This window comes from Sus scrofa, chromosome 9 (genome assembly GCF_000003025.6).
Source record: "Sus scrofa isolate TJ Tabasco breed Duroc chromosome 9, Sscrofa11.1, whole genome shotgun sequence".
Taxonomy (NCBI): Eukaryota; Metazoa; Chordata; class Mammalia; order Artiodactyla; family Suidae; genus Sus; species Sus scrofa.
The window spans coordinates 35,136,001-35,208,089 of NC_010451.4; the positions used below are offsets into that span (position 1 = coordinate 35,136,001).

The 72,089-nt window shown below is 36.7% G+C and overlaps 2 protein-coding genes and 1 pseudogene across 2 annotated transcripts; all 3 read right to left on the minus strand.

Moving 5' to 3' along the window:
* On the minus strand, positions 15,449–27,472 carry LOC106504870 (annotated as a pseudogene).
* LOC100522887 (caspase-13) lies at positions 31,567–49,791 on the minus strand. Its single transcript, XM_003129812.6, is given in 10 exon segments — positions 31,567–32,809; positions 34,485–34,588; positions 36,339–36,382; positions 36,385–36,447; positions 37,841–37,984; positions 39,069–39,303; positions 40,752–40,925; positions 41,722–41,831; positions 46,058–46,312; positions 49,446–49,791. Coding segments are annotated over 9 exon segments (1,131 nt in total). The 5' UTR covers positions 49,453–49,791; the 3' UTR covers positions 31,567–32,809; positions 34,485–34,489.
* On the minus strand, positions 52,066–63,364 carry CASP1 (caspase 1, apoptosis-related cysteine peptidase; the record flags this gene model as incomplete). Its single annotated transcript, NM_214162.1, is given in 8 exon segments — positions 52,066–52,164; positions 52,634–52,743; positions 55,241–55,384; positions 55,802–56,036; positions 56,442–56,615; positions 57,523–57,638; positions 60,566–60,628; positions 63,097–63,364. Coding segments are annotated over 8 exon segments (1,209 nt in total), but the record flags the coding sequence as incomplete, so codon positions are not given.

Genomic DNA, 72,089 nt, shown 5'->3' on the forward strand with positions numbered 1-72,089 from the left:
TTTGTATATGATTCTCCTTCTGCCTGACAAAAATCTCTTAGATCTTCTCTTGGATTACTCATACTCAACTCTTTCTGATCTAAATCTACAAATCAAAGTCCTGGAAGTCATTAGGAAATCTTCCTGTATGCTACCAAACACCAATCCCAAGGTTTTACTAGCTGAGTTATAGTGGCCTATTTACAAATAAGTTCATCTCAGTATACTTTAAACTTCATAATGATAGGAATTTTGTCTTTATTATTATATATCCAGGGCTTAGAAGAGTTTGTATATATGATTCAATGAATACATCTCAATGACACTTTCTGCTTTGAGAAAATTGCAATTATGGGTCTGTATGATTAACTTGTACCACAGTTAGTTGTGTCACAAACAGCTTTAAAAAAATCTACTGCCTGAAATATTTGGTTGAGATAGCAGAGCTATCATCATGGCCCATATGGCCATTGAAACCTCTTTTTCTACCTTTCAAAGCACTCAATTTGTGCAAAATTGAACAAGAAAATTTAGAGTAGACAAGCTGTAAGCGAAGAAATTTCCTAATTGCAAAAGGAAATGATGTGCCTTACATATGAAGAATAAGTAGGAGAGTGGCCAAAAGAGGGAGTTGAGGTAAAATTAGAAATGGTAGGTCCTTTACCTGAATAGACATTTATCCAAGGAAGAGGTACAGATGGCCAACAAGCACATGAAAAAATGCTCAACATCCCTGATTATTAGAGAAATACAAATCAAAAATACCATGAGATACCACCTCACACCAGTCAGAATGGCCATCATTAATAAGTACACAAAATAACAAGTGTTGGAAGGGTTGTGAAGAAAAGGGAACACTCCTGCACTGTTGGTGGGAATGTAAGGTGGCACAGCCGCTATGGAGAACAGTATGGAGGTAGCTTAGAAATCTATACATAGAACTACCATATGACCCAGCAATTCCACTCTTGGGCATATATCCAGACAAACCTTTCCTTATAAAAGACACATGCATCTGCCTGTTCATTGCAGCTCTATTCACAACAGCCAAGACATGGAAACAACCCAAATATCCATCGATAGATGATTGGATTAGGATGATGTGGTATACATACACAGTGGAATACTACTCAGCTATAAAAAAGAATGAAATAATGCCATTTGCAGCAACATGGATGGAACTAGAGACTCTCATACTGAGTGAAATAAGTCAGAAAGAGAAAGACAAATACCACATGATACCGCTCATATCTGGTGTCAAATATACAGCACAAATGAACCTTTCCACAGAAAAGAAAATCATGGACTTGGAGAATAGACTTGTGGTTGCCTGGGGGGAGGGGGAGGGAGTGGGAGGGCTTGGGAGCTTGGGGTCAACGGATGCAAACTATTGCTCATGGAAGGGATTAGCAATGAGATCTTGCTGTGTAGTACTGAAAACTATGTCTAGATACTTACAATGCAGCATGACAATGGGAGGAAAAAATATGTATACGTGTATGTGTAACTGGGTCCCCATGCTGTAGAGTGGGAAAAAATAAAAAGTGTGTTGGGGGAAATAACAATAAAAAATAAATTAAAAAGAAAGAAAAAAAAAAAAAAGAAAAGAAAGAAACGGTAGGGAGGAGTTCCCATCATGGAGCATTGGAAACAAATCTGACTAGGAACTACGATGTTGCAGGTTCAATCCCTGGCCTCGCTCAGTGGGTTAACAATTGGGCATTGCCTTGAGCTGTGGTGTAGGTCAAAGACTCTGCTCAGATCCAGCGTTGTTGTGGAGTAGGCCAGTAGCCGTAGCTCAGATTCGACTCCTAGCCTGGGAATCTCCATATGCCGTGGGAGAGGCCCTAAAAAAAAAAGAAGAAAAGGAACAGTAGGAAATTCCCATTGTGGTTCAGCAGTGGCAAACCCAATAGTACCCATGATGATGCAGGTTCAATCCCTGACCTTGCTCAGTGGGTTAAGTGTCCAGCATTGCCATGAATTGTGGTGTAGGTCTCAGATGTGGCTCAGAGCCTATGTTGCTGTGGCTGTGGTGTAGGCTAGCAGCTATGGTTCTGATTCGACCCCATCACTAAAATTCAAGCAAACTGTCCTCTTAAGTAGTTAGAAAAAATTATAAAATAATGAAACACTAATGTATTTATAAATTACAATCGGATTGACCACAGTTATACAGTTGACATTTAATGAAAAACAGAGCCATATATCAATACATATCACTGATTTCAAATTAGGATTCAGAAAATATTTATAATAGGACAGAGGCTCTAATGTAGGCCCTCTCTACAGCCTCAGATTCTACGTCTTCCTTTCACACATACACTGCCAGGGCTTTACTTATTCCCTGTAAGCCAATCACTTCTAAATCTCTTGACCTGCCCAGTCTGAATTTTATTCTGTTTACTTTCTCAAAAGAACTATGCTAATTTAATTTAAAATTTTGTCTTATTTACCTGATTTTACTTGTAATAAATCTATTTTAGAGTGTCTGGAAGATACTTTAAAAATAAGAAGAAAGTAAATACACTATTAATGTCTGTCACCTTTTCCTTCTATATATGAATATTTTGTGATGATAACTTTTTAAACATACTTTTTTATAACTAAGTGTATATTAATTTTTCTCTTTGAACTATTTTTGAAATCATGATCTTTAATAGTTACATGATATTATAATCCAGATTTATCATATTCCATGTAAGAATTTCCCTCTTATTGGACTTTTAAACAATACAGTTTTTTAATGAGAAAGAGGCATCCAGTTATATATATCTTTCTTTGTTACCTAGAGATTTTTAAAGGCTATATTCCATTAAATGCAAATGAAATTATTGAGCGAGACTACACAATTTAGACCACTTAATGCATTTTTCAAGGCCCTACCCAGATTTTAATGGTAGTGAATACTGATGTTATTTACATGAGATCACCCAACTTACTACATTCTTTCTTATAAAAACTGGACATAAATTTTATTTGAGGAAAAATAGCTGGAATTTTTGTTCTAAGATCACTCTGCTACCAAAATGGTGTTCCAACACTCGTTATAAAATTATGTTCTACACTTTCAATGGTGAATTTCATCAACGTAAATTTTGTTTTGTCTTTTTAGGGCTGTACCTGCAGCATATGGAGTTTTCCAGGCTAGAGGTTGAATTGGAGCTACAGCTGCTGGCCTATGCCACAGCCATAGCAATGCAGGATCTGAGCTGCATCTATGACGTACATCACAGCTCACAGCAACACCAGATCCTTAACCCACTGGGTGAGGCCAGAGATGGAACCTGTGTCTTCATGGATACTAGTTGGGTTCGTTAACCACTGAGTCACAATGGAAACTCCATGAATTATATCTAAATAAAGCTACTTGTTTAAATTCCCAGTCATTTTGTCCTTTGGGAATTTTTTTTTAAGTGAATATATGTTTGGGAAAGACTAAAGCATTGGTTTAGAGAACATAAATTGCTTACTCGCTTATTTTAAACCCGATGCCAAAGAAAGGGGGAGAAATGCTTATGGCTAGTTCTGCTTTGTAGATCCATTTGTGCTGTTTCCCATTTTTGACCTGGGGCAAGTCTGTCTATGCAAGGATATTCTGCCTTCCAGAGTAAATTAGGTTCTCGAAATGCTACATACTACTGGGAGTGAAAATTCTTGATTTATACCAATTTTGAGCAGCTGTGGCAGCTATTTTATTCAATACTAAGCCCCACAGTCAATCATGCATAATAAAAGTGAAGCCTACATAACTCATTGAGATACAGTGAGAGTCAATTCCTTGTAAGCTGACAGAGCTAACAAACAACTAAATGGCTGTCATTTTGTAATGGTCCTATATCATTAAATTTATATTTTATTTAATAAAAGGCAATCCATGTACTTTGCAATTTTTACAAAATTTTAAGATTGGAGAATAGAGGACAATTTTGAAATATCCTATTTAAATGTAAAGGCATACAGATTTTAGGAAATAAATTACATTTAAGAAAATGTTGATGTGGTTTCTATATGCAAAGAAAATAAAAGAGTAGGAGAATGAGCAGTCAATTAAATTGAAATTCTTTCTAATTTGATAATTAGAGCCTATATTTTTCCTAAGATTTTTTCAAAATTATTGTAAAATCATTAAAAGTATGTTATGCAAATTACAAAGAAAAATATGGCCTATTAAAAACAATCTAACTCTATCAACTAATCATTTTTGATCTATTATTCTAAATTTATATTAGATATTATGAAAAATGATGCAAACATACCAGAAATTTATTTAGGTCAGCCATTTTGTAAAATTTTGGCTGGTGTAATGCAAGGTTTTTTAAAATGTTTAAGGTTACAGGTTCAGTAGGGATATAGGACTCAGATTAGACAAATTACCACAGGCTGCGTAGTAAATAAATGCTTCAAACAGGGATTTTAAACTAGTTCTTAAGGAAAGGTTATTTTTATAGGAGGACAGGAGCTGCAAGGATTGATGCCCTAGATATTCAATGAGAGAAAACTCAAGCTATGTTTGAGGCACTGTAACCATTCACTTAAATTTTGCTCTGAACTTTATTTCATATAGTCCATACTGACATTTGTAATTTGCTACTTAAATATATAGCATTACTAGAAGTTTTTAACAATCATTAAGAGTGTCTCAATAAGAGGATATCTTATTATTGGTTGATACATTACAAAATTAAAATTAAGTAATTACAAAACACATGGTCCCTCCACATGATAGTTTCATTTATTTATTTATTTTACTATTAACTTAATAGTGTTTCCTTGTAGATATCCTTTCTAGTATTTTTCAGGAAACTTGTATGTTTTCTGTATCTTGAATTGGAAGGAAAAAATAGTTAAGAAATCAGAAAGTGATTATTCTACAAGAAAGCTTAAAAATCAACGTAGAGATAATACTGCTTTGAAAGAAGCAAAGCTGACTTGATGATTTTAAGATTAAGACTACCATGAGGAGCAATCATGACCTCATCAGTCTTTTCTACAGCTGTAGCCATACTATAAGTATGTATCTTTGGGTAATGGTGAGCCATTTTTACATATAAGGTATCCAAGAACTATCAAATTTAGGAAACAAATCTTTAAAATGTCAACTTCTGGAGTTCCCGTCGTGGCGCAGTGGTTAACGAATCCAACTAGGAACCATGAGGTTGCGGGTTCGGTCCCTGCCCTTGCTCAGTGGGTTAACGATCTGGCTTTTTGCCTTGAGCTGTGGTGTAGGTTGCAGACGTGGCTCGGATCCCGCATTGTTGTGGCTCTGGCATAGGCCAGTAGCTACAGCTCCGATTCGACCTCTAGCCTGGGAACTTCCATATGCCGCGGGAGGGGCCCAAGAAATAGCAAAAAGACCAAAAAAATAAATAAATAAATAAAATAAAATGTCAACTTCTACGATTCTACATAATGCTGTTAACCTTTTAATATAACCTAATGTCATATTATTCAAATACGATCCAGTAAGGATAATTCTAGTGATTTCGGTATTTGTATATTCACTGTACACTACAGTTTCTTGGAAATAAAACTAACCTTAAAACTTTATTTTTATTGAACAATTTTTTAGAGCTATCCGTAATAATTAATAAAGGGTATGAGGACTATTGGGCTTATTTTAAGAAAAATATTTCAGAAATGTCCAAAATTTCCTAAGAATTCTAATTCCTTTTCCCCAAATCTTGAAGATTATGATCTAAAGGGGAAGAGAATGAGATTTGGAAACAACATCCCTTTGAATCTTAGTTCACAGGAAACATTGCAAATAACAAAATTTTAAAGCTTTATTCTTGACAGTTTCTAAAGGTATTTTTTCTGTGCATCATGGTATCATTCTCAGAATATATTTGTTTCTGACTCAGTTTGAGTTAATTTCTGTGATTTAGCAAATTCCCAGTCTCTTCATACAGGCATGTAAATATGGATTGTGTTAATTCTTTATCTCACTGCTTTTTTGTGAATTGTTCCAATGCCTGTGTATCACCATAATAAAATTCTACTTTCTTTTCTTTTACTGAAAGCAATTTGAAGATCTAAAATAGTTTAATTTACCATGACATGAAAATATTTTAGGGTTTATTATTTTAAATGCTTGTTTTTCAATGGTATATTTGGAGATTTCGATGTTCTCAATTCTCATATTATAAAAAGTAGGTTTAGGAAACGGTTGAAAAAAATCCAAGAATTATAATAAGCTAAATGCATTTTGATAAGAGTATAAAAATAATTTATCACTCTAATCATGCTACAATATTCTTAACTGTCTTATGGAAATTGACATATTTTTTCTTTAACATTCTCTTTTTCCAAAGCCCTGAAGCAATCTGTTTTCAGAAGGAGGTCAGGAAGAAGGAAGAATGCTGTCAGCATCATCTTCTGATTTCAAACCTGAAAATTAATCTTCCCTGAATACTAGGAAATTTGAGAAATTGTGATTCATAGGTGACATAAAATAGTAGTTAAATGTTTACAATTTTTTTTATGTTTCTTAAGACAATTAGGTTCTTAACTTCAGTACAGTTAAAGAAGGGGGAATCACTTTTACTAAAAGTCAATTTTATCCTAAAATATGATTAACTCGACATGACTTGATTTGCTAATAAATCACATATTTTCATATGATTAATTTGTTGCTTTCTTAATTTAATCTACTCAAAATTAATAATTTACCTGAAGAGTAAACAAAAAACCATTTTCCATGTATGCTGTAAAAGAAGAGCACAAGAAAGTTCTGAAAATGAAGCCTCCATGTTCATTAGGAAGTCATAGAACAAGGAGCTGGGTAGACATGGGTTAGCAGTTGTTCAGAATACCACTGGGGAGAAGTCCAAGCCATCAGGCCATTTATTGAATTTCCACAAGTGATTCCTGATATAACTGGTAAATGGAAACTCACCTTTTTCCTGCATAAGAAGATAAATATACCCTCAATAAAAGCACTGCTTAGCAGATTTGAACTTTTTTTTTGGAAGGTATTTCATGGTACAACTATGGACACAGCCATCAAAACCAAACCTAGAGGAAAAAAAAATGGAGTATTGTGAAGAAAGCAAGGTCAGAGGAAAATATGAACTCAAAGAGTGAATATATAATAAAATATATATAATATATAATAAAAAATATAATAAAGGGCACTTTATTATAAATGGTAATTTACTTTACTACCTAAGTTTTAAAAGTAATCCTAAGAAGGCTTTCCATACCAAATAATCATGACATAAATCATCCCAAATAAGATAAAATTTTAGGTGTATTTAGGAAAATAATATCCCTGTCAATTTCCCCTAAGATACCCTAAATTTTCCAGAAAACTCATGTGAATGCTAATTGCACTTGCCCTGCAGACTAGTCTTCCTTGTGCTCTGAAATTTACTCCTGTCATTATCCCCAAGGCTCAAGAACTCTTCACCTAGCTTATAGAACATGGTTATGCTGTATCTTCTTCTCTCTACACCAGTCCTTGTAATTGCCAGAATAAGAAATAGCTTATTTAAGAGTTTAATCTTGGTTTCAGGTTATAAGTGTAATTAAAAAAAAAAAAACCCTCCCCTTTTTGCCATTGTTTTCTTTAGTGTTTAGGAGTTTGGGCTGTGTGATCTTGGACAAGTTATCATGATCCTAAGTTTCTTCATTTATAAAATAAGAGTAATATAACTTCTTTATTAGACCATATTGAAGATTCATTAAGATAAACTCTGAGAAGTGTTTATAATAATACCTAGCCCATAGTAAACATCCAATAAATATTTAAGTTACTTTTGTGTGGTAGATGCTGTTGTCATCATCCCCAGATAAAGAGTGCATGCTAACAGTGAGACATGAAGATAAGATCCTGTATGATAAATTTATCAAGGGCTTATATTTAGTTATTGATGTATGTGTCGCTAGCAGGTAGTCAGTGTTGCACACATGCAGGAAGCATTCTTTTTAACTGAGTGGAACTTTGCTGTTGAACCTAAAATATAATGCAGATAGTAGGCATTTTAAACCAGTTAGGAAGAGAGAAAGCTGAGTGATTCAAGGCTAAAACAAATGAAGTTGTCTCCAAGAAGGCTGTCTGGAAGTGAGGCAATAATGATGGCTCTGGCAAGTCAATGACAAGTCTGGGGTTTGCTATTCCGGTCTGCTGTTAACTTTTGATTTTTTATCTCAGGAGCCTAGATAGTTAAGCTTCCATGGAGGATGAGGGAAGTAGAGTTAGAAAGGTGAAGACAATACATAAGCAGCTTAAAGAATTCTAAAGTAAAAGCTGTGAAATGTCCATTACTGTTCAAGGATATATTTTCACATTTTTGGCCACTGTGTTAACTTTTATCTGTCAGTGGCACTGGCTCAGAGGCACATTTTTCTCATCTTCATGGCCAGAGTTAATAGGTGCCTCTGTGTGTGTGTGTGTGTGTGTGTGTGTGTGTGTGTGTGTGTGTGTGTGTGTGTGTGTGTGTGAAATTGATACTTGAGATAATCGAAAAACATGGACTCACAAAAATGAACATGGTTTTATGTTCATTGAGTTCAAAATTCATACTTCACACTTGAAATATGTCTTCATTTGGGCGGTGTAATTAAATCCTTCCTTACCATTTTGGGAGGAGAGTCTGGAATGGGAATACAGGTCCTCAGCTATTGCTGCCTGTTGTACAGGCTCTCATGTACTTGCTGTGAGAAGAAAGATGCTAAAGATGATTCAGGAAAAGGGTGACTGTAATTTGCCAAATGCATAGCTCTTCCTCCACCTCATTATATCCACTGCATAATCATCAAACCTATAGGTACAACTTTAGCAAAGCAAATGTGAAGCTTCTTTGGTTCCAAAGAATAATACAATTAATGTAAAGGTAAACCTCTTACTGACTTTTAATTGTCTTGAATTTATTAATTTGTGAGCTGAAATTAAAGTTTCCTCAATTTGAGAAAACAATATCAATACCAATATTCATATCTAATGCGGATTTCTGAATAATTGGGCCTCACGCATGGCAGTGCTGAGATTTTGCAGTTCAGATTTAGAATGATATGATGACAGCTATAAAAATAACTGGAGATAATGCATTTAATTTACTAATAGATGAAAAAAATACAATTCAGCATAGAGTAACTGTATACACCAGCATTCATAGAAGCCCCTAGTACACATAAGGCAGACAGCTAGCCAGAGGAAATGTGGTGGCCCAGATAGTGCAAATGGCAATTTTAGCCTGAGGTAAACAGGCAGCATGCTGTCACATTTCAGATGACATAACAAGAGGCTATCTAGGGCTGTGAGATTTTTCTAAATTATACTCATGCACTTTTAGGCTTTCATGACTGCTCAGAAGGAGGATATCACATTCTTACTTCACATCTTAGAAAAGAGAGAGAGGTCACTGCTTTACATGACTAGGAAATGGGGAAGGGGTACGTTATTGTGTTTTAAATATTGAACAGAGTGTATTTGGGTACTACAGAAAAATAAAACAAAATGTGCATATGTATGTGCACAAAATACACATACCTTAAATCAACAATACTTTAATTATAAATGAATGAATAAATATTAATCAGAAGAAAAAAAAAGTAGAGTGATTGCAAATGAGAAAATCCCATCCTTTTTTCCCACTTAAGTTGATAATAATGCTTTATTTATGATCATCTCATATGTAACATATGTTCAGGGAGGATGATACTAAATATTTTGTTTTTAATGTGCTAATTTTCACAAAGTTGAATTCACAATGCATAGACATTTTCTTCAGAGCTGAACTAAAGAATTCTTGAAATTATTGTTATTTCTTTCAAAATGGTGTAAATTCTTAAACAATTCTTAGTGAAGGTTTGAGTCTTAAATGACAAGTTTTCAAAATTTTTAAAATTTTTTCATTCTTCAGATAATAGAGATCTTCAGATCTTTGATAAGATAATAATGTGTTGGATTTTTTATAGGATAATCTATTTCTAATATTGTCAGTTATAACATTGTCTAATATATGTAGGTTAAGCATTTGTCCCCAAGTAATTTCTATGCTCTTTTGAAAGAATAGTCTGCATATTTTTTTAAAAGGGAAAAAATCTAACTGTTATATCTAACTAGGGCAGTAAGACCTCTTAGAAATAAATTCAAAGTTCAATACTAAAGTAGGATACTGGCTACTCTCAGTTCAGAATGGTCCCTTTTATTTCTCTGGAGTTCCCTTCCACTCCCATGAATTCCATAAGTAAATTCTCTCTGTGATCTGCATTATTCTGTTACCAGCCATTGACTATTCACTTTCTGAGCAGAGACAGCTGACTTCGGTGGTCCACTTAAATATTAATTTTTCAAATCTTTGAGCCAAGTCTAATTATTGAAGCATCCTGTTTCTCTGCCATTTTAGAAGATATCTGAAATTGCCTGAGCTTGCTGAATATTTCAGCTCCAAAGAGTTTCTTTTTACCCATAGTCATTTTTTCTCGGTAAGGACAGAAAGCATGAATCTTTGAAATTGAAAAAGATGACGTGCATACTTTAATAGTGTTTTGGTAAAACTCTCTAACTCATCTTCATTGTATCTACATGACAGGCTTACCTTGAAAAGAAGTTCACAGACTTATACTTTCATTTTGCTCAGCTTGTTCACTGAAGTTCAGGAAAGTCTTAGAATCAAGATGTGTGTGTGTGTGTGTGTGTGTGTGTGTGTGGTGTGTGTGTGTGTGTGTGTGTGTGTGTGTGTAATCTCAAGAAGGCTCCCTAACAAAACCATTTCATCCTTTCTCATCAGATCTCTATTGAGGTGAATTGACTTTTTTTTTTTTTCTCTAGTCCAGTTTCCAACACACTAGTTATTGGGATCTACACCCAAAATCTTGTCATCAAGCGAGGAGAAGTGACTATTATTTCCTGCTTTGTTCAGGCCTTTCCTACAGGACTTCTCAGAGTGGTTTTCTTCTATTTATATGCCTTTCTCACTAAACTTTGAATTGCAGCCAGGAGAGAAAAAACCATTTCCTATTTATTTTTATATACATGATCTCTGTCATACTATTGAATGAATGACTTGAATAATGCATGTATAGGCAGGAGTAAATTTGCTACTTAATTTTGTGACTTTGTGTAAGACATTATTAAATCTCAGTTTACTTGTTATAAATAAAGACAGTAATGCCTCCTCAGTATATCTCAAAGATTTTAGGATTAAATGATGTAAAACATGAGGAGGCACTTTTTAAATTTTAAAATATTATATAAATGTGAGTGGCATAAGAATTAAGCCACCATGCATATACTAAAATCACCTATCAATATTTATACTTTCTTTGCCAAAAGAACATTTTTTAACTAAGGCATTAAAATAAAAAAAAAAAATGGATGGAACTAGAGACTGTCATACTGAGTGAAATAAGTCAGAAAGAGAAAGATAAATACCATATGATATCACTTATATCTAGAATCTAACATATGGCACAAATGAACTTTCCACAGAAAAGAAAATCATGGACTTGGAGAATAGACTTGTGGTTGCTGAGGGAGAGGGGGAGGGAGTGGGATGGATGGGGTGCTTGAGGTTAATAGATGCAGACTATTGCCTTTGGAATGGATTAGCAATGAGATCCTGCTATGTAGCACTGGGAACTATGTCTGGTCACTTATGAAGGAGCATGATGATTTGAGAAAAAAGAATGTATACAGGTATGTGAACTGAGTCACCATGCTGTACCTTAGAAAATTGACAGAGCACTGTAAACCAGCTATACTGGAAAAAATAAAAATCATTTAAAAAAATAAGTAAATAAAATAAAAGGTTTAACTGAGAAGATCTACTAATGTATTATTTTAAAAAGACGTTAAAGACCCAGTAGCAGCTAGATATATTATGATTCTATTTATTTTAAATTGTGTGCATTTAGAATAAACATATGGAAAATGTTCAAAAAATGTCAGTATGATTTCAGGTGGGGTTTGTATTAATTTTTAGAAAGTTTTTCAATTATTTCTTGTTTGATAGAGTACTTATCATTCTTACAGTTATAGAAGAGTAAAATTCAAAAGAAAACATATAGGAAAAGACTGTGTCCCTTTGCTGCTTTCCTTTCTTATATTTTCCTTCATTCTTCAAAATCCTGCATTGTACTTGATGACCCCATCACCTTGTGAAAATACTCTTGCACAAATACCTGGTGTCACTTAGTTGCCAGGCACAATTGACTTATAAACTCTTTCAATTTACCCAGATACCCATGTTACAGGAGTCTCTCTTCCTCTCAAAACATTTCCTCCCTTGTAATATATATATTACACATTGTGGTTTTTTGCTTCTCTGAACAATCATTCAATAGCCTTCTTTTTGCTGACTTTTCTTTTTCCTTTTTTTTTTTTTTTTTGGCTTTTGTTTTTTTAGGGCCGCACCTGCGGCTTATGGAGGGTCCCAGGCTAGGGGTCAAATTGGAGCTGTAGCTGCTGGCCTACACCACAGCCACAGCAACACAGGATACAAGCCATGTCTGCGATCTATACCACAACTCGCAGCAATGCCAGATCCTTAACCCACTGAGCAAATCAGCGATTGAACCACGTCCTCATGGATACTATTTGGGTTCGTTAACACTGAGCCATGGTGGGAACTCCTTGCTGACTTTTTCTTATTTGGCCTTTTTAAAAGATAACTTTCAGTAAAGAATAAAATCGTAACTCATATACAAATATAAAAATGAACATATTTTAAAGGTCTGCTTATTCATGATGGAATCAGACAGATGTTATATCTGGTTCAACAGATAATTTTTTAAAGGCACATTTATAGGCCTAGAATATGAAAATAAATATGTGGCAAGACTGTTTTGTTTTTTTTCACAGATTAAAAGAGAAGATAATTGAACCTCTACCAGACAAGACTAAATTTGTATGTCATCAGTGACCTACAATTTGGAAAGGGTTGTAAAATAGCTCAAAGTCAATGAAAGTTTAGAATTAAGTACTTCCTGAAAGGCCACGCTATGTGTGGAGAATGCATAGTATGTTATTGAAACTGACTTTTTTTCCCTATGATCTCCCATTAATCATTATTATCTAAGTTCTGATCTTTACTTTTCTTATTCTACTACTCCCAGTTCCATACTGAGTTTATATACATTATATACAGTCCTGGTTTGTCTTTTAGAAGTACTTAGGGACTGGTTTGGTAATCATTCAACTTCTTTTATTACTTTTAATTACAATAAATCCCTCTTGATTATGACATATGATCTTTTAAATGTATTGTAAAGTTTGGTTTACTAATATTTTTTTATCTTTTTAGGGCCGCAACTGTGGCATATGGAAGTTCCTAGGCTAGGGGGGTCAAATTGGAGCTGCAGCTGCTGGCTCAAGCTACAGCCAAGCAATGAGGGATCTGCAACATATGCCGCAGCTTGCAGGCAATGCTGGATCCTTAATCCACTGAGCAAGGCCAGGGATGGAACCTGCATCATCACAGATTCTAGTCAGGTTCATTTCTGCTGAGCCACAATGGGAACTCCTGGTTTGCTAATATTTTGTTAAGGATTTTTGCATCTATGTTCATCAGGACTATTTGCCTGTAGTTGTCTCTTTTTGTAATATTTTTGTCTGGTTTTGGTATCAGGTAATTCTGTCTATACAAAATGAAAGTTATCCCTCCTTTGCCCTTTGGTAGAATTTAAGAAGGAAAGGTATTCTTTAAATGTTAGAATTCGCCAGTGAGGCCATCTGTTCCTAGGCATTTCTTTGTTAGGAGGTTTTTGATTAACATTTCTATTCTATTACTAGTAATTTGTCTGCTCAGATTTTCTATTTCTTTCTTATTCAATCTTGTTAGGTTGTGTGTGTCTAAGAATTTATCCATCTCTTCTAGGTGGTTTAATTTGTTGGCATAAAACTGTTCATAGTAGCTTCTTATGATCCTTTGCATTTCTGTTCTATCAGTTGCAACATATTCTCTTTCATTTGTAATTTTATTTATTGGAAACATCTATCCCCCCCTTTTTTTTGATGAATCTAGCACAAGATTTGCCTATTTTTCGTAACTTTTCTAAAACCCAGATCTTACTTTCTTCTGTCATTTTCTATTGCCCTTTACTCCCTATTTCATTTATTTTCACTCTAATTTTGTTATTGCCTTACTTCTACTAACTATGGCTTAGTATTTTCTTCTCTGTCTACTTTCTTGAGGAGTAAAATTAGGTTACTTATTTGAGATCTTTCTTGTTTCTTAATGTAGGTATTTATGACTATGAAATTACCTCAGAGCAGCTTTTGATGCATCCCATAGGTTTTGATATGTTGTGTACCCATTTTTATCTGTATAAATACATTTTTCCTTGATCTTTCGATTTTTTTCTTTGACTCATTGGTAACATATTGCTTAGTTTCCATGTATTTGTGAATTTTTTGTATTCTTTTAATTGATTTATAGTTTCATACTACAGTGGTTTGAAAAAATATTCAATATGATTTGAATTTTCTTAAATTTATTAGGACATGTTTAATGGTCTTATAAAATATATCCTAGAGAATGTTCTGTTTGTACTTGAGAAGACTATGCATCCAATTTCTATTGATTAGAATGTTTTATACATGTCTGTTATGTCAACCTGGTCTAATGCAGAGTTTAAGTCTAATGCTTCCTTGTGGATTGTCTGGATAATCTATCCATATGCTCTAGGTGTAGCCCTTAAAAAAAAAGAGTCCGAATAAGGAAGAACTAACGAAAAATACAAAACAACAATAATTGTGATATGGCTTAACCCTGAAAGATAATTCAGTGCATGTAAGAGTAATGACTTCTACTGTAAACAATCGTCCACCACATGACAGGCAGTGCAGTGGGAAGGCACTTCACACACATAGTATCGTCCATGTTCAATGGGAGTCAAGTGTCAGCATACCCACCTAATACTTGGAAACTTGTGTCAGAGAAGTTAGCTAATTTATTAAAAATGACACAATTAGGGAGTTCCCATCGTGGCTCAGTGGTTAATGAACCCGACTAGGAACTATGAGGTTGCAGGTTCGATCCCTGGCATTGCTCAGTGGGTTGAGGATCCGGCGTTGCCGTGAGCTGTGGCGTAGGTCACAGACGCGGCTCGGATTCCACGTTGCTGTGGCTCTGGTGTAGGCCGGCGGCTACAGCTCCAATTGGACCCCTACCCTGGGAACCTCCATATGCCGTGGGAGCGGCCCTAGAAAAGGCAAAAGGACAAAAAAAAAAAAAAAAAGACGCAATTATCACTTTATAGATGCAAGATTTAAAAGAATGACTCAGTGGAAGTTCCCATTGTGGCTCAGCAGAAACGAATTTGACTAGTGTCCATGAGGATGCAGGTTCAATCCCTGGCCTCATTCAGCGTGTTGAGGATCAGGTATTTCCACGAGCTATGGGTAGATCACAGACACAGCTCAGATCCGGCACTGCTGTGGCTGTGGCATAGGCTAGCAGCTGCAGTTCTGATTAGATTCCTAGCTTGGGAACTTCCATATGACATGGGTGTGGACCTAAAAAGAAAAAAAAAAAAAAAAAAAAGAATGACCCATTCTACATTGAAGGTGCTAATCAGAGAGAATGATTTCCTGACTTTCTATTTTCTAGACCAGATTTCCAAAGACGTGGCTATTTTTTGTTTTCTACCTGTAAGAATATCAGATTGCCTGTTGTATGCTTACACCAAGACCTTTACTTCTTTTCTTTTAATTACTTGAATTTAGTTTGAGTGAATTCCAATCCCTTGCGTTCAAAGATTCCCTAAAGTAAACATTAAAATCTAGTAATTTTATTATATATTATCCAAAAACAAATAGCCCAGAGCACATTCAAAACTTGATATTAAAGGTAATTAGTAAGAAAAGAAGAATGATTCAACTAGCATCTTTTACATTTTGTAACTTGTTGAAAAAAAATCAATAATACCCTTAGCAATAGCATCCCACAATTCACAGCAAATAACATGTATATAATCTAGAGAAGGAGAAAAAACCTTAAAAGCAATTATAAAAATTATAGATGAAGTAGTACAATATTTAAGTTTAAAAAATAGAAGTAAAGCACAGAAAAATATAGACTTCATTCTTAAAATTCACTGTTCTACATGTCACATATCATAGGCAAAAATTAGTATCAAACAACTAGAAATGCTTGTTAATATGTTATTTTACAGAAGGAATTTACATAAGTTGATAAGAAAAATACACGAAACTTGAAACAAAGTAGAAAAACAGCATGATTACTTATTAATAACTCCCATTAAAACCTAGCTAATAAAAATGCTAAAAATTCCAATGATAATAACATTCAATGAAATTGACTGTTTTTATCTATAAGTTAGTAACAATATTAAGAGACATTTGCCTTCATTTCTCTGCCTGTCATTAGCTTAAATTTCTTGTGTGCATGAAATCTGGTATAAAATCTTGACAATAAAAAAATGTAAAAGTATTTAGACATGCATCTAGAAATATCAAAAAGGGTAACAAACATTATTTCTTCATTAAATATTTTGTTTTTCTATATTTAGAATTTATTTTGTAATGAGCAGGACATCTTTAGGATAACATGAGAAAACAGGCATAATTTTCAAAGAATTTATTAAGCAGTAATTCGGCACATTATAAGAGTGATTTTAGCTTTGTATTTGTAGAGGGTGGCCAGTTGAAAGGTTTGTATAAAAATACTCTTGATCAAAATTTGACCTTTTAAAATAGTAGATCCATAGAAACCATAATGCATCTCTTTTCTTGGAAAAAATGAAGAAAACATGAACTATTGGTCTACTGGACATAAGACATAAATAGAACTCATCTCTACTGTGAGATATATCATCACAAAAGGGCTATGGACCTGTCATCCTTATATGAGAAGCTCTATACTCGGGCCTCTTTGCCTCAGCATAGTCAGTTGATACTGTGGTACAGGCAGCCCTCATCAGAAAGAGAAAAAGGATGTGACTCAGCAAAACAGACATCTTGGGGAAGAAGCCAGACACCTGCTCTGCACAGCATGGCCAATTATTTTGTTTTGTACATGCATCAGAACAAAGTATTTTCTACTCACTGAGTAGATCCTTGAGAGAAATGAGGACTGAAAGACTTTCTAGTGGACTATCATTAGACTTATCATTTTATGTGAAATCATTATATTATGGCCAAAGTCAAACAAAAACTACAGTTTCACTAGGGGCCATTCAGAAAAAGGCTGATAAGATGAGCCTCAGTGATGACAGGGCAGCAGCATTTTGTCACCGTTTTCCATTCTATCCATACTTTTTGTATAGACTCTGAGCAGTCCACTTCTTGGTTAAATTTACCTGAGGTGTTTTATATGGGTTTTAATTCCCAGGGAAGAGGTAGAAATATCGTGTCATGGATACTCTTTCAATCGTGGGCATCTGAGTCAGTACATCTGGGGTCTCAAACGAATGTTGAACCTAAAATAGCAAGGAAAGCTTTTAGAAAATGTCTAAAAGGGAAATCTGGGTTTTTCTCTTAGGACTGAGTATATAGTATATAGTGTGTATTAAGGCTGTGGCTAGGTAGGATAAACTAAAAAAAAAAAAAAAAATTAGCTTTTCCTTGGATAGAATACATATATAAATGAAACAGTGCCCTCAAAAGCACTACCTGAATGAGCAAAGCCATCAGAATCAGAAAAACTACTTGGAATAGAGGAAGGAGCATCAAGATGCACAAGAGCTTCAGGATTCACAGAAAAGGTTTGCAAACAGTTCTACAGTTTTATGGGGCCTACAATTGAAAAGACAAGAAGATCCCTAACTTTCGAAAAATTTCCTCCAAATGATGACACAAAGAATATTCTTTGAGGTAGTAGATACGTTTTGAAATGAAGAGAGAGCCATTTGATTTAATTCTCTACGAAACATTATCTGCAAATAAAAAGTTTTAAAATAATGGAGGATTCAGCCATTGTATAAATGTATATGACTCAGAAACATAGCTTTTGAACAAAGTTTAAGTTTGGTGCTTTGTAGGAGCTGGGGAGGTAGGTCAAATCCAGATAATGTTGAGATACTTCCATAACAGGCCCAGAGAAAACCATCATAGATCCTCAGTTATAAATCCCCTTAACTTTCTTAGTAGGCAGGGCCAACATTGTAGCCTCTAGGATTGCAGGTAATGGGAAAGAGCATAAGTTCTTTGAGCACAAACTGCATTACAGAAGAAAAGAATCCAGATCTTGACAGTCCCTGACTCTGGGCCTCCTCTTCACCCACACTGTCTTTCTACTACTAATTTTTATACTTAACTGTTTTACTGAATGAACATCTTTTGAATTACTACTACCTCTCTTTACCATTATAATATAATCAAATTTCTCCTATCATAAAAAAGCTAAAATTCTCATCACTACAGCTATCTTCTTAGTCTTCCTTCCTTTTTACAATTAAATTTCTTCAATTTATCTCTACTAAACATCTTCATTTCCTCCTAGCCTGTTCACTCTTTTCTAGCTTCTCCCTCCCACACTAACTTTACCAAATGAATTTCCCCAAGGTCATCCGTGACCTCCAATACATTTATCAGGTCTCATCTTTACTTGGTCTCCCATTCGCATCACAAACTATTGAAACTCCAACAGATTTTTTTTCTTCATAACTCCAACAACACATTCTCTTAGTTTTCTTTCTTATTCTCTGATCATACTTTCTGAGTATAACTTGCTTATACTTCTGTCTCTGATCTTGAACTCTAGAGTTTTTCAAACCATGGTTTAGGACCTACTTTCACTCTATTTACTGTTGTTAGATAATTACATCCATTTTTATTTTATTTATTTTTTGACTGTCTTCATCTAGTTTTAGAATATTTAATGCCATTCATAGGCAAGTATCTCCCCAAATTATAATAGAGTTCTCTCTTCTGTAAATGTCTAGCTGCATAATTCTCTACTTTTCAGTTCATCTTGAAACATGCCAAAAGCATCTCAAACTTCCTTGCAGGATTCCCATTTTAATGAATGAAACACAGTTGTCCACTTGCAAACTTGAGTTACCTCAATTATCTCTTCATGTTCACCAGACATACCCACTAAACAAATAGGCCATGTTAATTTCATACAGTAATTATTTCCTGGATTCAACAACTTACCTCATCCCAAGACTATCATTATCACCTATGGCTTATAATACCGGAATAGCATTTTAATCTCTTGCTATACTGTAAATCATTGTTCACGGAATCCCAGAGTGCTCTTTTAAAAATGAAAATCCTATTATTTCATTGCTAAAATTCACCAAAGTTCATATTTCTAATAGTACAAAGTAATATTAGTAATAAAACAGATTAGTATAAAATACCAAATCCTTCCCTAACATATGAGGCTTCAAATTACATGGTGACTGCATGGTTCTCCAAACTCTCGTCTGGCCCTGTGCTTTAGCCACACTGGCTCTCTTTTCCAAGCCCGTTTCTTTCTCAGGTCCTCCTTGTACACTGTTTTTTCACTATCTAGAATGTTCTGCTTTTATCCCTGTCAACCTAAAAATGCTGAGGCAATATTCAAACAAAAGCATGTATTTGGGATCAAAGAACTACAAATCAGAACACACAGATTTGGGGAGCAATCTAAACAGTCCCTAAGGAGAAAAATCAGAGGTTTTAAAAAACTAAAAGGTCCATCTGCATAATTCCCTTACACTTAATTTTCATTGGTGTTGGCAGAAAGCTAGTCTTGACAGAACACGACTGGTTGCCAAGGCTATCACTCAGCAAAAGTTCATTACTAGAACAAGTTTCAGGTATTCTCAAGAGCTCATGGGATATTTGGAATATTTGCTGTTTGGCCCAGCTCCAAAATTCATGTTTCAGCTGGTGCATAAGGCTCACTTTGGGATATGCATAAGGCTCACTTCCTTCATGGCCTCCTGGCTCCATTTTAACACCCCTTGACATAAGTGAATCTGTTTCATTGCATCTTTCATACCCTTGATATGGTTGACTCCATCTTTCAAATGTGAGCACATATTTTTTTTTCTTTAAAGTACTTATCACAGTTGACAATTGTTTATTTGTTATGTTGTGCATATACTGTCCCCCAGTTAATTTCTGTCTCCTGGCCTGACCACATACTCTCTAATATTCAATAATCATGCCTGCTTTAGTTGTGCATCACATGCCCTCTACCTAGTACAGTAGCAGCACAAAATTGCATATATAAAAATACTAATGCAAGAATTTCAGACATTAGACTTTATTTCCTCAATTACATTAAGCAGTTTCTTAGCGTATATGTCATACTGTAGATAATTTTTAAACTTCCTTTCATAGCTAAAAGCACAGAGCCCTTCTTTCAAAAAAAATCTTATTAAAACTTCAGTATATAAAACAAAGAGAAGCAGAACTATTCTAGTTGTAGAGTGCATGCTTCCTACATGGCCTTTTCCCTATTTCCTCAGGCAGACTCATTCCCCTAATCCCTTCCTAGTCACATGTGGCCATGAATCAACAGTGCTGGAGCTTTTTAAAAATGAAAACCTTAGGCCCTAACCCAGACATAGTGAATCAGAAATCTACATTTTAACAAAATTCCCAGTGATTCTTATGCATCTTAAAGCCTGAAATTACTATACTAAGGCATTTAGAACTATGACTTGTGAAAACTAGATTTTTTTAATCACGCTTGTTATAAAAATTATTGATAAAGCAATATCATGAATGTTAAATAGATTTTCTATAGGTCTGATCATGAACAATCAAGAATATCTTTTATTTATACCTGCTGCTATGACTTTCCTGTCAAAGAAGGATTTTCAGTTACTGGCTGCACTCTCATGAAGTCAGGCATTTGAATGCGAACTATAATCTAAGATTAGATTCAAATAACAGGCCCAGAGGTATTGCAGTTTTACTGGATGGCTCATTTAGTTGTTAGTAGATGATCAGGTGGGCCAAATTATGAGATGGTACATTTCTGTGTCATTGTTATGGCTAAAAATATCCCTCTTGATTTTTGTATAGTTAGGCTATTTTAAATCTGGGTCCTCAGTGCAGTCCTGTTTATTTAGAAAATTTCCTCCAGTTACAGGTTTCTAATTACGAAAATTTCAATAATTTAAATCTCTTTCCACCTACAAGATCTCATTGATTTTAGAGAAAACATTCTTATATTATTGATAAGATATGATCATAAGCAAGCTTGTGAACCAGAAACTACTGGGAGATTTTGGGATTTCCTGTCATAGCTCAGTGGTTAATGATTCCGACTAGGAATCATGAGGTTGCAGGTTCAATCCTTGGCCTTGCCTAGTGGGTTAAGGATCTGGTGTTGCCGTGAGCTGTGGTGTAGGTTGCAGACTCAGCTCAGATCTGGCATTGCTGTGGCTCTGGTGTAGGCAGGCGGCTACAGCTCCGATTAGACCCCTAGCCTGGAACAACCTCCGTATGCCGTGGGAGTGGCTCTAGAAAAGGCAAAAAGAAAAAAAAAAAAAAAAAAGAAAGAAAGAAAGAAAGAAAAAGAAACTACTGGGAGATTTAGAAATTGTTGTCTCTGAAATCACTTACATGGAGTAGAAGATTTAAAAGCAATGAAGTCCTTCTCTACATGGGTCTTTGTAATGGCATCATTCCAGATGGAACACTGCAAGGACTGGCCATATCTATAAGCAGAGTCTTCTCCCATGTCAGTGACCCAAACAATCCCGGCACCTTCTGAGAGAGACATCCACATTTTGTGAAAGATGTTATATTCACACACACACACACACACACACACACACACACATACATATCCTTTTACCATTATATCTTTAGTTCAGTATATTTCAATATGGCATTTATTAAAAATGCAAGTATCTCACCACTGGAAAAACTGCCTCACTGACAGGGAACCACACAGAGCCCATTTAAGTTTATAATGATCATGTTGACAACTTACTCCCAAATGATTAGGATCTTCCTCATTATGTGAGGCTACTTACCATTTCTTAAAAAAAAAAAAAAAAAAAAAAAAAAAAAAAAAAAAAAAAAGGAAGGTACAGACTTAATACAGTTTCTTCTGGACTGGACCTAAGAGTTACCCTGAAATTTGCTTCTCTCCCCATCCCTGGGAAAATGAAAGCTAGACTCCAGATTAATGGGATAAATTGCGCAGCCACTCCCTGTGTTTCCCGAACTCAGACTTACTGCCTCGGCAGGCCTGCATGAGGATGACCTTGGGTTTGTCCTTTAGACTTTGGCAGTTATGGTTGTTGAAAATTTGGAAGATAGTATCATCGTGAAGAATATATGGCTGTTGTTCTCTATGTTTCGTCCCACAGATACCATCCAGGATCCCATGTGACATAAACACCAAGAATGTGCTATCGGAGGATTGGTGGTCTTGGCGGGCGGCAAATTGCCTTAGTGCTGTTTCCATTTCCTGAAAGAGGCACCAGTACTACTTACTGTTGAGGAAATCTCCATATATAGTTTGTTCTCAAATACTAGAAAGAGTTCACAAAAAGTGGCAGACACTAAAGAATCAGGTGACTTGGACTAGATGAAATTGTAAGAGAAATTATACTGACATAGAACCAGAAAATTAGATGTGTAAAAAATTAAAATTAGTAGGAATTTTACATAGCATCTAGCCCAAATGTTTTCAGTAGAACCTCAGACTTAGGAAGACTCTGGAAGAAGGAGTATAATGAGGGGCAAGTGAGATGATAAGTCTCCAATATGAAAGTGTTGCTTTCATGTATTTTACGTGATGGAGTTCTTATAAGTTTTCATTAAAAAAGAGAGAGATAGAGACAGAGGCAGAGAATTTTCTACTGCCAAAAATTAGAAACACAGCAAATTCCTTTATCATGAAACATCAGAAAGTTAGATTTAAAACAGTTTGTCTAAAGCCATATGGAATATTATTGGAAAGACAGAATCATAACTTTTTTTTTGGCCACACCCACAGCATGTGGAAGTTCCCAGGCCAGGGATCAAACATGTGTCATAGCAGTGACATGAGAGGCTCCAGTGATACAGCTGGATCCTTAACCCACTGTGCCACAGGAAAACCCTAAGAATCACAACTTTTTTATTTATATGTATATGTGTCCATGCGTGTGTGTAAAATGTATTTTTACTGTACACCTGGGTTTACATTTACACATAACATTGAAATTATAAAAGTCTCATGAGTTTATTCTGTAAATATCAGGAAATTTCAGGGCCAGAGCTATGTCTCACCCAGACTATCAAGTAATAGATGCTTCCCAGATTGAGAACTTTAAAAAGATCCAACAATTTTAGTAAAATACTGCTACACAGAACTACTCTAAATCTCTGCTATGAGACTGCACTGGAGGAGCCCAAAACTCAGGGGAATCCTATTCTAGAGCAAATATAATTCCTATAATATGCGTTTTATTCTTACAGATGTTAAGGGAGAGGTTCAAAACTGTTTAGGAGAAAAGGAAGCTTGTGCACTCTCCCAGTCCATTACCAGAGCTGTGAGATCCTCTTTCACAACCACAGAGTATCCAGGTTTTCAAGCAGATCTTGCATCCCCAAAAGGTCAACTTCAGAACCATACTGATTAAAAGATAGTCAAATTCTTTGCTGCAGATGATGAGGGCAGGCGTGTCCGGCCCTCCTTCTCCTTCACAGGATGTATCTGCAGATAACAGGTACATAATGAGTTGCTCCAGGCCTCCTAATTTTACCCCTAAAGTCCACACAAAACAAGTCCTTACAATTAATTATACCGTGAATAGCTGGAGAGCTTGGGAAGAGAAATATGTCCTCGTGGGAAAGAGACAATATGTCAGACTGAGAACATGTACGTGGTCTTAGTATACACCCTAGAAACTTGGCTTAGTTGTATGTTGGATAGGAGTTCAGAAAGTGTTTCAGAATGGTATGAAAGAGACAGGAAAATGCATGTAAAGACCACTTAATTGATAACAGGACTAAATAACCTCTTATGCCTCTGGTCTGATCTTAGGGCAGTTGTAACAAGAACTAAAGTTGAATGAGTCCTCAGTGTCTTGTTTGAGTAGGAAATCTCCTAAAGAATATCACCTCGTCTGTCTTTGTCTTCAGTTTATGGAAATGATCACCAGGACAAAGTTTTAACTTCCTACGTTGGGAATCCTGAGTTTCCTGAGAATCGGAGAGGGAAAAAAAAAAAAAAAGAAAAAAAGCTCATTAAAGGGAAACATCCACTGTCATTAAATCATGGAGATCTTTTGGCTGGGCTCTCATTTTTCAGAAATGCTTACTGCCATCCCACCACAAAGCTTAATATAATAAGAAAATCATTTCATATTTAAAATGACTAAAACACAAATCTTGGGTGCTCCCCCTTTTGCTTTCTGTTTCTTAATGACCCCACCATAAATTTCTGGTTTTGTTAATGGTCACAACATTGATTCCTCTAATAGACCTAATACGCTAGACTCACATAAACGTGGTACCTATGATTGGGAAGAAAATCTAATGGTCATCTAGCCTAGTAAGTCATTATTTAAATATTTGAACTCTGCTTACAATATCCTTACTTTGCTACTACCACCCTCTAAAATATGTCTACTGACAGGGAACTTACAACATTGTAAGGCCAAGGCCTTTTTAAATAGTTCTGAATATCATAAAGTGTGAACCTTCCAATATTTTCCACACCAGGACCACAGAGAAAAATATCTAATTAGAAAATATTTAATAAATATCTAATAAATTTTAATTAGAAAATAACTAATAAATATCTAATAAAATATATAATTAGAAAAATATCTAATAAGAGTCTGTGAATTCTCCCATGACTTCAATATATCTTTCCTTACATTTCCATTTTATAAAAATAAATATATATATAGACAATTATTGTTTTATCTTAATTGGGTTTACCACGCAGTAAGCATAATTAAGACAGGAAAGATGTCTTTAATCTCTGTATTCCAGTATTTAGAATGATATCTGGCACAGAAGAAAAATTTAAACTTGTTCACGAATAGTTATCTTCACATACTTAAAACAGCTACCAAACATCACCTGGGTCTTCATTTTTTTCCCTTAGGCAACAAATTTCTTCTTCCTAATATTTTTTGCACAAGAATGGTCTCATCTTTTTAATCAACAAATTCATCAAACTACCTACATCTCTACCCACCAACTGTTCTTTCCTTCCTACCAAAAAGAAAGACACGGAGTTCCAGTCATGGCTCAGTGGTTAATGAACCCAAATGGTATCCATGAGGATGTGGGTCCATCCGTGGCCTTGCTTAGTGGGTTAAGAATCCAGCGTTGCCGTGAGCTGTGGTGTAGGTCACAGACACGGCTCGGATCCCACATAGCTGTGGCTGTGGCATTTGGAGCCCTAGCCTGGGAACCTCCACATCCAGCGGGTGTGGCCTTAAAGAGGAAAAAAAAGAAAGAAAGAAAAGAGACATGTTCTTCCTCTGACTAAGGGTGATACTGCTACTTATGCTCTGAGTCCCATTCCCTCTCACACACAGGAACTTTACTCCGGCATTTATCCAGTCCTATCTTCTACAATATCAATCTGTTCCTCTTTACCTACTGTGTTATCCCCACTGGCATATTAGTGTGACCTAATATCATTTTATCTTTCAAACACACCTTCCCTTGACCCAGTTTCCCCTCCAGCTATTGTATCATTTCTCTATTCCACTTCTCAGCGCAAGTCCTTAAAGGCATTGTCTATTTTTACTATTTTCATTTTTTCCAACACTTTTTTCTTATAGTAAAAAATGGCTATTATCCTCACCACTTAAACGAAACACTTATTATCAAGGTTACCACTGACTATATGTTGCTTTCTTAGCATTTAACATGGTTGAACATACCTTCTTTCTTGAAAAATGCTAAGTCTTCTGCGGTTCTATATTTTCCAGCCATTCATTCTGAATCTGTCTTCATTGCCAGATTTTCCACTTCTACAAAACCTCCAAGAGTGGGATTGTTCTATGTTAGAGCTGCTGTTATTCGCTGTCAACATCTCTCATCAGGTGGCTTCTTCTAGTCCCATCATTTTTTTTTTTTTCTTTTTAGGGCTGTGCCCCCGGCATATGGAGGTTCCCAGGCTAAGGGTCCAATGGGAGCTATAGCTACCCGCCTACACCACAGCCACAACAACATGGGATCTGAGCCATGTCTGCCACCTACACCACAGCTCACGACAATGCCGGATCCTTAACCCACTGAGTGATGCCAGGGATTGAACCCACATCCTCATGGGTACTAGTCAGGTTCATTAACCACTGAGCCACAGCGGGAACTCCTATGGGAATATCTTTTTTTTTTTTGCTTTTTTAGGACCATACCCATGGCATATGGAGGTTCCCAGGCTAGGGGTGGAATTGGAGTTGTTGCGGCTGGCCTACTCCAGAGCCACAGCAACATGGGATCTGAGCCGCATCTGCAACCTACACCACAGCTCATGGCAACGCCGGATCTTTAACCCACTGAGCGAGACCAGGGATTGAACCCACAACCTCATGGTTCCTAGTTGGATTTGTTTCAACTGTGCCATGACGGGAACTCCAGGAATACCTTTGGACAACACTAGAGGTCTAAGGGTTTTCACTTGTGATGTGAGATCTGGAGGCAATTACCTGTCAAAGAAGAAGATGACTCAGTGCCCTCAGGTTCATCATTCTCATTTTCAGGATGAGATTCTGAAATAATATGAAAAAAATTTTCAGCAGAATTAAATTTATAGGACCTATACATTTCAAATTTTCTCCCTTGCTCTGACAAGGAAATGTTTGTTATGGGACTACTCTATGAAGCGTAGACATTTTTTAATTAAAAACAATAAGTTACTAGTCTTTTTTCTGAGATACTCACCTAAGCTCAGTTGTTTCTCAGGGTTGAAAAGATGGTGCATAAAAATTTCGGTTGCCATTTGTGTTTTCTCAGCGAGATCATCAATCAGGTCTTTAGTCCTATTTACAATGAGGTTTGCTTCTTCCTCTAATCTTTGTAACTCACCCCTATTCAGCACATTATTACATTTCTTAAAATAATAGATGTTTGCTATTAAAATGAAAAAACATTCACACTACAATGGAAACACAATTATATATTTAGCTTGCATTTTTGTGAATTTTGTGAATTTTTTCCTATACTTTTATTTATTTATTTATTAATACTTTTAGGTTCCCAGGCTAGGGGTCAAATCAGAGCTGTAGCCCATGGCCTACAACACAGCAACAGCAATGCCAGATCTGAGCCACGCCTGTGACCTATAGCACAGCTCATGGCAACGCCAGATCCTTAACCCAATGAGCGAGGCCAGGCATGGAACCTGCGTCCTCAAGGATACTAGTCAGATTCATTTCCACTGAGCCACGACAGGAACTCCTATTTTTTTATACTTTTAAAAACACATAATGCAACATTGATTTTCTCAATGGCTACAATCATTTGCTTCCTTGTATCCATGCCCTTTGCTCTGATTACAGACTGGCCTTGTAACTTGGTTTGGGCAACAGGGCACAATAGAGAGATATCTGGCAGTTCTGAGCCAAAGTCTTCGGAAGCATTGTGCATGTCTCTCTCGGACATCTGAACCTCCATGTGAATAAACCTGGGCTAGATTGCTAGAGAATAAGAGACATTAGGTGGAGGAAAGCCCAGTTGTCTCCGCCAAGGTCATGCTAGACCAGCTTAAAGCTTTACAAAGCTCAGTGCTTTCCAAATACATAACAATGTCAGCAGAGATTTTTAACCTACATGCAGATGATCTCAGATAGAACAATAACTCCAGAGACAAGAACCACCCAGTTAACTGGTTGACTTGTGAGCAATAGTAAATGCTTATTGTTTTAAGCCACTGAGTTTTGGGATATTTTGTTGCTCAGCAATAGATAACTGACAAACACATATTCACCTATAAGTTTTTTCCCATATTATCAATAATTTGCTTTTTGAAAATTTGACAATATATGACAAGCATTTATAAAAGTCAATACATTAAGAACTACCTCAGTTTTTGATGTCTATATAGTATTAAAGTGTTGATAGCTTATAATTTTAAAATGTTTTGTCAAATTAATGCGTACATAAGGCAACCGATCCAGTAGTTTAGAAAAGTGTATAATAACCATATTCTCCAGTACATTGCTTCTCATTTTCAATCCCCTATCATACAAATCACTTTCCTAAATTATTTGTTTTTATTTTCTGGCGATAGTCTTCGGAATTCTCAATAACAATGTTTAGTTTTATCCCTCTATTTTCCTAAATATCAAATACAAACAGTGCCATTGATTACTTCATATAAAAAAATGAGATACAGTTTCGTTTACATTGCCTCATTTATAGCCTATGCTATGTAATATTTGATATCACAATTTTTAATTCTTTTTTGATTATTTTAAAATATCAAACAAAATATTTAACCCCCCTTTCTTCTTCCACCAGTGTTGCTCAGTAGTTTAATTCTATTACGTGAGTTAATGATATTTGCCTTTATACAATGTCCCCATCTTTTCTCACCTCCAATTATACCATCATTTTAATCTATATTTTTATTTTACATCCTCAAATTATTGTTTCATTCAGTGACATATCCAAAACCAAGTCTTCTGTGCTTTGTCCATATAATAACTAAATGTTAAGGAACCATTGAAAAACATATTATTTTTGGCTATGTACTTATGCAATCTACCTGTCAAAGTGATGTGTTGGGACTGTATTTCCTTTTCTTTTGGCCCAAACTCCCATATAATTTTATCTCGATGAATATTTCTAGTCTCAAGGTCTACTAACTCACACTTACCTGGTCTCATGTACTTGGCCTTCACTCTTATAATTCTATCTAATGCTAAGCCATCACATTTTCATTCTATTCATTCACTCTCACCTACTCAAGGACATTGTTTAACAGTAGTCCTATTGCTCTCTTACATCATTAATTTTCCCACTTAACCATATCATTACTGCAACTATAAAAACATATTATAATACCCATATTTAAAAGAAAACTTCTCTTGATCCCACTTCCCTACTTCTCAAAAGCGCTGTCTATTCTCACTGTCTCCAAGTGTTCTTTTCTTTATCTTAAACCAGCTTGTCACTCTTTAGTCCCTACCCCTCCACGAAAACAACTCTAATCAATGTAACCAGCGACTTCTACATTGTCAAATTAAATGTTTCATCCTCAGTAATTTTGTCCAATAGAAACATTTCATAGTGATATTTGAAGATCTTCCTGAAATCCTTCATTTGCCTTCCAAATTACAACCCTACCTTGGTTCTCTTGTTACTTTACGGGCTGCTTCTTCCAGTAACTCTTGCCAGTTAATTCACATCTTTCTTCTCTGCTTTATTTTTTTCACGTACTTAGCAGCCTGATCCAGTATCTTGGTTTTCAACACTATATATAGGAAAGCAACTCAAAACTTTAACATCTATGCCTGTTTCCTGAATACCATATGCATACAGCTCGGATCTATTTGAATGCCTAGTGTATACCTCAGTCTTAACATATCAACCCCCATCTCCCATCTACCACCTCTGAAAGTGTGTTCAGTTGTATTCTTCCAGTTATTCAAGCCAACTTCATTCTTGCTGTTTTTCAGAGGAGAACATTTAATTCTTTTGTCTCTCAAAACTTTATCCAGTCTGTTGGCCTTGCCTTCAAACATGAAGTTTGTTCATAACCCTCACTTCTATTCTAAGTTATTCTTACTAGCTTACTTTCCAAACAAATAGGAAAAACAAATTGTGAAGTTCAAGAATATATCCTGTGAGGTTTTCTTTATGATTCTGTTGGGTTTATATACTAATTTGTGTGGAAAATTGAAATCTTTTCATTTATTTGTCTTATCAGTGATGGTAGTTGGTATATCCCTTATTCTATTTTAATCTACTTTTATATCACTCAGTATTTTAAAAAGTATTTTTCCACATATACTTTGCAACTATTTGTTGAGAATTTTCTTTAAGTATCTTATATTTGTTGCTTTTGCAAAGAGAAGCATTAAAAAAGCAAAAAAAAAACCCCAAAATTTCCTAATTGATTGTCTTTTGAATATAAGAAGTTATGAAATGTGTATGTTGAATCATAGAATGTCTGATTGCTTGCAAGATGGTGGGGTGGGGGGGCGGATGATGGGTGGGTGGCTAATTTATATGAAATATTGAGGAAAAAAAAAAAAAAAAAAAAAAAAAAAAAAAAAAAAAAAAAAATGTGTATATTGATCTGAATTCTTGCAAATGTGGGGGCTATATTATTAATTATAAGAAATTTTCAATGAATAAAATCACATTTTCTAGGAATAGTGATGGTTTTGTTTCTTAGGTCTCCAGTATTTTTATTTTCACCAGCCAAACCCCACCCCAAAAATAAAAAATAAACAAAAAAAAAAATCACAATTTTCTCTTTAAATTCTGATTTTGAGGAATGCTATCATAAATTTTTATTCTTAAACTATAACTGCATTCCCAGAGTATATACTAGCTGGTTAAAAAATATTAGTAATGTTTCATATATGGTTAGAATTATTTTGCTAATACATTATTTAGAATGTTACCGCAATGTTCCTGAGAAATCAGACTTTTTTTTCCTAACTTTGCCTCTACTTCTCTAGTTTTGTATCAGTTTTGTACTAGCCCTAGAAAAGAATTTAAGGAATTTACTTTGCTTGTTATTTGGAAATAATATGTAAAATTGAGCTCATTAATTTCATTAAAGTTTTGCAAGACTTTTTTTACAATTATCTGAGTCTGTTCATTTTAGATAGTATATATGACAGAAAAGTTAATGTTTCTTGATCTATTTGGATTTTTATTTCTTTTATGTATTTTTTTGTTAATTTACTTTTTTTAGAATTCCAACTATGTTATGTATGTTATTCTCAGAGTTTTCCTATATTTATGTTTATGTTTCCTACATTTATATTTATTGTACCCTTTTACCCTTTTATCTCTAGTATCATCTTTGTGCTAATTCTATTTTTTCAAACTCAGTGTTGCTGAGTGTCTGCTATTTGACCAATCCTTTTTCAAAAGTTCAGGTTGTTTTGTTTTGAGTGATCTGCTAAATTTTTTGTTTATCATCTCATTCATTTTTGCTTTTTAATCTTTATCATTTGCTTTCTTCTATTTTACTGTGGCTTACTATCTTTTGGATTTCTCAAGTTGAATGCTTAGTTCATAGGTTTTCCTTTCTTGTTTTTATATATGTGTATGTATATAAGTTATGTTTACATATGTATACACTACCTGTGTGCGTGCCTTAATTTCCAACTACGTGGAAATATGTGATAGTCTTTATATTATGGGATTTATGATATTATCATGCATAGTTCAAGAATGAGGTGTCTATATGTATTTTGGGGTTTTGTGGTATGTCTCACGTTTCCACATGGGCAAGGGAAGTCCAGAAATGTAAACATCATGATCTTTGTAGTGTTAGTTAGCCCTTACAATTCAAACTTCAGTTAACCCTTATAATTTATTTATTATTTATTTATTTGTATTGTCTTTTTAGGGCTGCACCCGAGGCATATGGAGGTTCCCAGGCCAGGGGTCGAATCGGAGCTGTAGCTGCAGGCCTACACCACAGCCACAGCAACACCAGACCTGAGCCACGTCTGCAACCCATATCACAGCTCACAGAAATGCCGGATCCTCAACCACTAATAAGGCAAGGGACCGAAACTGTGTCCTCATGAATGCCAGTCAGATTTATTTCCACTGAGCCACAATGGAAATCCCAACCCTTACAATTTAAAACGCATACAATTTCATTCTCTCCTTGCCTTGGGGAGGCAATGCAGTACAGTGGTTAACATCTCAGATTGCAGAGCAAGTCAGACTGCATTCAAATGCCAGTGCAACCACCTACTAACTGTGGGACTTTGGGCACATCACTTAAGCTCTATTTTCTTTAGTTTCATTATCTGTAAGATGGGGATATTGATAGTGATTACATTGCAGGGCTGTTGTGAAGGTTAAAGTAGCTACTTATTTATTCAAAGTCCCTTAGAGTAATAAAAATTCTTGAAATAATCCTGACACACAGTAATAAATATTAACTATTATGGTTATATTTGACACATAGAGAATCATTTTATGTTTAATGCAGTTTAGCACGTACTAAAATATTTATTCAGCATTCTGTGTATGTAGCAGAAGTGGTACATTTCATTACTTAGTAACTCAGAAGCCATGTTGCCAAAATTCCTCTAGAAATTTCACCTTTCCAGAAATTTTAACATCCTGTCTCCCACTGTTGACACTGCCATTTTGGCTATTCTTTATTAATAATACTTTTCTTTCTATACAGATACATTCAGGTTACACCATCTTGAATCAGAAGCCCAATTTATTTTGGACAATGACCCAGTGTTTGCTAAGTAAAAAATTCTCCTGAAGCTTGGAAATATGCATAAATCTGGAAAGAAAATAAGCAACAAGAAAGTGAATTATCTTATAGGTAGGAAGAAAGATAGATACATAGTATAATTTGCTAAAAGCATAATAACTTAGTGAAGAAAAAAAAGAGCTCCAGCTATGATGTTGGCTAAATAATAAATTAGAAAACTTCTTTTGGAAATTCTAGACCCCAGGTTAGATGAGTGCACAAGGAGGAGCTGATCGGTTTATAATTCTTGTCTCTAGATGGGCACCATCTCCTTCCACCTTGTTGCTGAGAGCAAGCCACGGCCAGTTCCCTTCACTCAGTAAAGTGCAGATATTATGTCATAATCAGAAAAATCCAGCTCACTTCTTCCATTTCATTTCCATTATCCACCATTTTAATTGAAATTCTCTTCTCTATTAGAAGACACACACACAAAAAACGTTGTTTTTCATTTACACTGAAAGACAAAATGTTAAACATATGTGCTGTGCTGGTAATGGTGCTTCTCAAAGTTGGTAAAGGGCTAGACTGTCTGTGATTTTCTGAGGAAGAGAAAAAAAAAGACACAAGGTCAAGGTAGTAATCCATGGATTCTTTAATCCATCCTTTACTGTGATTCTTCTTTGATCCTCTTCCGTACAATTTTGCCATTTCCCTTGGCTTCTATCTGTGACCTCTGTAGTCTATTCACCAAAAAGTACTCAGCGTGATCTTTGCAAAATCTGTTAGATTATGTCATTTCTCTGTTTAAAAGTACTTGAAGAATTTCCTATCTCACTCAGGATACTTACCATGTGATCACCAAGGCCCCTGTGATCAAGCTTCTTATTATTTTTCTGAATCTGACTCTGTCGTTTATCTTACTCTCACTCTTCTCTGTGGGCTGCCTTCTTGCAGTTCTTTATACTTCTTAAAAAATATTCCTGCCTCAGGGCATTTGTACTTCCTGTTCCCCCATGCTGGGATACATTTCCACACAGAACCACAAGGTTCACTCCCCTCCTCTATCCAGTCTTTGTTTTGATTTCAAATAATTTCATCACTTCCAAGCAGCCTTTCCTAAATAACCTATTTATAGCACTATGGCATCCATCTTCTTGTGTCTCTTTAGACTTTTTAAATTTTTCTTCTTAGGTCTTACCACTCTCTGACATATTTTTACTTTTTTGTGTATTTATAGTATGTCTCCATTCACTAGAGTATGAGCTTTGAGCACAAAGATCCATTTATTTTGTCCATTGGTATATTTCAAGCATCTAGAACAGAACCTGGAACACAGTAAGTGCTTAATAAATATTAGTCAAATAAATAATTTAATCCCCAAATGTGGTTCTACTGGACTAAGTAAGCACAAAAAGCTGTGTTGCTAAATTATCTACACATTTGTATAACCAGAGTATCAGAAACCAGGAGTGGGAGATGGAAGGCAAATATTTTAAGCATTGAGATAAAGTTTACTTTATGTTTCTGAGAGAGACTAATAAGTTTATGATATAGTGTGACAAAAAGCTATTATGAGTGAGTAAAATAATTGTTGGATCTAAATTCAGCACAGCCCTTCTAAAATATTTTGAGCAAAAATTTGTTTTAATTGTAACATAGGTGATTGACGAGGTTTCTGAGCAGTAGTTAAAAATCTTTGAACTGAATGTTCTATGATCTACACTGTGAAAATAGTCAGAGCACCAGAGTCTCCAGGATATATTTTATACTGTATGGTAATGGTAGCTCAATATCAGTAATGTGATACCTGCACTCCAAGGACAATAGTCCTGCTTTCTCCACGGTCACCTCCTCTGTTTTCTGTTTGTTTGTTTTTGTATCTGAAGCAATATTGGATAACTCATGGTATGTGTGTGTGCACGCACATGTGCTGTGTGTACGTGTGTGTGTAAGAGACGAATATAAGTAATAAAGTAAGCATGAGTACATTTCTATTTTAATAATTGTGACCCTATGTCCGTCACTGTTTATTACTTCCTATCCTCATTAAGCTTACCTTCTTGATTGATGGATTTATTAACTGATAATGGTAGAGATGGAAGGAGGATCCAGATGCATATAGAGTAAAAAATAGCAACTAATCACAAAACTGCATTGACCAGAAACATCTATTTGACTACCAAAGCAATGGGCTGTCATTGGTCACTGAACCTCAGCTCACTAATACTACTCTCCCACTTATTTTGCCTGAAAACCGCAACTCTTGATACTTACTTTTCTCAATTGCCAGGAAAGAGGTAGAAATATCTTGTCATGGAGAGTCGTTCAATGGTGGGCATCTGGGCTTTAACGCTTGGTGTTTCAAATGATTGTTGTACCTGAAAACAAAAAGAGGCCTAGATGATACATACTTCTTATGCACTCTCAAAATACATTTTGCACACTGAGCCAGAAAATTCTTGGACGGAAGGGTACTCCTGGGATTGATGGAACAAAGACTTTGGATATTCTAACTCCCTGTCACTGCTGCCCTACCACTTAGAAGTGATACCCAAGGTCAGGATATATTCTTCATCTCAAAATAAATACCTTGTGCCTAATTGAAGTCTTTTCAATCTGCATTTTGTCTGCTTTCCATTTCTGATCTACTGATCTACAGATCTGATGATCAATTACCACCTGGTGTCTGTTCATGAGAATTGGATCTCAAAGATCCTCTGTCTTTAAACTCCAATGAAGATAACTTCTCAATTCAATAAGGCTCAAATCTCAGAATTCTGTCCTTAAGGCCTGAATGATGGACATCATTCACATACCTATCACCACACTGACCTCTGAAGTCTTTTTACATAGACTGATCAATGAGATTGTACTTACCCTAGGTCTACTATTTCTAATAATTTCTGAGGAATTCCCTTGAAAGTACAATATTTAAATCCTATTCATCCAATAGGACTTAACTTTCTAAGTTCCTATTCACAAATACTCTGATTCATGTTATGATACAATCTTCTCAACTCACTGAAGGTATATCCCTCTTTTCCCACAGGAGTGCTACTATTTTCCTTGGTTTTAGTTTAAAAACAACCACTCTTGCTCATGTTATTAATACCAATCCCTTTCTCCCTAACGAAAAAGGGAGACATCAATTCAGTAATTCATGCATATATTTATTCAATGAATATTAATTCCTATGTATCAGCATATTGTGGTATTGAACAAATCTCTTCAAAAACTTTCATGAGCTTGCCTTCATCTGAGTAAATACAGGTAAAATATAAACAAATAAAATATCTCTTGACTGGGTGATAATAAGAGCTATGGTAGAAAGTAAATTAGGAAGGAAGGGAGAAATAAGGAAGGTCCTGAGTTGAGGAATGAGTATCAAATCTTCCCCCTGGGCTACTCCATTCAAATAATTATTTATCTTCTATTCTCTTTCATGTGTCCTAGGATTTCTCTTCATAGATCATATCACAACCTGTATAATACATTTGTTGTTGTTGTTGTTGGACTACTTATTCAGTATCCATCTCTCTCACAAGAATGTAAATCCTAGGTAGCTTTAAGTCATGTATATCTCATTTATTCCTATATAATAAGAATATATCCCTTTACAAAGTAGACCTCCCAATATATATTTATTTAATAAATGAAGCAATGAAAATTAATGCAAAATATTTACATTCTTTGAAGTTTAAGATCTTATAACCTAAAACATGCAGGCTCATATGTTATAATATTTTGTACTATTTTGATCTTCTGCTGGCCATTGACATAGTCTTTTTCTTTTTTTTTTTGGTTTAATTTTTATGGTCACAACTATGGCATATGGAAGTTCTTGGACCAGGGACTGAATCCAACCTGCAGCTGTGACCTACATGAAAGTTGCAGCAATGCTAAATCCTTTTAACCCACTGCACTGGGATGGGGATTGAACCTGTACCTCCCCAGTGGACATGGTCTTTCTCTAAATCAGATTTTAAACCTCTGGATTATAGAAATTGGGTACCACTCTACTTTTGTTTGCCTGACAAAGTCTGAGGCCTATCGTTGTCACTTAAAAGGCAAAAAATAGTAAAGACTTACTAAACAAATAAATGATTAGAAAAGGAAAGAGAAGCTTACCTTCCTAAATACTTCCTCTAGGTGACAGCGCCAAGCATATTTTTGAAGCAAGTGATGAGTTGTGTGATGAAGAGAGAACCCTTTGTGACATCTCTCCAGGACACATTATCTATGATGATAAAAGAGTGGTAAGCTTTGGGCTGCAGCTTCACCATGTTTAAAAAAAAAAATTGCTTTTGTTTTGTTTTTTAAACATAGTTTGGGAACTAACTTGGCATGTTTAGGGGAGGAATTTATAACCTTTCATTAACTCATTTTCTATAAAGAGTTGAACTAAAGAAGCAGCTCATCAAAACTGCAGGTCTTTGCCTTGGAAGTGCATTGTTTGAGGGGGAATTGCCTTTCTACAATGTGCTTGTGTTTTTTTCACTTGGCTTTGAAAGGAGGCTTGAGAATTAACTCTAATCTCACTTTACGGAGGAAGGAACAGAAGCTCAGAAGGATTAAAGAATTTCTCCATATTCACACAGGTGGTTGTTTACAGATTATATACCATGCTGTCTCTCACCAATAGAGTAAACAAGATACATGAACATGGAAACTTTTGGACGGGTGGGATGTGTTTTTGGCATAGAGAGCAGTAATAGTTTCACAGGTATATACTTGTCTCCAAACTTATTAAACTATACACATTATGTACAGCTTTTTGTATGTTAATTATACCCCCTTGGAGTGGTAAAAGTACTAAGAAAAATTTACAAATTGGAAACACTTGGACATAAGGCTTCTTAAGACGGTTACCTAGACGTCAAGGACTAAACACTGTTCTCCTACTATTAGGTCTAATAATCACCATCCTACTAGTTCTTTTCAAAGGGCATCCACTTCTTTCTGGGGCTTGCTGTGGCACCACTCTTAATAGCATTAGATAGGAATATGGAGAAAATGATTTGGAGCTGATAATTTTGAGAAAGGGCAGTCAGTCCCTAGATCTATAAAATCTCTATTCAAAATCTCTACTAAAAGGGGGAAGTTCCCTTTGTGGCTCAGCAGTTAAGGACCAGACTTGGATCCATGAGGATGCAGGTTCGATCCCTGGCCTCGCTCAGTGGGTTAAGGATCTGGCATTGTAGTGAGCTGTGGTGTAGGTCACAGATGTGGCTCGGATCCTTCATTGCTGTGGCTGTGGTGTCAGCTGGCGACTACAGCTCCGGATTGGACCCCTAGCCTGGGAACCACCATATGCCACAGGTGCAGCCCTAAAAAGACAAAAAAAATTTTTTTAATGGCTTTAATAGAAAACCAAATCAATCATTTGTTTTTAGTTTTATAATGGTGAAGGGATTTTCTTGTATTTGGTTATTTTGTTTACTATAACTTTGGCTGTAAAGTGCAACATATAATAAAATCAGTTCTTAAAAGTGAAAAAAAATAAAATGTACTGAAAAAATTCAAAATTTGTATATCAAATCATTGCTGCACAGAGCCTATCTTGATGTTCTATAATTATGCTCGGGTAGCCTCAAGTCCACAAATCCTTGTCTGCAACTGAAAACACATACGTGGTGTTGAAGAGCAAAAAGCGATGAAGTCCTTCTCCACATGGGTCTTGTAAACGGCATCCTCCTCCAGGTCCTCAGGTGACTCTGAAGAGCTGTCTGCCAAGGTTGCTGGAGAGTCACTGACCCACACTTCTCCACGATTTGCTGTAAAGACATCAACGTTCGACATACCCTGTGTCTCCCTCAGGATGACTATTGCAATTGCCCACTTCATCTTTTACCATGTTTATTCTAACCAGTCTCACACACACATGCACAAACACACACACACACACATGCGAGTGCATCTTCGCCCAACCCACAAGACTTTGCCTCTCTCTAGTGTTGTTGAGCAATGTGCCAATTAATAGTGGCAGCATCCAGTCAGTAAAGCGTGACAGTGTGGTAAAATTGGAAAAACCCATTTGCTGAGAATTACCGAGAAGCTAAAGCCTTATCTGAACAATTTCAGAGCATAGTTATCATTTTATAGCTAAATGATTTCTGCTTTTCTTCTCTAAAAACTGCTCCAAAAAGCTAAAAAGACAATTTAGAGTCAGAAAAGGAAGGAAGAAAGGAAGGAAGGAAAGAAGGAAGGAAGGAAGGAAGGAAGGAAGGAAGGAAGAAGGAAGGAAGGAAGGAAGGAAGGAAAAGGAGAGGAGGGGGGGAGGGGAGGGGAGGGGAAGGGAAGGGAAGGGAAGGGAAAGGAAAGGAAAGGAAAGGAAAGGAAAGGAAAGGAAAGGAAAGGAAAGGAAAGGAAAGGAAAGGAAAGGAAAGGAAGGAAAAGAAATATTTGCTACCGCCATCCCAGGTTCCATCATCTCCCTACTCATTTCCCTTTCAATAATGTATGAGGGAAAAAAAGGCACTGCTATTACATAAGGACCTGACTTTCAACTGAAATTCTTTTCAAGCCAGAGAATGTCAAAATATCCGTAAAACATTTTCAAGTAAAGCTGTCATTAAAATGACTTCATTCCAAGCTTGGCATATTTTTGTCTAACTTTGTTTGAGGATTCTGGTGATCTCCTTCTCCACGTACCTTGGATTAAACTGAACAACAATTTCTCAGCTGACAAGACATAGTCTCATGAAACCAGCCCCCTCGATGGAATTTCCTAATAATTCAGTTTAGTTTATTTGCACTAGATGGGGTTTAAGCGTGTTTCCCCTAGAAACAAAACATATATTACAATTCTCTGCCAACAGCTTTATGACATTCATTTGGATTTCTCATCTCAGGACTCACCACCTCTGCAGGCCTGGACAATGATGACCTTAGGTTTGTCCTTCAGACCGAGGCAGTTGCGGTTGTTGAATATCTTGAAGATGGTGTCATAATGTAGCACATCTGGTTTTTTATCACTATGCATAGTCCCACAGATCCCATCCAGGATGCCATGAGACATGAACACTAAGAATGTGCTGTCTGAAGACTTGTGCTCTTGGCGGGCAGCAAACCCCCACAGCACCGATTCCATCTCCTAAAAGAGATCACACAGTCTTATTGTAAAAGGACAAGTATTGAAATTAATCTGGCCTGTTATTTATTGTGTATAGGAAACATCTGTAAAGTTCTTCGCATAGTGGTTACTCTATGATAGTTTTATTTTTCTTTCTTTAATGAAGGGATAAATTCAACATTTTCTTCCTGCTGAGGTTATATTACCTGTCGTCTTGATACATTTTGCACATTTGATACATTATTGTCACTTATATACTTTCTCATCCATCTCCGTCTTTTCTCTCATTACTCATTTCTTTGAATAAAAATGTATTATAACACTTCCCTTCTAAAACTCTTCCCACTGTACTTGGAATAAAATCAAATTCTGACATACACATACTTCTCCCTCCTGCATTCTTCCTCCTCCTCTAGGTTCTAGTCACACTGGTCTTTCTATACATTTCATGTGCCAAGTTCACGGTCAGTTCAGACTTTTCACTTGTAATTATCTCTGCTCGGAATGGATTTCATTCACATCTTTCCAGAGCTATTTTGTCTCTAACAGTCATGTGACAGCTCCTATATTATCTCCTCAAAAGTGTTCTCCTTGGCCACCCCATCAAGCATTATTACTCCCTACTCAACAAGGTCCCTTCTCCTTTTCATTTACTTTTCACTTTCTTTTTAATCTTAGAGACACACAGACACAGCAAACCTGAAATTTTCTGTTTTGCTTATAGTTTGATCACCTCTCACCAAGCCAACCTAGATCAGTCTGAGCTGGGAACCTCCCGTCTCATTTACAGACCCATCTCCAATCCAAGAATAACCCCTAAGACAAAGTCAGGATTCAATTTAATATGGTGAGTACATGCCTCTTAACACCCATTATTCTAGAATTTTCTTAGGAATATTGGGACTGAATCTCAATCATCCCACTTTAGAACTAAGAATTGTGTGAATACACATGCCAATCAGTTTTTGTCCAGTTTTATGGAATTGAGGACATTTGGAGGCCTAAAGAGGCATATATTTCACCTATCTTATTACTTTTATAACCCTGATTCACAAACTCAGACACACACACATGCACACACATGCACACACACACATAAATGAGGCCTATGGTTGTTAATAGCTTAACATTATAAAGCTCAGGAGTTCCCATCGTGGCGCAGTGGAAATACATCTGACTAGGAACCATGAGATTGCAGGTTCGATCCCTGGACTCACTCAGTGGGTTAAGGATCCAGCGTTGCTGTGAGCTGTGATGTAGGTCACAGACATGGCTCAGATCTGGCATTGCTGTGGCTGTGGCATAGGCTGGCAGCTATAGCTCGGATTAGACCCCTAGCCTGGGAACCTCTGTATGCCATGGGTGCAGCCCTAAAAAGACAAAAAGACAAAAAAAAAAATTATAAAGCTCACTTGTTAGTAGAAGATAGGTGATTATGTATGTGTTCAGAGTGGGTGAGAGACTCTTACCTTGGCCGTGAGTTTCTCTTCCACATCCACACTGTAGCCAAGGCCCTCAAGCAGCCCCCTCATTCCCTTAATGTCGAGGTCAGCCCCATTCCTGAGAGGAAGATGATCAAACTTTGTATTGCATATGATGAGAGCCAGACGAGTGCGGTCATTTTTATTTTTTATTGGATAGATCTGCAGAAAATGGATATGCAGGGAGTTTGATTTACCTAAATCTCTCTTAAATCCTATACACCAAGCACTGCTGCTTTTAAGTGCCCGCAGATTTGTCCTCTCTTCTATCTTGTACCAGAAGATACCAGTTTCCTCTCTCTCAGTAATTGAGTTGACGACAGAAGGAAGGGCAAATTGGAAGCGAATTATTTTTCAAGAGCCCAGAAAGCATCCAGATCACGGTAATGGTTACCAAGAATCTTGAGGAGACGAGAATAATTCCCACCCTCTCCTTCTCCTCTTTTTTCTCCACTTAGTCAAATCTTTCTTAACATTCAAGGTTCAGATGGAATTTTGCAAAAGCCAGGAGACATCTGCAATTGGCTCAGCAAAAAAATAAATATACCAAAGATGCTTTGTCTTGGGTAACATTGTCTTGGTACTCTCTTTAACACATCAACTTATAATGCTTTGCAGGCATATATATAGAATACAAACAATTACTACTCAGCCATGTTACCCTATATTGTGATTCTATGACTACAGCTAACATTCTAATAAATCCCAAATATATATGACAACAAACGACAAAAAAAGTGACTTATCAACCTTATCATCACAGAGTTGAAAGCAAATTGGAATCTGTGTGAGGCCATGTGATTTCCTCCTGCTCAAAGCATCTGTGAAAAAGATTACCACTGTCTCTAACCAGTGCTAACTAGTCTAAAGCACCCTGCCACTAACTAGTGCTTTAAGAAATTATATAATTAGTGCAAGCAATTATTTCTCTCTCCATTTCATGTACAGAGCACAGCACCTCTCCAGTCCTTTCTTTACACAGTTTCAGGAATTCTTCATGAGGGCAAAGCTTGAGGGTATCAGTAGATTCTTCTGACTCATCTGGTCCAGCCATGATTTTCTCGGGAGCTGCAGGATACATCACATAATATAAGTTGTGATATCTGCTTCTGTAACCCATTTACCCCCTAAACAAAATTGACAGAGAAGGGAAATTCTGGGGAAAAGGATTTTTAGCATGTAAGGGCTACAGTTATTTCTAACCTGAAGTATAAGGAGATAGATGAGTGAGAAAGAAGGGAGAAATCCTTGGTAGTGAAAGCAGATCCACAAAAAAAAAAAAAAAAAAAAAAAAAAAAGGAAACAGTAGATTCTGATTATTATGAAGAAAACACCTTGATGACTTGAGGTCAAATTTAGCCTTTCCTTACTCAGAAAAAATAATTTGATTTTTCCGATAGTTTTCCTCTAAGGTATCACTCATCTGTGTGGACTTTCTGTTGTTTCTGAGCAGGCATATATTGAGTAAATAATTATCAGAGTGCTATTCATTAGAAACATAATCGGGTCACATGTATAATTTTAAATTTTCTAATGTCCGCATTAAATAAAAATAGAATCAATTAATATAATAGTACATTTTGTTTAACATAATTTATCATTTTAAATTGTGTGAATAGCTATAATTCATGCACTTAAAAGCCATGCGTGCCCAGTAGCTATCATATTGAGTAGTGTAGCATCCCAAGTCCACTCCTAATTCACACAACACACAGAGACACATACACACTCAAATACTTAATAGAATTTTGAATCCTGTACCATTCAAATATTACTTTTTCAGCAATCTCAGCATGAATTCTTAATCTTTTCAGAGGAGATAGACTTCAGTGGTTCCTCACCAAGTCGTGAAGTCAGCTATTTAAAGGAAAAATCTATCTATTAACCATAGTATTGTGTCCAGTGTTGAAGAGACCATATTTTTGCTGGAGAGTCTGCATAACTCTGGGCATCTTTGCCTCCAAAGCGCTAAACAACCAAAACCAAATTTTCAACCCATGTTTTAAAATGTGAGGAAATAATTTCTCCCTGTTGGAAAAGTTTATTTCTGACTCATCCTCCCTTGAGAAATGGGATTTCCTTTTTTTTTTTTTTTTTTCTTTGCTTTTTAGGGCCTCACTTTCTCAGGCTAGGGGGTCGAATTGGAGCTGCAGCTGCCAGTCTACACCACAGCAACAGCAACTCAGGATCTGAGCCACATCTGTGACCTACACCACAGCTCACAGCAACACTGCATCCTCAACCCACTAAGCAAAGCCAGGGATCAAACACACATCCTCATGGGTAATAGCTGGGTTCGTAATATGCTGAACCACAATGGAAACTCCAAGAAATGCAATATTTTCTGAAACTGTTTGGCCTCATTTGACTGAGCTTGTGCAAGAGACTGGGAAAAATCCAGAACCCTCCCTTGGAGAGGGAAGGGAGAGATGCTTCATAAGCAAAAATCAGAACAGTTTATCAAGACCTGATAGAACAACTTTTTCATCATGAAAGGAATAAGCCTTTATGTTCAATTATACGAGCCAACCAAGACATTCTCTGATTTTATTTTATTTAAATTAGAAAAGCAATGTTATCGTCCATAAATTTTTTCAGTGCTTAAATTTTATGACTTTTTCTATTTCACTCAATAGTTTTTAAAAAATACTTTTGGATAAGTGTCTTTCTAAAAAGTATGCTGAAAATCTAAGCTCTGGAGATGAAGTAAATTGTACATCTTTAAGAGGACCAAACTGTCTGAATATTTATTTTTGAAGAATAAACAATGACACATACTCTCCCTTCCTACTCTAGGAGATTTTGCCAATGGGAAGATGTCTAGGGTCTTGGGACTGTCCCAGGTCAGAGGGTATATTCTGTCACCAAAGGTCTCCTGTTTCCAGGTCATTTATGGGTTTAATGACATTATGTGTCTATATATAGAGTATTTACAGATAAAACAGAAATTAGACAGAATTTCTACCATATCTAGTAGTTAAATTAGCATGAAAATGAATCATTTGTGTTAAAACATAATACATATTATAGTGCAGTCTGCTGTCTAAAAGGAGTTCCCATGAGCATGTGCCACAGCAAAAAGAAATGAGAATTCGTTTAAATTAAAATTTTAATATCCGAATTTTATCTGTTACCTAATGAAATGCCCAGGAAACTCCTTAAACTGAATCAGAAATAAAGATATTTATACTGGATTATAAAAGGCCACCTCCCTTGGACAGTAAGAATTTGAGTAATAATTTCTCTGATTAAATAACAGTGTTTGGCATATCATATGTACGTATACCGCTAAAAAATAAATAAACAGGGAGTTCCCCATTGTGGCACAGAAGAAACAAATCTGACAAGGAACCATGAGGTTGCAGGTTCAATACCTGGCCTCGCTCAGTGGGTTAAGGATCCCACGTTGCTGTGGCTGTGGCGTAGGCCGGCAGCTGTAGCTCAGATTTGTCCCCTAGCCTGGGAACCTCCAGTATGTCATGGCTGTGGCCCAAAAAGGCAAAAATATAAAAAACAATAAACAAACAAATAGCTTGGATTCTTCTTAACCCCCACCCCACTTCTGCGATACAACACTAGGAATCCTCAGAATTATTTCCATACCTGAAAGGAGTAGGCAGGGCTTTTACATAATCTAATAACTCAGCCCACCCAGCTTCATGGCCACTGTACTCCAGGCGTCCTGGGATTCCTTCGGAGGTCCCAGGGACAGATAGAGCCCAGGGGCTATTGGGTACTTCATGAAAAGGTCTATATCTGCCTTCTGCCTGCCACAGACTCTGCTGATGGGATATGTTATTTCAGTTTAAAGTTCAGTATGATTCCTGGGATTGCTAAAATCATTTTAAAGTTATCATTATTTTAATTCTGATTCTCATTTGCTAAATTATCTCTGATTTTGTTTTCATTTTATTTTTATACTTGGTGTTCATTATGGTTTATCACAGGATATTGAATATAGTTCACTGTGCCACACAGTAGGACCTTGTTGTTTATCCATTCTGTATTTAATAGTTTGCATCTACTAATCCTAAACCCCCAATCCATCCTTCCCCCACCCCCTATGCCCCTTGGCAACCACAATCTTTTCTCTGAATATGTGTTTAAATTCAAATTGTGATTGTTCTATCACATATTTAAGAAAAAGTAATAACCTTGCACAAGGATTGACTGAAATATTAATGAGAGCAGAGCCTAGCTCACCATCTTTGACATCTATCACACCAGCATGTGTTTGCTGCTGGTGAGAGCATCCCTTCTCCCCAGAGAAGGGCTTATTGAAAAAGCTTATTTGCTATAGTGAGTCTTAAACTTTATGCTGAATTTTGCTTATGATTATAGATCAACTCTAACATTCAGGGCTGGGATTTCAGATTAAACTCTATACCAAATGAGTTCATCACTCAAGGTGAACTTGGGCCTGAGGATATTTAGACTCTAGTAATATTTATAATTCAATCTAAGTGAAAAGTTTTGAAATATTTTAATATATTGGACATGTTATAGGTATTCTCCTGATCATATTTTGTAACTCAGTGAAATGAGTAAGCACTAGAAAGGTCTAAATATTAAATATTATAAACCTAATAATAATTATAACTAACATGTATTACATCCGTGTTCTTCATTTGTCTAGTCATCCTATATTTATCATGTGCCTGCTATGTCTCTGGCATTCTACTCACAGCTATTATCCATTGGTGAAAAAAACAGATGTGCTCTGGATTAAGAAACTCAGTGGATTGTAGTCCTGTCTAGTGAGATAGAAAGGGGGTAGAAGTAGAATAGATTGGAGTGTTGCATTTTATGTATCTTAGTTTTGTGAAGCCAGTGGAACATTCAGTTGAATATGCAGTTAGAGCTAAATGTCCCTGGAGATCAGAGGAGAGTTCTGGATGAGAGCGAAAATAGAATTGTTAACCTATTCCTGCCACTATGTTCCTAGCCTTACAAAACCTGTGACAAGGTTACTAAAATTGCCCCCGTTTTACAGATGCTCATACTGATGCCTAAGTAGGTTAAGAAATTTGAATAAAGTTGCAGAGTCCATAGTGACAGAAACCTGTGTTTCTGCAATTAGTTATCTCTGTGAGGTATTGAAATGTAGCTAATTGGAAACTGGATCCCCTCCCACAAATGGCAAGGTGACCTCTAAAAGGACAATGATAGGTTTAGTGAAAATTACACTTTAGTAATAGAAGGATGAGGGGACTATAGAGGACAGTAGAGTGGCCTTGGGACCAGACAGATTCTGAAAAATTTAAGATATCCCTTGTAATGGATTCCAGTCTTACCTTGTATGCTGGTGGAATTTTTGTCCATGTTAAGGAAGGTTTTAACAAAGACTTGACTTGCCTCATGGCGTTTCTGTAGCACAGAGTCCATCAAGATCCGGGCCTTGTCTTGAAGTTTGGCATCATAAATATTTTTCTTCTCCTCTTCTTCCAGTTTCAGAACATCTTTTTCCACCAAATCATCCAAAACTCCAGTAATGAGTTCTTTTCCCATAGATTCCAAAATCTTCAGTGGGTTTTTTTTTTGTTTGACTTCTGTTAGAAATACAAAGCTTCTTTGACTTGGTCTTATCTCAATAAAAATTCAGAATTGAAAATCATCTAATGACTGATTTTTCAATATGGTGGATTAATGTGACACCATTAATATGGCAGATTAATTTATTACCATCTGAGATAATTTTAATTTTTGTAGGGGAATAAAGAAGTCAAATCAATTATGAAGGTAGGATAGCTCATCAATTCTTAACTAAAGCTATAAAGATGGTATACAGTTCAACTAGACATAAAAATAGTCTTGGTACAAAAATGACATATTTTAAAAAAAGTGTCAAGACACTAAACAAGAACTTTGGCCCAGAAGCACCAGCCTCATTGTTCATGTTATCTTGCAGTATTCTTTCAATAAATGTTTATTGGGCAACCATTGTGAGAAAGAAACACAGACATTACAAAGTGTGAATAAAAAATTATCTAAGTACATTTAATAACAGCTACTATCTCTTATGCATTTATGATTAAAAAATATATATAAAGCAATGTAAATATTATTATTATTATTACAAGTCTTTGTACTAAATACTTTACAAATATTAATCTGCTGGGCCCTTGTAATAATTCTTTGAGAAATTTAATATTTTCCCTATTTTACAAATCATTTAAATAAAATGCCTAGATCATACAAAGTAGGATTTAAATTCTGTCTTATTCTATACAGTAATCATAGCACAGCTTCAGTAATAATAGTTGATATTCATTGAGTCCAATGGTCTCATTTCCTTCATATGTATCTTCTCACTTAAAGTTCATAAAAACTCTATGTAACAGATATATTAATATTTCTAGTACATAGCAAAGGAAACAGACACAGAGAAGTTAGTTAAGTATTTGACCCAAGTTGTGTGAAGAATATAGTTTTTAGTAAGAGGGCAGGAAATTATCCAAATTCAGGGGTTCAGAATCCAGAGTCCTCATTCTTAAATCACCGATTTACTTGACATGATACGTAATGAGAAGTTACATAAGAGAATAGTGATTTAGGGACTCTGAAAGCTGGGGTAAATTTCTGCAGGTGAGGTCACAAAAGGCTCACATGAGGCATGGGACATTCCAGAATGAGGGATCAAACCCGTGCCACAGCAGCAACACCACCAGATCCTTTCCTCTCCAGACTGCCAGGGAACTCCCCATCCTTCCTTTCTTAATCACTCTATGACTCTAATAAATCTACCCTTGTCCCTTTCTAGTTTATTCTTCATAATGAAGCAAAAATCAGTATTCTAAAACTCTAGATTTAACCATGAAATGTCTCGGCTTAATCTAATCTAGGCCTTCTCATTCAGCCTCATCCTCTGCTGCTACACCTGCCTTGATCATTACATTTAAACACTTTGCCTTCTTTAAGGCTCTAGAAACCCTTTACTTTGGAATCCCTATGTATAGTTTCCCACACAACAGCAGTTTCTGTTCCCCAACTGCTCATTGTTTTTCTTCAGGTCTCAGATGACATGACACTTCCTTTAGAAAATTCTCCCAGATGCTTAAGACCAGACAGAGTGCCAGAGGTATTTATTCCCAGAGAAACACTTAGAGTTGTTAATTAGGTAACAATGGCAACCAGACCTGTTAGTTTAGGTTTATTGAATCCCTTTACTTGTTTTTGTCTATTGCTTCTTTCAGTTTCTCATATCTATATCTCTTATCTAATGACATCCTGGTTCCAATTCAATAATCTGGGTAAAGACATGGGCAGTAGTATTTAATATACTACTCTAAAACCAAATGCTGTATTAGTATCATGAAGAGGATAAGAAAACAGTCATTAGCAAGGAGTATGAGTGGGATGAATAAAGTAATTTTTTAAATGAACTTGAAATCTTGCTTTAGAGGGATTAATGGAAAAGTGAATAAATATATTTTGAAAGTAGGAAAACCTAACAAGTTTGGTCATTTTTTAAAAAGGCAATAGGGAGCCATTTTATGTTTTGGAGTAAGAAAATCACATTAGTAGACACCTAGAATGTAAAAACTGAAAGATAACTAACAGATCATCTTTCCTAACAAGGCTAATCTGCATACAAATCTAGGCTAGCTATGTAAGAATTGTCTATAGATCTTAAAAGATTATAAAATCCTGGAGTTCCCATCGTGGCGCAACAGAAATGAATCTGACTGGGAACCATGAGGTTGCGGGTTCAATCCCTGGCTTCATTAGTGGGTTAAGGATCCAGTGTTGCTGTGGCTGTGGCATAGGCTGGCAGCTGTAGCTCCAATTGGACCCTTAGCTGGGGACCTCCATATGCTGGAGGTGCAGCCCTAAAAAAAAGATAATAAAATCTTAAGTCTATTTATGTTTGAATAATTCAGGGTTAAGAAAAGGGAAATCTATTTTTTTAATGACTACAGAATATTAAGATTTGTTGTAAGATTTAGAAAGCACTGATCTAGTTGAACTTTTCCTTTTCAAATGAGGAAAATGAAACCAAAAAAGGAATATAATGTGCTTGAATACCAGCTGCAGAAATAGCTAAGGACTCCATCGCTTATGCTTTTCAGCTTCTGCATATGAGATATGTGACCAGAAAGCAATGGGAAGGGTGGGTTGGAGATTAAGTCCTGGAGAGAGGGAGGCCAGTTAAAAAAGTGTGATAGCAATCCAAGAAATATTGCTATGGAGCTGTTAGCAGCAGGGCTAGAAATGGGGAGACAGTGGAGTCACTTTATAAAGACCAAGAGAATAATTCAATACAGGAGATGGCAATGGGGGTGGGAATTCAGAAGCCGGCTTATGGGAACCACGTTTGTGGAATCAAAAGGGAGTCAAGAAGATTTCAGAGTGTATTTAGCAGTTTCAGAGTTATTCAACATATAAATAACTTACTCCGTCTTTTAACTCTGTTTAACCCCACGCCTTACCTGGATTATCAGAAGCTATAGAGAAGGAATTAACTTCTTCCTGGCTCTGAGATATATGGAGACCATACTCTCCTTCATCTCTAAGCCAGTATCCCCCAGTTCAAGTTACACAGAGCTAATGAGGAGAACAATTTAGCTTGCATAGGATTGGCTCACTTTCATTTTGTTATTTCAGCCTGTCATAGAGCAATAAATAAAGTGTTTTCTAAGACCCAAGTTCCTGACCCCTCGCTAGAAAAGGACCCCTACTCACCAGCCATAGGTAACAGCCTCAGTCCCTTCCTGCTGCCTTGAGGAGAGCACAGGCTTGAAAATGAAACTACTAATTTCCTTAGTTCGGGAGGCGGGGACTTCTAATCATAGATTGGGAAACTGCTGCTCAGAACTTCTGGGTTCCCTGCCGGGAAGTCCCCTGTAGTCAGCAAGTGGATTTCTTCCTCTAGGAAGAAAAAAATTGACCAAAAAAAAAACATAGCCTAACCTACTTTGGATCGGTGGAGTGTTTTCTCCCTTTTCTTTTTCTTTCCTCATTGCCTCACACTTCCCTCTCTCTCTCTGTTCTTCTCCTTCTGATCTCTCAGTATTCCTCTGCTCATCTAAAAGTGATTTCATGAAGGAGTTAAAACTAACACGTCCTCTTTACTTCCGGATAAGGATTACCCAAATAACTTCCGTTTTGTTTTAACTGTGCTGATCGCGGTGGTAGCATCCCCTCCCCATCTCCCTATCCTCTTAAACTTCTATTGGAAATAAGGTTTAAACCCTGTCTCCACTCCTTTCATGCTTTTCTTTAACTGCCTAAGCTTCCCTTACGTTTAATTTTCACGGAGAGTGACTATTACCTTCCTTTGGTTGTATTCTGGACTGACCATAGTAGCAGTCTCAGGCTGTAGTAAAATGCTTTTGTGATACTACAAAAAGAGATATCCAGAAGAACAGTTAGTGAAAGGAAAAAAAAAAAAAATAAGACTGTTGACATGCTCAACTTTGAAGGTCTTCAAAGGGTCAGAAATTCACCTTCAATTTTACCGAGTTAGGATTAGAAAGGACTCGTATTTAGAAGTGAAAGAGTAGTTCTTTCAGCCCTCTCCAAGCTTAACTTTGTTAAGTGAACATTCACCCCAAACTCATTATCAGTGCACCACACAGGGACATCATTTTGCATACAACTCACCGTAGGATTTATTCATATGCTGTGTTGACTTAAAAAAAAAAAAAGTACAACCTGAAAGTTGACAGTTAAGTTTTATTTGGGGCAAAATTAGGACTTCAGCCCAGGAGACAGCATCTCAGGTACCCCTGAGAAACTGCTCCGGAAGCGAGAGAGGAGCTGAGGAGCAAGGATATATAGGAATTTTTGCAACAAAGAGCAGGGAGCTAGAACATAAGAGGCCTGGGCTCACCAAAATCACTCCTTTGATTTGCACCTCTGCTATCAGGGCCAGTTTTCACAGCCTGGGGGACTCACCAACTCTCACCTTGGAGGTGACTGCATTCACAGATGACTGAGACATTCTTTGTTTTATCCTAACTATAGCCAGGGTGGCTCTGAATACCACCCACAGAGGAAAGGAGGGTTAACAGGATATGATTAAAGTGAGGGGAGGTGCATGCAGCCATGCATACATTTTACAAAAGTTTGTTGCTGGTCTCCTGAAGGTTACTACTAGTCACGAGGAGCAGACATCAATCACCATGAAAGATCTTAGTGTTTTTCTAGATATGAGGAGATGCAAGAATTGTGCACATATAATCTTCTAAAAATATGTGACTATCTTAAGACCTATTCTTCCAGTTTTCCCAAACCACAGAATGCTTCGCTCCTAATTTTTACCCTGAGCTCTGCTCAGGGGGTACTGCGGGACGGCAGCTGCAGTAGCTTATGATTTAATCCATGTAGAGGCTGATGGCAAGTTCCAAACTTCAGTTCACAGCTGTCCTATACTGTCTGGTGAGTGTTAAAAGTTTGTTGACTCTTTTCTTCTCAATCAGACTCAACTACTGGGTACCTGGAATTGAATCAAAATTGCTTTGTATTCCGGGAATGCCTTAAGGAAGGGATAGAATTATGTAAATTGCCATCATGGCTTTGTCAGTGATAAACTCAGATTTGTACAAGTTATTTATCACATTACTGTCTCTGAATCTCTCTTATTGAGCTTCAAATACTTTGAAGTCAGGTACCTCCTGTATTTTGCATCTGTGTCCCTAAAGCAGAAAGTCGAGCAAATGGTTTCTGGAAACAAAGAATGGTGCTATTAGCCAGTTCAATTCTTATAAATACTCCAAATCCATTACTTGCTCCAAGTTCCACCCCCTTCCTTCTCAGAATGGTGGGAAAAAAAAAGACAGCTTTCCATTTTTATTTCAGATTTATTGGAATGTTTAAACAAATGTCTGTTTTCTGCTAACGTGATTCCAAAACAGGTACAGAGTGACAGAACTCCTGGCTTCCTATAGGAAAAGGAAATAAAACAAACATAAAAAAAGAGTTCCTCTAAAAGAAATGCAAGTTATAAAATCACTCTATCAAGAGGTTACACACACTCATGAGAGGGAAGAGCTCATATTATTTCTAAATTTGCCCTGCTGAGGTAAAGGAAGGAACATCTAAAACTGAGCTTTCATCATCTTATGGCCACCTCTCGATCTTTATCAGCTAACCTTGTGAATGGCTCCCTAAGTCGGCAGAACTTTGAGAGAAATGTGGTGTGGTCTGCACTGAACAGCATCAAGGCATCCTTTCATTATCTCCCATTGATTATACTAGACCTTGAGACCTTGACAAGGATGTAGTTCTGCAGTTTTATCCCAGCTTCGCCCCACCCTCACTACACACATCTGTCCATGGACACTGATACAACTTACTTATTTTAATATCCTGGAAAGAGGTAGAAAGATCTAGTCAAAGTCACTCTTTCGGCAGTGGGCATCTGCGCCCTACCATCTGCCAGCTCAAATGAAAATCGAACCTGAAAGGAAAAAAAGGTCTGTAGTTTTTCTTTGGCTTTTTTTTTTTTTTCCTGAGTGAAAGGATTTTCACCTATGGTGGAAAAATTGCAAAAAGTAGAGCAGAAATAAATGATAAAATAAATGAAAAACCTGTAAAAATCACAACAATATGCATATATAAGCATAGAATGATCATATGTTTAAAATCTACTTCCAAATCTAATAGTAATGGGCACAGGCAAGTTAAAATCCACTCGTCTATTCAGGACAATAGAGGAGTTAAAATAAATGATTGTTTCCTAGGGCTTGTTTTCTAGCTCATAACAGCTTGGAACTGGCTTCCAGGCTGGCGAACTTACCTAAGAACCTCAAGACTCATTGAAAAGATAGGCATTTTTAGAAGATAAACATGTCCAGAGCTGCTCCCTCTGGTTTCCGATTAGATTAGTCAAACAAGGAAGTAGAATATAAGAAGTATCTAGTACCTACCTTTCGAAAAATTTCCTCCAGGTCACAGGACCAGGCATGTTCTTGCAAAATTTTGATGAGTTTAATAATAAAAAGAGAGCCCAATAAGGGATGTCGCCAAGAAACATTATCTAGGAAGAAAGCACATTCTAAATGTCATGCAGGGTCTTGCCTGGCCATCTAGATGGAGCCCTAGGATTTATATTCCAGCTGAGGCAGACTATTGAGTTCCCACTGTTACCTACATACTGTATGCCATGGTTATGTGAATATATTCAACATTCAGTGTGTATATTTTCACTTATAAATTATTAAAGTCCTATAAAATATACTGTATATGGTGCAGATGTTAGGGCAGCACACTCTTTGAGTTCGAGGAACCACAAATCTAGTAAAGAGAGAAAGGCAGAATGGGGTGGAGGGGAGTGATTTTAGGGGCCCTGAGAAAGAAATACCTCCATGTGGATCCCAAGAGTGCTATTTACTGATTTGATTTAAGTTACTTAAACACACTGCAATGTACTGGCCTTGGCTGCAATGAGTAGAGTAATAATTATGCCACAAAGAGATATTTAAAGATTAGAAGTAATCCTTTGGAGTTCCCATTGTGACACAGTGGAAATGAATCCAACTAGTATCCATGAAGATGTGGGTTCGATCCCTGGCCTCACTCAGTGGGTTAAGGATCTGGTGTTGCGGTGAAATGTGGTGTAGGTCACAGATGCAGCTCTGATCCCGCATTGCTGTGGCTGTGGTTTAGGCTGGCAGCTGTAGCTCCAATTTGACCCCTAGTCTGAGAACTTCCATATGTCATGGGCACAGCCTTAAAAAGCAAAAACAAACAAGCAAACAAAAAAATAAGATTAGAAGTAATCCATCACAAAGGTCTGGGAGAATATAAGATACACAATACCCAGTCTATACAAGGTGATTATATCAATAACATTTCAATTTTAACTACTTTGTAAATAATTTAATTAAAATCAAATAATATTGATCCTAAGGTTTTGGACAAAGAAAATATTAACTAATATGAAAATAGTACCAACAGAAAAAAAGTACATTCCTAGACAAGATTTAAGAAGGAAAGACCATATTCTAATGGTGACAGAATAGTCTTATGGAAGGAAATATTGAAAAAGAATAATTATATGAACTAGTAGAGACATAAAAGTTATGAAGCCCATTTTAAAATTATACAAAGAAATATATGATAAAATTGTTAATAGCTGTGTACTTAACCATGGATACATGCTTTAGCACAATCTTTTAGTCAATGAAAATGATAATAAAGTGTATAATAACAATAAATTAAAGTCATCTAAAACTACATCTATCTTATGGAGCTGGTTTCAGTTAAAAGAAATGGGTGGGAGAGAGTTGCAGGCAGGTATCTCTTCAAGTTCTTTGTGAAGAATATGGATGGCCATATTTCTTCAGGAGAGCACTACAGTGTAATTGGGGTTGACACCAGAGAACATGAAGCTAGGTTTACTAATGGAAACTGAAGACAACTGAATTGGCATTTCCATGAACCGTCTAGAAAGGAGGAATGAAGAAAGTGAATGAAAAGGAGACAGAAACCAGAAGGATGGATGTCAAGAAACCAGAGGCCTCCAAAGGGCTTATCACAGCCAGAGGTAAATCTCTGTGGAAGGCTGGGATCAAAGAATTTTTAAAAATAGTTTTATCTAATATTGAAATCTGCTAAATACATTCAAGCCGTAAACATGTGGAAGTTTTGCCTATTGCTGTTCTTTTTGATTGTTGAAGAAAATTGATTTCTACATCAAGACATGGTCAACACACTGCAAAAGCAGGCTACTTCTGAGAGATGATACCTCATTGTCAGAAATAATCTTTAAATTAAATGATTTGATCAGAGGCAAGGCTTTAAGGCCGCAGGTAGTCAAGAGAATGTTAATGTCCAAGAAATTCCAAAACATAGTGGATTAATAAACTCAAATGACTTCTATTTAAACCTTGAGATGGAAAGTAACTCAAGGGAAAACATTGAATTAAGTTATAATATAGAAACATATTTAATAATAGCAATCATTTAATGTGTGCTTTACTCTGTGTCATGCTCGATATTTCATATTCATTATCTCATTTAATCCCTACAACAATGATATTTGTATTTGCATATATTAGTGAGGAATTCAAAGATAGTCCAGAGAAGCTAAATCACTGGAACTAGTTTACAAAGTACTAAATAGCAGAGTTAGAATATAGTTGGCAGGACTCTTAATCCAAAACTTAACCTTAGAATCATTCAGGTTTCTTCTATTCCATAAACTCCATACTTGTAGTTGAAACAACTTTAACTTAAGGACTCAATATGTCTTGTCTGCTTTTCTGCCTCTCCCTACCTCTTATAAATACCACTCTTCTATAAATACATAACTTGAACTGTTGAGTGATCCCAACATTGTAGACCTTTTTGTATGTGGAGTCAGATTTTAGTTTATTTTCATACATATATGTTTCTATTTGTCCCTCAGAGTCCAGGAAAATATTTTGCAACTTAGGAGTTTACTAATTACTAACTTAGTGAAAATATGTACACATTTATTTGGTCTCCATGGATAAGGTGTAACAAAAATGCCTTACACATATACTCATTACCTGGTGTTGAAGAACAGAAAGCAATAAAATCTTTTTCTATGTGGGCTTTCTTAATGGCATCATACTCAAAATCTTCTGCAGCCAGTAAGGAGGAATTTCCAGAAGGTCCTACTGAATCTTTTATCCATACGACCCCTTGCTTCTCTGGAAAGTCAAGATTTGGTTTCCTGTTACTACCAGAAGACAAGGGAACTTTCTCCCCTAAACATCTGTTCAACCATACTTACTAATTTATTTGTCATTATCTTTCATTCACATGTGGGTACACATATACACATCAAGAATTATATTTTCAACAACCCTTATCTCTCCTAATCCTCAAATGAATACTAACAACATCCCATCCAAATACCAAAGTATTAAGATTAAAAATGGCACCTCTTTAGTTGAATATGTAACAAGTATCTACCAACCAGTCATAAAATTCACAGAAGCTACAATCTTGTTTGGTGACAGTAGATGTTCTTTGACATTAAAGAGCAGACCCCAAAAAACTGGATGCATACAGATGATGAGATCAATGCTTGAATGTCTTATGCTGTAACAGATATCAGCACTCACCACCACGGCAAGCCTGGATAATGATCACCTTGGGTTTGTCCTTCAAACTTGGACAGTTCAAGGTGTTCAAAATCTGAAAGACGGTGTTGACTTCTAATACATCTGGGACTTCTTCGGAGTATTTCTTCCCACAAATGCCAGCCTGGATTCCATGAGACATGAGCACCAGAAAAGTACTATCAGAGGACTTGTGCTCTGGGCGGGCAGCAAATGCCTTCAGCTCTATAGCCATGTCCTGGAAGAGAAATACCACTGATTTTGGACTATGTAAGTCATTATCAGGGCACCCTGGAATCCAATAAAGGGACACTTAAGGAATTCCTGGATGATGTGGAACTCAGTGGAATACAAAAAGAAAATTTGTTTCTATTCACAGAAAGGTGAAGAAAGGGTTATGGGATGCCATTCAGGGATTTTTAGCAGAGAACAAGGGACATTATTGAGTTAATAGAACACTTCCCAGTTAAAACTTTTGCCAGACTCTTGCTCAAGACTCTAGGTTAGAAGCATTAAGTACCTTCTGAGAGAAAATTTAGATTTTAGACTCTCAAGTGGTTAAGTTTCTGAGGCTACAATCAAACTTTCTAACATTCTTTAGGAATATCAAGGGCATAACCATCATCTCTATGAGAGACGTTACCGAAGCGGTGAGATTTTCTCTAACATCCACACTGTAACCCAAATCTTCTAGTAGTATCTTCATGTCTCTAATATCAACATCAGCACCATCTCTCCTGGGAAGATTTTCAAACTCTGTGTTGCAGATTATGAGGGCAAGGCGTGTGCGAATTGATTTTTCCATTATTGGGTAAATCTGTAAGAAAAGTAGGTTGGATGAATAGTCTTGCTCACCCTAATTAAATATTCATCTTGAATATTTAAGACTGGCGTTCCCATCGTGGCGCAGTGGTTAATGAATCCGACTAGGAACCATGAGGTTGCGGGTTTGATCCCTGGTCTTGCTCAGTGGGTTAAGGATCCAGCGTTGCTTTGAGCTGTGGTGTAGGTCACAGACGCGGCTCGGATCCCACATTGCTGTGGCTCTGGTATAGGCTGGCAGCTACAGCTCTGGGAACTTTCATATGCCACGGGTGTGGCCCTAAAAAGACAAAAAAAAAAAAAAAAAAAAAAAAAAAGAGAGATGTAAGACTGATTGATTCTCTTTTCTTAGATCTATCCAGAAAACTAATCTCTTGAACCATAGATAAAAACAGGGCAGGGAGTGGGGATAAGTCCTACTGCAAGAGTGGGAATGAAATTTGCAAATACGCAGATGGCAGCTGAGCATTTGATTTAATTACTTTTGAGAGGTAGGACTTTGAGAGATGAACAGGCCTGGAGCCATAATGACTCAAGTTTAAAACTGATTCCTTGACTGGTTTAGTCAAATTCTTTACGCCTCAGTTTCTTGATCTCTAAAATGGGTTATGTTGAAGGTTTAAATTGTTATTACATACAAAATCCTTAGAACAGTGTGAATCATACTAAGCATTAAATAGATGCCATTGTTGTTATTATTATAATTATTTACTTAGGGAATTGACCAAACTTGAAGTCCCTACATAAGCCTGGGATTCTAAGAATTAGGAATCCTTTAGGTAAGGGAAGGAATAGGATGATTTTCCAGAATATCTCAAGGAAATTAGCTCCAAGGAAGAGCCACTGCAGTTTTGAATTGTCTCCAGTGTGTCTTTCATCCAGATCCTTATGTTTTACAGCACCTCTGCTGACTTTTCTTTCCATAGCCTTTGGGCTATGTCTGGGGGGCAAAGCTTGAGGCTCCCTCTTGGCTCTGAAGATGCAGGCTTAACTGGGTTGTCTTGTACTGTCTGAGGGGCTGCAAGAGACAAGAAACATTATGAATAATGGCATGCCTATGTGTCCCATTTGGTGTTTCTCCTAGAATCATCTGTGTGTGAAGCCACGAGGGGAGAAATTAATTCTAAGGAATACAACCCTGGGCTAGTCCTTAATACCACTAAATGCTTTACTGCTAAAGGAATACATTCCAAGCCAGAGATTTTCAGGGGTGTGAGATAGGGAATGACGTTCATCTCTTAGAATAAGTATCAACAAATATTTTTGATTAAAAAGTCAAAAGGGAGTTTTTCAAGGCTGTGCATGATAAAACTCTCCAAAAGCAATGTTAATAAAATAGTTAAGACATAAATTTATTTCAAATAAAGTTAGGATAAGATTAAATGGAAGTAGTTTTTAATGAATCCATTTCAATGGTTTTTTCAAAATATATATGTTTATGTATCTATTTATTTATTTGCTTAACAGGCATGGTAGTAGGTGTTAGCGACTGGAAGGAAGGAAAGAAAGAAGGAAGGAAAGGCTTTTGTCCTATCCTTTAGGATCTCTCTACTGTGTGTGCATATGGGGAGGAAGAGAAGATGTGACTATGGGGAACTAGAATGAATATGAAATAGAATGATAAATGCTAAAATCAGGGTCACACCTAGAGGAACTCAGTACTAAGCATTGATTACACAAATATAGGAGGAGGCGTTTTCACAGTGGTTTATGTGAGAAAAGCCATGGGAGTTTATTTGATCACACCAACTAATACTATGAGGTACTTGCTAAAGAAATTAACATAATCTTTGTTTCAAAATAGAAATAATCTTTGTTGATATCTGAAGGATCCTTTAGAAACTAAATTATTTAAATGAGAAAATTATATTCAATTTTGAAGTGGAATTTGAAGTAACTGTGGTATATTCAGTTAGGTAAACCAAGGGAGCATACCAAAGTAAACTGAGGAATGTTGACTGTGGAAAAACTAATAGATAATTAGGATGAATATATGTGAGAAATATAAATTGCTATCATATGGAATCATTATTATGTTCTATTTCTTCATAAAGGAGTCAGAAGAACAATAGAAAAAATTAAAAATAAATATCTGTGTTATATTAGAGCAATTTTTTCTTAGGGTATTTGGTTATACAGTGGTGTCCCAATCCATGGAATATCTAAGAAAACATGCATCCTTAATAGATTCATTAGAATGTTTTCTAAATTTGGTGGAGTATTTGCTTCCCAGGACTTTTTTCCAAATATAAGGTATTTTTATTTTAAGAGAAAAGGGTCATTTTGAGATGAAATCAGTCTACAATTGTGGGTGAACTACTGTTCTAGGAAAAGCAAAATACTGATTATTTGATAACTAAGAGGCTGGATTCAGACAAAAATAAGGTTTGCTAATAAGAAATTTAATGCATATTGACCTTGAGTCAATAAAGCTGAGGCCACCATTTTCAGGTTGGACGACTGAAATATCTTTAAGAACTTCCTTGTCATCTGGGTCCTAGGTATTTCCCATGGTACCTTCAATATTGTGTCAGATGAAAAGTTTTGTATTTAAAGTTTGTGGCAGAAAATGGCTAGCTGTTCCACAATACACTTTTTCCTTTTTCCTGGACCCACAGTTAATCTGTGTTGCTCACCAGTCCAGTAATTAGGTGAGACCATATATCTAAGTTCTAGACAATGAGATGCAGGCTAAAATACTATGTGATACATCCAGGCCAAGCCTCAAGAAATCTTTCACAAATGGTTCTCCATATTCCTCCCAATGCCACTAACTTGATGCTTATTACTACAGTTATTTTGGTGTCCTATGTTCCAGATATCAGAGCTATGGGATGGAAGAGGCCTAGATATCTGAGTTAGCAATTGGAGGAAAGCTGCCTTCTGATGAAAACTGCCTATTTTAGAATTTCAATGAACTGGTAAAAAAGTTTATACCATATCAAAGGCACTATAAATATTTGACTCTGTTACCACAGCCCATATAATCTTAACTGGTACAGATGTGTGTAGTGTCATTTCCATCCTTAAATTTTTGGCTGGCTTTAATTTGATGGTGGGGATTCTTAAATGTCTAGTCATTCACAATTTGTATATTCGTATAAGCTCAATAAAAGCCTTGCTTGTTTTGTTCATTACTCTCTAGATAATCCATTGTATAGGGTCTGTAAAACAGTTGGCATGTGCTAAATATTTTCTAATGGTATAATAAATAGTGGTACTTCTGGCTAAATTATTTGGTGAAATAGCCTTAACAGATATTTGTGGCATGTACCTTACAAGTCAATTTCTGTTAATGTTATCTATAAATAAGTCATGTGTTCAATTTCCTCATAAAGCTTAAAGACCTGTGAGGGAAAATGATGCATTTATTTTTTAAAAAATTACAAAAAAATACAGTGAGAGTTATGATTGGGGAATTATGGAGCCCTGCAGGAATAGAGGCTCTGAAATCAAGTAGTAGAAATAGAAATGGAGAAACAGATCTGAGAGATGACTCAATAAAACTGGAAGCCACTTGAATGTTAGAAGTGAGGGAAAGGAAAGTGCTTAAGATAATTTCAGGCTTCTGGTTTGAATAACTGTGTGATGGTCATACTGTTAATCAAGGTAGAAGAAAGTGGAGGAGAAGCAAGGTGGGGGAAGGATGGCACATGTAGACAGAATGAGTCTGCAGAGATATGAGTGCATTCGTTCAGTAGACACTTGAACGATTGAAGTGTGGCTCTCAGATGATTAGTCAGGATTTGGAACAGAGATTTAGGATTTGTTAACATAAACATGATAGTGAAGCTGCAGGAAAAGTTTCTGCCAAAGCAGAATAAATTAAGAGTAAAAGGTAAAATTATCTATAGTCCCCTCACTCTGGGTTCTTCCCATTCATCTGCAGTTAATGTCAAAGAAGGTGGGGTTCAAAGAATGTCATTGCTTTGAAAATATCATTACCTGGGAAAGGAGGAACCACCGCCTGGGATTCTTGTACAGTAAGGCATTTTCCAGATTGTGAACCTGAGGAAAGATGAAGGACATTAAAATAGTCACTTTTAATCTCTGAAGATTCTTAGCCCAATGTGTTGGACACTCTGTATTGAAGATGCCTTGCACAGGTCTCAATCCTGTTCAAGATGTGAATTATCTGGAGCCACACTCATCACTGGCAGACAATAGCCTGTACACATGAACAGCTAGAACTGTTAACACTAGGTAGAACAAAAGTGTCTGGATGTGACTCCCTCAATTTCTATTTTCTATGATGAAAGTAGAATTGAAATAGCATCATCTATAGAATCATGCATGTTTATGGGAGTTCCCTTGTGGATCAGGGTGGTTAAGGATCTGGCAGGCTCAGGTCCCTGCTATGGTGTGGGTTTGATCCCTAGCCAGGGAACTCCCACACGGCATGGACACAGCCAGAAAAAAAAAAAAAAGAGAGAGAGAGAGAGAGAGAAAGAAAAAAGAAACAAACAAAAAATCATGTATGTTTTAATGAGGCTCCTGAGGTGACCACTACTGCTTAACAGATATATATGAAAAGTATGTTTGTCTAACTCAGAGCTGACCAGGACTTTGGAGAAAACTGAGAATAAAAGGCACCTACGCTTGGGACACTTAACCATGCCAAGATTTATGACAGCAGAAAATGAGGGTGAATTTGAGGCCTACCTCTAGTCAGTCTAAGTAAATTTCCTAAAAGTCATAGAACAGGAAAATGGTGGAGCCAGGCTATTAACACAAATATGTCTTGATTATCAATATTGGGCTCTTGATCACTAAGCTACTCTCCAGCCTGCAAAGGTATCTGTACAATTATGCATGTGACAGGAGCCCTGACCATAATCTCTGTAATCTGCATTTGCCCTACTCACTCAAATCTATTAATGTAGTCTCTAGGGTCACTATTTATTATGATTGTCAATTTCAAGGACAAGAATTGGATTTCAATTTATTTAAGGTTTAATAGGGATCTCAATATAGCAGCGACACCCACCTGAGAAGCTTATTCCAGAATCTAAGAATTGGCATGAGCCAAAAATTGAAAAATACTCCATGGTACCTATTGAAGACAAGGTTTCTTTAGACACAATACATCTAATGTCTCTGTTCTAAATGGGAGAGAGCCATAGGACATCCCACAAAACTTTAAGTCCAAGGCAGCAGGCTGCATTTTTGTCCCATCCTTCCCATCTAGACTACTAGACTAAATTAATCATCAATAAATTCAAGAACATTTTCTGGAAGAGGCCTTATTATGACAGTAATGTCAAGAATTTTTTTTTTTTTTTTTTTAGAAATCTCCCACTATAGTACATTTAAATATTGCATCCAATTATCATATTCTAGGGCCCTGAAACAAATGGCAGATAGATGAGGGGGTGACAAAGCCATGGCAACTCTGCCGGAGGGGCATCATCTGACAATTAGAGAGGGAGACTCCAGGTATTAGAGTTACCACCCTGAGTTGTACAGGTGCTTCTAGGATTCAAGCACTATGAGCTGAAAGAAATGTGACAAGGAAGAAGACAATTTTGCTACTGTACAAATATTCTAGACCCTTATTATTATAGACTGATTGCCTTTAATTCTTGGGAAGGGGAAGTTAATGAAAAAAAAAATCTCCCAAAAAAACCCCAAGAAATTAATTACCCATAGGTGGACATAGAAACATTTGCGATGTCACTTATAGGGGCACAGGCTTCTCTCAAGCACTAGGAAAAAGAATGGTTTCTGATTTTTCAAAGAACATCTTCACTTTGGGAAGCACAAACGAGACCAGTAACAGGAAGTCCACTAGAGCTCCTGTCTTTTCTGTGCGGAGGAACTAGAGAAACCACAGAAAGAGCAGCTCTGAAGGCAGGACCTATATTGGGCCCTCAGGAGACTAACCTAGAGGGCGTGGGCCTCCCGGAGTGGTCCACAGCTAAGTGTCATGCTAGTGTCGCACCATCTTCTGCCAAAGAAGGTGCACGGGAGCAGCTAAAAGAAAGAGCCTGCTTAAAATCCTTACTTGTCTGTAGCATTTAATTTTTTCTCTGAGTGTTTCACTATCCTTGAAATATATTTAACTCTTCCTGGAGAGAAGTTGTACAAAATCTTTGATTACATACCTTAAGTCTTTCCATTAGATGACTGCTTAAGTTCCTCTAAGCATTAACTATGTAACTAAACAACTAACTAACTAAAGTGCCTTGCTAAGAGAATACAGTATGAAGTTTTTCAAGACTGTCCCCATGAATTTCAACAAATGACCTATGACATATTCAGGATAGGAAATGAGCTTTAATGCAGAGAAGGCCACTAAAGCCAAAAGAGTAGGAACCAAAAAGAAAGAGACAGCGGACATGGCCAATGATATAGAAATGAGGTTCTGAAACCAGAGGTAAGGAAGTTGTCTGAAAACAAACATGAACAGTGAAGAAATCAGATGTAAGGCATAAAGACATAGATCTACATGAGCCTTAGTCTATGTTGACCCTCACCTGTGGAGAGTTCGAGGACTCCTGCAAGGTGGGGGTCGTCTCCACAAATATGATTGATGCAAATTTGGCATGCCTGGGGCCCTTTCCGAATAACAGAGTCAATCAAAGCTCGGGCCTTATCCATAACTGTAGCGTTTTCACCTCTTACTATCTCCACCTCCTCCTGGTTCAGGACTCTGGTCTCTAATAGTTCATCCAAGAGGCCATTGATCGTACCCATGGCCACTGAACGGACAAACAGCCTCCTCTTCTCCTTCAGGATCTTGTCTGTTGGAAGCATAAAGATGTCTCAAGTCATGAACACAGCCTCATTTTCCTCTCATCTCAGCTATAGGGCATAGCTTCCTTTATATTCAGTGAATAAAATACCCCTCCCCACACAGTGGAGTAATCCTGAGCATGCCCACATCTCTTCTTCCCTTGGTGTTACCTGTATTATGTGCACTGAGTAGTCTGAAGATTGAGATTTACTACCCCCGAGCTAGGACCTGAAAACCAGAGATCATCCTAACATGCCTCATGTTATTTAACTGCAAAATAAAATCATGAAACAGTGACAGTCCATTTCCTGTGGGGACAAAAACTGCTGGTACCCATTCTGTGTCAATTCTGCACCTTCAATTGAAATATGACATTTAAGAATTTAGTTAGGATTGCAAAACAACAGCAGGATACCAGTAAAGCCCAGTTCCTTTCTGGCCCTTGCCTTTCCTTTCTAAAGACTGTAGGGCCTCTGGATCCCTCCCTTCCTCCCCTTTTCCCCTACCCCTCCTTCTCCTTGTGCTCTCTCTGTTCTGCTCACCTAAACATTTACAGAACCTAATCATGGCTTTTGCAAAAGCCAGACCCTTCTAAAACTCTTTCTTCCAAGAGACAATATATTTTTAGATTGTAAAACACTCACCAGCCATGGCTTTCCCTTCTTAGGCTTGGTTTGTAGTATGAAACTGAAAGCATGTTCCACCTTCCTTTAAGCAGGGTGTGTGCATATTGAGAAATACCCACTGTGCAAACATATATATGAATTTTTGTTGTTTTTTTTTTTTCCAAAGAAATAATCAGATTGCCAAAGCTCAGAGTGCATCAGGGAGTGCATCCTTGGGAAATTTCCTTCACCAGCACTTGAATCAGTCAGAGTAAGAAGGCAGGGTGCTTAGAGAATAAGAAAAGAATGAGAGGGTATTCGCACAATTAAACTCATACCACAATGAATCTCTTTTTCATTAGGAAGTGTGACTCAGAAGAGTAACTGGTCTTTTGACATCTTTTATCTGTTCAGGCTGCTATCATAAAACACCAGACTGGATGGCTTATAGGCAAGGGGAATATATTTCTCACAGTTCCAGAAGCCAGAAGTCCAAGATCAAGGTGCCGACATGGTTCAGTTGTGGTAAAGTTCCTTTTGGGGGGTTGCAGACTGCCAGCTGCTCACTGTATCCTCACATGGCAGAAAGGACAACGTATCTCTCTGAGATCTCTATTATAAGAGCCCCGATCCTATTCATGAGTGTTCTGCTTTCATGTTCAACTCAATATCCAAAGGCCCCACCTCAGGCATTGGGTGTTCAACATATGAATTTGGGGGCACACAGACATTCAGTCTATAACAGGAGAATCTGAACCACAATGACCTGTGTCCCCACATCGTGGTTCTGGGTTGTGTCCTGGAAGCTGCGTGTCCCTGTGAAGCATGTAAGAAGGAAGCTTCATAAAAGTTCCACGGAAAGAAATTCCTAAAATATCTGCGTTTAGAAAAGAAATATTTTTTTCTCCAGAATCAAACAAATCTAACACTCTTCCTTTTTGGGTGGCTCTGTTTTGAGGGACACTGTGGAGACTAAAGCACAGGCTCTGGACTCAAAACACCAGACTGAGCATTTTAAGTGTCTGCTCCTGAGTGAAGTATTACATTTTTTTCATGTTTTGGTTCTTCTATATGTAAACTATTTTCATTAACAGTACACACTACACAGTTTTGAGTGTGAAGTTAATGAAAATGTGGAGACAACATAGAACATTGCCTGGTACACTGTAAGCACACAATAAGAATTGTTTTTATTCTTCTTATTATTTGCTTTTTAGGGCTGCACCTGTGACACATGGAAGATCCCAGGCTAGGGGTCGAATCGGAGCTACAGCTGCCAGCATACACCACAGTCACAGCAACGCCACAGCCGAGCCATATCATGTGTGTAAAACCCTTGTCATAGCCCACCCCCCCATCTTTAGTAGTCATGAGCTATGTTTCAAAAGCAAGGTAATGTCAATATATACTTTGTAAATGCTTCTAGATTTTTCATTTGCTCTATTTTACAGCCTGTCATAGCAGATGTATAAGTCAGGTAAATAAACATCGATTCCATTCTATGAATAAGTAGACCAGGTAAAAGTTGATTCAGAGACTTGGCAAGCACGAGTTGCAGAATTCGGGTGAGCATCCAGGTTTCCTCCCTCTCCAACACTTGCTCTATGTGATATGCTGCCCCTGCGCCTGACACCTCTCGGGAAATATGGAATATAAAAACAGGACAGAACTATGCCCTTGTTCTTGTGGAACTGAAGACAATTTGTGGATATAAAATATAAAAATTGATAATAATGATACTGATAATAAATTGGGGCATAGGTAAAAGTGCTGTGATGTATCAGAGAAGAGTCAATTAAATATGACCTGGAGCAATCAGGGAGGAGGATGCAGCCTGGCAGGACACACTCTAGTTGTAGGAGGGAGAGCTTTCAAATTGTTAGTGGAGAAGAGAGGAAATAACAAATGTATGAAGACATTTCTGTGTTCCACATACTAAGGTAGGTCCTTTCACTCACTCAACAATACTAAAAAACTACTACTAGCATCCCAGTTTTAAAGATCAGAAATTGAGGTTCAGCATGAATGTGTCTCTTGGCCAATAGCACAGTTCATGAGTACAAAGTGTAATTTGATTGCTTTATTCTAAAGTCCATGATTTTAAAAAATAATGTAAACTGAATTCGAAGGCCAGAATCAGGGAAGGAGGGGAATTTTTAAAAGGTATTTGAATTATGAGGTGTTTGTTTGGGATCAGTGGGAAATGTCTTTTGAGAGATAGATTGGGTCCAGATTATGATGATTTACAAAAACCAGCCTTGGAGTTCCTGTCGTGGTGCAGTGGTTAATGAATCTGACTAGGAACCATGAGGTTGCGGGTTCGGTCCCTGCCCTTGCTCAGTGGGTTAAAGATCCGGCGTTGCCGTGAGCTGTGGTGTAGGTCACAGACGCAGCTCAGATCCCACGTTGCTGTGGCTCTGGTGCAGGCCAGCGGCTACAGCTCCAATTCGACCCCTAGCCTGGGAATCTCCATATGCCACGGAAGCGGCCCAAGAAATAGGGAAAAAAAAAAAAAAGACAAAAAAAATTTAAAAACAAAAACCAGCCTCAATGAGTAATTTAAATTGATGTGGCAGGCAATAGGAAGCCACTGTAGCACCCTGAGTGAGAGGGTAAGGTGAACATGCCTCTAAGGTAGCTACTTTGTATTGAGTGTTTAAGGAGAACTAGACATTGGAGCGAATGCTTATTCTACATTGGTCCTGCTAGAGGAAACTTTTGAAAACACTGATGTTCATACACATATTCAAGTTTACTCCAGATTATTGAATCAGAATTTCTAAGGATAAGACTTGGGTTATTAACACATAAAAATAATCCTAGGTGTTTTGATATATATCCTTCATTGACTATCACTGCTGAGTGTCCTAATCTAGTATTAGGGATAACTAGGAGCTCTCTGAGATCCCCATGCACCACAGCATTGAGAATTTAGTAGAACATGTTCTTTGAGGCTGGTCACATATGAATCAGGAGCTGGGCCTTGAGTAACCAGGGCATTTGGGCCAAGAAATGGGAAGAAACACCTGGGAGTTATGGGTGGCTGGGAAAAGAAGCTGCAGAGGTTGTGGGCTGTAGTAGAGCAGCAAAGAGCTTGGCAGCAGCCAGGAGGGGTATGGTGTTCTTGTATCAGATTTCTGTTTCAACGGTATTTTGAAAACACTGACCTATGGAACCTTCACAAGGTGGAAAGGCTAAACTTGGAGTCATACTGGGGCCAAATACTTGAGGGGGAGAGTATGAGATCTTGAATCTGGCTTTGTCGTGTGGCAGCAAAAGCAGAAGAAATTATTTTCCAAATTTGGCCCTCAGGTCTTCCACTCAAAATAGGAACTGTACTAAAAGATCAAGTTTATAAACACTCTAGAAAGCAAGCCACTGTGAGAATATACCAGCAGTAAAAAGAAATTACAAATTTATGTCCCTAAAGATACGCAGTTGCTGGATTAATCAAATATAGAGTATAGAATGGCAGTGAATGAGGGATTCAAATAAAGGGGGAAAAACAATTATTTTATTACAAAAAAGAACAATCAAAGGAATAATATAATGAAAATGGGACATGTATAAAGGACATATGTCGATTTCAATTAATAATGGATAGATTAAAGGAAAGACACACAAAATCTGTGAGGGCTTAAGTCATCTGGAGACATATATAATTTATCTAAAATGCCATAAATTAAAATGAGGAGCTGGAAAATTTGAAAGAAGAATTCATAGGTATGAAGGGTGGAATGAGAAATTCTAATATATATAGTCTTAAAATCTCAGAAAGACGTAATTGAGAAAATGGAAGAGAGAAAAAATTTTAAAAGAATTTTCCAGAGCTAAGGAAAAATGAGTCTACTGAGTGAGGAAATGTGGCATAAATAGGATAAATCCAAATAAAAACTGCTTTATAACAAACAGCCCTGTGAGAGAGGCATTGTTATGAGTTGAAATGTGTACCACAAAAAATATAAATGGAAGTCCTAACCCACAGTAACTCAAAATGTGCTCTTATTTGGAAAAAGGGAAGTGTAATTAGTTAAGATTAGGTCATATTGGAGTAGAGTAGGCCCTTAGTTCAATATGACCAGTGACCAGAGACTCAGGAACAGACAGACAGAACATGTGAAAAAAGATACACAGAGGGAAGGCAGCAATAGGGTACTAACAGCCAGGATTAATGTAGCTGTAAACCAAAGGCATCAAGGATAGTCCAGAAAAAACAGAAGCTGTCAGAAAGTGTGACCCTGCTGACACTTTCATTTCAGACTTCTAGTCTCCAAACATGTAAGAGAAATTTCTGTTTTAGGCCACGCAATTTGTGACATTTTGTTACATCGGTTCTAGGAAATGAATACAGGCATTGTTGATCCCATTTTGCAGATGAGAAACAGTGTCAAGGGAGATGACTACTTGACCAAGCAGTGACTACTTGACATGAGTGAGGTGCACGGATTTATAATCTACTTAGTACAGCAGAGACCACATGCACTACAACAGAAGTCAAATTTGGTGGTCCACAGACTCCATCATGAACATAGAAGAGTTTTTTTGGCCCTCATGCATGCAATTCTTTTGGCATTGGTTATTTATCATAAGTTTATTTATTAGATTTCAAATAAAGTTTTGTACTGTTGTTCTCTCTTGCTTGAATTTCCACAAGACAACAATTACTTGGAACTGAGTCTATAATGCTACATTCATATGTTCCCCCATTTTCCCTGTCCCCACCTAACTTGATTTCCTTTTTTATTTTTAACATCTAGAGTGCCTTTATTTTATTTTATTTTTTATAATGATTTTTATTTTTTTCCATTATAGATGGTTTACAGTGTTCTGTTAATTTTCCATTGTACAGTAGGGTGACCCAGTCGCACATACATGTATATTGACTTGATTTTTTTTAATATGTGTTTCTTGCCAAGACTATGGGCTGTTTACATTTACGACTTCTGATGCAAGGATTAAAGGCCAGATTTTGGATTTATTCAGCCATTCTTGTTATCAACACTTTACATTGGTATAATAATAGTGTGATAATTACTCAAGTCTCAACATCCCTACCTGTAAACTGTCTGCCTTGGATAAGTTGTTGGATTAAACTTAATACCTGATAAACAAGATCACCTGTTTAACAGTGGACATCCAGTACTATAATTATTACCTTATATAATTCTTAAAGTATCTATAATGCTTATAGAAAATGAGAAGTGCCATAAGAAAAAAGATTTTCATAGGAGAAAAATAGTATATCTCTGCAAGCAGTTCAAAAGACTGAAAAATTGTATTCGTTTCAAGAGTGAAAGAGGGAAGTATGGAGAGATGTGAAGATCATATTGATTAAATAAGAAAATTAATTTTAGGCATAAATAGTATTATATAAGTTTCATAAGCAGTGTGACATTAATTTGCACTGTGAGCTCAAGGAAATCATTATTATCACATGCCAACACCTGATTTGAATGCTGCTAGGGGTGGAGATTTCCTTGCATGTGGCTAGTGTCCCACATAAAGCCACCATGTCTCAGTTTTGTTGTTTTGCTGTTTTTTTCTGCTTTGCTTTCTGGAGATATTCACTAAAGAACTGAAGGCTGCCCAGCTATAAGTATCACACCCAGAAATTTGGGCATAGGGCATAGGTAAGGGCCTGCCCTCTACAAACTTCAACCAATGAAGGGCAATAGTCATTTGATGAATATCTGCCAACTTCTCATTTTCTCAGAAGGTAAACTCTGCAGGTTCCCAGAGGATCCCCTAGGAAGGTTGAAATCCAGTTACTCAGATTAGTAACAAATTCACTAGTGCAAATAATTTTTTTGGGTGATTTTCTCCCTTTCATCTCCCTTTCCTACTCCCTCACTACTGCTTTCAGGAAAGGCCTTCTAAATAAGCTACTTGCACACAAGTCCCTGCTCACTCTCTGCTTCCAGTGGTATCCAAATTGAGACAATATCTTTATCACCATTACCACCATCGTCATCCTTGCTGCTGTCATCATTTTAATTTAGCACCTTTCTGTGTACTTAATTTTCTGTGTATATCATCTCATGTAATCCTTTCTACACTGAGATTGGTAGTATTAATTCTCCTCCCAGATAAAAATCTGTAGCTAAGGTTAATTATCAAAATAATCACAACCTAATTCCATTTAGACGTGAAAACACATCCAAGTTATTTTAATTTCCTAAATCCAATCTAAACAGAGTAGTAAGTTCATTTATTTTTAATAGCCCTGTGCATCAACCTTTTTACCTTTGCTTTAAAATCCTGAAACTATGTTCCTGCTATGTTTTATCTGACATTTCCCACTACTCTCCACAATGTTCATTCACAAACTTTAGGCAAACCAGGCTGCTAAATAATTCCTCAAGTATTTGTCTTGTCTGCTTAGTCAGATTACAAGCTTTTTGTTTTTTGAGTTTTCTGTTGTTGTCTGAGAGATCTATATATTCCTCTGTGACTCTTTTACCAGTCTTTGAAGAAATCATTAAAGGACAGGTAAAACGCAATTGGCAGGAATGTGCAGATTTATCTTCTGTGGGTGAGTGGAACTGGAGATAATTCCAAAGGAGGAATACATAAAACAATATGCAAAACTCACTATAGAAACCGAAGCACTGATTTCAGTTGTCTAAATGTCTTCACTTAGGTTTGCTTATTGCATGTTCTCCTGCTCCTTCCATTTTTGGATTTATTGAAGTCCAGGTATTGGTGACCTCAATTCATAAAAACTATCTAGAAAACTATATCCTTGAGATGGAAGGGTAGAAAGCAAGTAAAGTCTTCCTCCCATGGGCCTTGTTAATGGAATCATCTAGGTCCAGTAAAAAAGTAAACCCACGTTTCTAGTGACTTCTTCACCCATACATGTTCTTTCTCAGGGCAGGTTGCATTTATTGCTTACTAGCACTGAAAAAAATCAAGAAAATGTTAGTGTAGTCATCCTTATATATTTTTTTCTCTTAGAGTCTCTTTTCCTCTCCATCTCCATTATTATCCCTCACCTCTCTCTCTTTCACACACACACACACACACACACACACACACACACACACAATTCACTCAACCCACTGCCCTTACCCTCCCCAAAATAGCCAAAGTTATTTTTCTTCTTCTTAAAAAAATACAAAATTAGGAGTTCCCTTCATGACTCAGTGGTTAACAAACCTGACTGGAATCCATGAGGATGAAGGTTTGATCCCTGGCCTTGCTAAGTGGGTTAAGGATCCAGCATTGCTGTGAGCTGTGGTGTAGGTCACATATGCAGCTCAGATCCTGCATTGCTGTGGTTGTGGTGTAGGCTGGTGACTGCAGCTCTGATTCACCTCTTAGCCTGGGAACCTCCATTTGCCACGAGTGCAGCCATAAAAAGCAAAGAAAAAAAAATCAGCTCCACAGGCTTTGGAAACATATAAAACAAACTCATTGACCAGCAATAAAACATTCATCTCCAAGTTGCTCAATAACTTAGCAAGATAAAAGCAGTAAGAAGGTGAAGTCCCAAGAAGCACTGAACACATTTTTTTATCTTACCGGATTAAGTACGATTGAGTCCAGTGCAAAACACTGGATGACAAAAAAGAAAAGAAAACCTTGAAACTCTACATTCCCTGCACTAAAGCAAGCCAGGGCTCACTTAAAAGTATGCCTGGATAATGACCTTTAGTATGTCCATAAAATTGAGAACCGTTTCAATTATCTCATATTTGGAAGACAGTGATGTAGCAATATCAGGGCATCCATTAGGTCCCTGATAGTCAAACTCTGTGCTTATTCCAAGAGTAGTAGATTTATCTCTACCTCACAGCAAGTGCAGAATCTCAGGCCCCACCCAGACTTGCTGAATTTGAGTTTGCATTTTAACAAGATTACTATAATTATTTTAAATATTTAAATATTTGGAAACATTGCTCTAAATGCTTCTTCCCACTGACACGCTCTGGTTCTGGGCAGGCAGCAAAATTTAAACTGAAGTCATATCTTGAAAAGATTCCAAAGCCACCGAATTTAGATTCAGTTGAAGTACATCTTACTCATTAAGGCCAAGTGAATGAATAGTAAATTAATCTTAAATTAGCAAATGTGTTCCTTTACTCTCCAAGTTCCATTTACCCACTTTCTTATTGATAATCAGCTG